General features: G+C 44.7%; 2 protein-coding genes, 1 long non-coding RNA gene and 1 pseudogene across 40 annotated transcripts in view; 2 read left to right on the top strand and 2 right to left on the bottom strand.

Annotated features, from left to right (window-relative positions):
- Positions 1-3,611: 3,611 nt before the first annotated feature.
- LOC147996443 (small integral membrane protein 15-like) lies at positions 3,612-3,995 on the bottom strand (annotated as a pseudogene).
- Positions 3,996-17,282: 13,287 nt separating this feature from the next.
- Positions 17,283-26,609, top strand: LOC134485662 (uncharacterized). The gene is made up of 2 exons (XR_015676624.1): positions 17,283-17,494; positions 23,302-26,609. It is a non-coding gene; the product is annotated as an uncharacterized LOC134485662 (long non-coding RNA).
- On the bottom strand, positions 26,001-48,934 carry Sec22b (SEC22 homolog B, vesicle trafficking protein). Of its 2 annotated transcripts, none has more exons than XM_087624446.1 (5): positions 48,741-48,934; positions 42,494-42,599; positions 35,764-35,924; positions 33,996-34,142; positions 26,001-28,029 (listed from the first exon to the last, which is right to left on the bottom strand). In XM_087624446.1, exons 2-5 carry the CDS (start codon positions 42,502-42,504, stop codon positions 27,875-27,877), a joined length of 474 nt encoding a protein of 157 aa, XP_087480572.1. In that variant the 5' UTR covers positions 42,505-42,599; positions 48,741-48,934; the 3' UTR covers positions 26,001-27,874.
- A 10,157-nt stretch (positions 48,935-59,091) lies between these two features.
- Positions 59,092-71,696, top strand: part of Pde4dip (phosphodiesterase 4D interacting protein) — a 196,345-nt gene continuing 183,740 nt past the window's right edge. For 34 of the 37 annotated variants that reach the window (XR_015668420.1, XR_015668423.1, XR_015668416.1 and 31 more), the window contains exon 1: positions 59,092-59,436. Coding sequence is in view for 31 of the 37 variants with exons in the window: in XM_087632492.1 (XP_087488618.1) it covers positions 59,255-59,436 (182 nt within the window). In the remaining 6 variants the exon portion in view is untranslated. 37 annotated transcript variants of the gene reach the window in all.

Below are 71,696 nucleotides of genomic sequence, written 5' to 3'. Positions count from 1 at the left end.
TGTCTGCTTTTGTATGCAGGTCTTTTGCATGGAGTGTTACTCAGAATCATTGGACTTTAGAGTAGAAAGGTCCCTATAGATCATTTAGCTCAAAAGCCTGGTGTAGAAAACCAAACTCATTAAGTGCTGGGGAAAGCCCCAGTTACCCGAGGTAATTCAGTGAAACTCTCAGATGATGCGAGCAGGTGCTCCCATGTAGCTCTGATCTGTACAGAGTCTCTGGGCCTTCAAGCCTTTAGCAGAGGCTCCATTACAGAGCTCAGAGGTTGGTTTCTGGTAAAGCTGCCTCTTGAAGACTCTGGGCTCCCTTATTACAGAGATTATGACATTTGTACAAGGCTTTAAAGCTTAGACTAAAAACACTTATTTTTAACTCCTAGACTAGTTTATTAAAAGCAAACGATCCAATAGAACTTAAAGAGGATGGAGAACACCTCCACAGTTCAAAGCATCTGCTGTTCTTCCAAGTGCCCAGGTTTCGTTTTCAGTGCCCACATGGCAGCTCACAACCATTTTGGCCTCCTCAGGCACCAGGTACACAAGTGTTCATAGCCATACATGCAAACCAAACACCCATACACACTCAACCCATACATCTAAAGGTTTTCTTAAGAATATAGTGGGTTCTTTTCAGATCTTTTCTATGCATAGGTGTGTATGCACGTTTGTTTGTAGATATATGTATGATATTGTGTACTATTTCATTACTTGTTTGTCCTTGACATATTATGGACTTAACAGACATTGGAAGTAGCCGCATGCCGTACTCTAACTACTGGATGGTCCAGAGGCATTGCATGGACAGCCAGTGCCTGAGGCGAGACAGTCATGGGCCATGGAAGATTTGGGAGCAATATGGTATTTTTAGCTCATCCAACCTTATAAACTCAAAATGTCAGTTGCTTTCATCAATCAGATGTTTCACTAATACTCAGGGCTGCTTTAGAACATGGAGAGTCTTCCAAAACCACCCAGTCTCACTTAACGTGCAGGAAGAGAACCATTTTCCTGGGGTAAAAGGTGGGGATTGCTGGGGACTTGCCCAAGATCACCCGACCAGGACAGTAGCAGAACTGGGTTTTCTTTCTCCCCAAACCTGCCTCCGCCATTGCCGCTGTGAGGGGGAGCTGCAGGGCAGTGCCATTTGAAGGTACCCAGCCCCCATTCCTCAGGTTGCACAGCTTTGAGCCCAGCGTGTCACACCCATGAGTCCTGTGGTGCTTCCCTTCCGCTGTGCCTCTGCGTAGTGTACGTCTGCCCACCTACAGTAACTGCTGCCTCGGGGACACGTGGAAACACGTAAAATATTACATGCCTCCATCTTCCTCTCCGTGACAACGTCCAGTTCACACTTCTCAAGCAGCTTTGTTATCTGGTCAGGTCTCGGCAGAATACTGAAGAAGACATAGCTCATGCCAAGTGGATGGCACAAGGAAGGGAAAAAGAAAGTCAATCGGGTTCTCATAAGGGTTACATCCCTTTAACCAGGGACCGATCATTTAGTGCTAGCAAAGGATTCAGGGGTGGGGTGGGGGATACAGTTAGAACAAGACATGCCCTGCCCGGAAGAGCTCTCTTTCCTTCTGAGAGTTAGCTCCGAGCACTGTTAGCAAACAAAACCCAAAGACTGAGTGCACACCCCAGCCACCTCACTTACTAATGATTGTCTACACCCTACGCTGTGCTACTTCAGTGTTGGTGAAGCTGAATCTCTTCTTTAGATTTTAAAACAGGAGCTACATGGGAGCTAGCTTTCACATACTCCCTCCTAGTGCCCACCTCAGCTCATCATTCGGGGTGCTCTGCTTTGGCACTCACTGTCCTCAGGGGAATCAGATAATGCCCCAAAAGTGTAGCCCCAGAGAGTGAAGAAGGCTCAATCAATATCAAGGTAAGCAATGCTTGTTTGAGCGTCAAGGAAGTGGGATGTAGTCCCAGAGAAAAGGAAGACTGAGCGTTTCTAAGCATCGCAGACCTACCCCTGGGGACCAGTCAGCATCCTTTGGTCTGTGGTAGAGATTACTGGCAGCCTTAATGCCCTTGACTGGTATCTGATTAGCCTTTGTTATTGGTTTACAAAAAAAAAAAAAAAAAAAGCTGCACATGAAAAGCGACCTCACCCCTGAGGCATCCATTTCCTGCCCTCTGCATGTGTGGGCTAACAAAGAACACACTCTTATCTGACAGTGGCCCAGAGCCACCGACTCTGTGTCCACATGCAGTGACGAGGCAGCCAATGCCCTTGATATGGAATTAGGAAGTTGCAAAGTTCTAATTCTCTTCCTAGTCCTTACATGACCGTCGTCTTTAAACTTCTGAGGCTAAATTTCCTCATCTGGGAAAGGACAGTAACCGTCCCGGAACTACTAACAATTTCTTATGTTTCTGCACTAAGTATAGCATATAGTTCCTCCCACAAAATTACCAAGATAATATCTGTTCATTAAAAATAACAAATTTATTTCAATATTTAGTTTCATTTTTATCAAGACTATTTGACAAATGCTGTACCCTCAGATTCAATTAGCAGAAGTGCAGAAAATGTTACTAAGTCACTAAATACTGCAGCAAATGGAGCTACAGCATTTAGAAAAGCTCTGGTGCACACTCGAACCCAGAACTGGGGAAGCAGAGGCAGGAGGATCTCTGAGTTCGAGACCAGCCTGGTCTACAGAGCAAGTTCCAGGATAGCCAAGACCACACAGAGAATCCCCCTGCCTTGGAAGCCCCCGTTCCCCCCCCCCAAAAAAGTCTAAGAAAGCCACATTTAACAGTGTGATGTCTGTTTCGCCATTGAAAGACCCTTAGCTCTGTTCTTCTAACTGCCATTTTATCTGGCTTCTGCAGTCACTACTACACCCATACAATGTTTCCTAAATTTAAACCTCTATCATTTATGAAGTATGACTTCATACACTTGAGTTTTTAATTTTCACTTTGAATCTGCATGAGCAAAAAGGGACAAGACACCATTTCCATTATTAGTTACAAAAAGAACGAAACCCAAATCTGGATCTATGTCATCGGCAAGTTATCTGGTGGCAGTTAACTATTTCACTGCTCTCAAGAGTCTAAGAAAAAACCCAGCCCAAGGTATGACATCATTGCCAGGTATGCACCATGGTCCTCTTCTTAGTACCTCATGTACTTGAAGTAAGAAAATTCTCCTATCCAGTGGGCAGTGTTTGACCCAGCAAGACAATGGTTTGCAGCAGTTGTCACAAAAATACAATTTTCCGTGTGCATACATAAGTTCCCAAATAGCAAATGGTGGTCAGTTTAGAGAATTTTTATTACAGGTTGAGCATACAGAGCTTAAAGGTAATTTACATAACCTCTTCAGTGACTCGTATTTTGACTGAGACCCAGCAGAAGGCTGGTGTAGAATGTAGTAGTCTCTGCCTCACGGTGAACACAAGAGTGCGATTTTGCAGCAGAATTTTTGTGCTAAGGTGTGTTTCGCCTGTGTGATAAATGCTCGCTTATATTACCTGTCAGTAGAAACCAACAAACTTCTTTTTCCAATCCCAGATATTACTACAGTGTTGCGGCCACCACAAGATTCTTGTATGCAGTGTACAGTTCGATTTAATTTGCTAAAAAGCGCTATCATGAAGTCCAAGGAAACCATGTAGTCCTCCCAGTGCGAAGGGTTTTCCAGATGACTTCACTAGTTTTAGAACCTGTGCATTCCTTCAATCCTTTTTCAGTTGTTTTGCAATATTTTCTTGACTTTTTTTTTCCCTTTCCTTTGCTCCTTCCCCCTGGCTTCAGCCATCTTGGTCAAATTCCAGGCCAATTCTGCGCTAGCTAGGAACCCTGACTGGAGGGCCAAGCCACTGTTGTGAGGAAGCCACGTGGGTGCCTGCAGCTCGCGCCATTCTCTGCCCAAGCTTTCACATCAAGCATCTTGGGCTGCAGTGGCGATCTCTAATCTTTGCCTGGAATTATCGAGGGAGCCAGCCGCAGTTCTGAGGACCGCTGGCTGGTGTCTTTTTCTTTAGTTCTACCACACATTTTGGAGAGGCTTAAATTCTGGTTTGTGGCAAAGATATCGTCCCAGGCGGAGCATCTCCCAGGCACCAGAGTCTTGGATCTACGTGTTCTTTTTTCACGCTCAGGAATATCCTTCCATTCAAAGCCAAAAGTCTCCGGCCCTGTGTGGCACTCGGTGGCTCTTTGCTGCTATCCTCCCTCTTGACTTTTCCTCCTTAGGACTTCTCCTTGCTCACTCTTCCCCTGCACCTTGGCCACAACCACCCTGGCTCAGGGCCCTCCCTATCTTGTCTAGCAGAGCCAAGCAGGGTCCGAGGGCTGGGGATTGGTGGAAGCCGGAGCGGCCTGTCACAAGCCGCGTTGCATGCCAGGGGAACCTTCCCCCCTACCATGATATTATAAGGAAGAATCTGTCCTGGCTGGTTTTATAAAAACTTGACACAGCTAGAGTTATCAGAGAGGAGGAAGCTCAATTGAGTAAGATTCAGCCGTAGGCAAGCCTGTAAGGCATTTTCTTAATTAGTGATCCATGGGAGAGGGCCCAGCCACTGTGGGTGGAGCCATCCCTGGGCAGTGGTCCTGGGTTCTCTAAGAAAGCTGGCTTAGCAAGGGAAGAGGAACAAGCCAGTAACCAGCACCCCTCTATGGCCTCTGCCTCAGCTCCTGCCTCAAGGTTTCTGCCCTGTTTGAGTTCCAGTCCTGACTTCCTTCAATGATGAACAGCGATGAGAAAGAGTAAGATGAATAAACTCTTTCCTCCCCAGGTTGCTTTAGTCACAGTAACCCTGTAACCCTGACTAAAGCAAACACTGTGTTAGAGAAGATAATCTGTGTGTATTAATCCACACAGCTAGTGTAGTGACAGGATTCCAGGGGTTTATGGTCCCGAGCGCCCATTTCTCCTTTACTCAGCAGCTGTCCTCAGAATGCTCTAAAGAAGTTCGGAGTAACCTGAACATATCTTGTGAACAAGGCACACGAAGTGGAAGCCTTAGTAGACCTCTTGATCAAGTCTAAATTCAAAATTTGTTTTCTAGACAGGCTTCAAGATCAACAGAGTAAGATTTTCTTAGAATCAAGAAGCAGACAGATGGGGCTAGAGACGTGGCTCAGAGGTTAAGAGCACTGTCTGATCTTGCAGAGGACCCTGGTTCAATTCCCAGTACCCAAATCATCTGGGATTCCAGTCTCAGAGAGTTAGATACTCTCTTCTGGCCTCCCTGGTATAAGGCTCACATATGCAGGTGAAGCCCACATAAAAGAAATAAAACTCAAAAAAAGATAAAGTGGGAATGCACATCTTTTTTTTTTTTTTTTTTTTTTCCTTCGGAGCTGGGGACTGAACCCAGGGCCTTGCACTTGCTAGGCAAGCGCTCTACCACTGAGCTAAATCCCCAACCCCCAAGGGAATGCACCTCTTTAATCCCAACATTTGGGAGGAGGCCGAGGCAGGCAGATGGCTGTGAGTTCGAAGTCAGACTGCTCTACAGCGTGAGTTCCAGGAGAGACTCTGGCTCCACAGCAAAGGAAAAGTGGACAGAGAGCCTCTTATTTCATAGTTCTTAGAAACAGTGTACAGGGACCTGAGTGCTGAATAGACCAGGAAGAAAAAGACCAGGTCAGGCCCCAAACTTCCTCTGGATCCACCTCGCTAAGCAGCGTTTACTCATTTCTTGTGTTCTGTTCTGTGTTCGGTGATCTTGAAGAATGAGCTAGTCTTCATGCTGCAGCTTTAAACTCTAATCTCAACAGCTCTGCGCTCAGGGGAGAGGGCAGGGAGGGCAGGCTTACAGGCTGCAGTCCTGAGGTCAGCTAAGCTTACTCAGACAAGGCCTCATGGGGGCATCAGAGGCAGCGGGTGGGGACTTCAGCCGGAGCCCCGGCGGGCTGGGCTGGGAATTGTAAAGAAAGGCTGCTCAGAAGGATTTGGTTGTGGTTGTCCCCTTTGTTTACTTTGGGCAACGCTGTCATCTTTTAACTGACCCTTCCCAGATGAGATCCTCAGTTTTCAGCTGAGTAAAGTCAGGGGCCTTGCCAACGGGGCGTTTGAAAGCTTTGTGGTCAGTCGCTGGAGGGAGTCCTGAGCAGCTGACACCCCTCCCCCACTCGGAGAAGCAAAGCCAGGGCTGCTAACCTGCTGACTGCAGCTCTGGGCCCCGTAAAGCAGGCGTCTCATCCTCTGCCGTGGTGAGACACTGTGGAAGGCCAGGGAACTTTCCACAGGAGGGAGGAAGTTAGCCACATCCCTCCCAGCCACTCTCCACTGCGCTCTGGCTTCAGCCACATCGGTGTGGGTGCCCGGGGCCGGTGCTGGGTTGTAGTTGAGAATTGCCTGCATCGACTTCTTGGCTTAAAACAAAAACACTTTCCTTCAGGGCCATAGATTCACAGAGTAAATCCCAACCCAAAGGTGCGTAATATGTGCTTTTCTTTCGTGACTTAAGTTGAACACCATCTGGGCAGCTATGTAGAAATCAGGGGAAAAAGGAAAGTTCATTTACTGTATGCGTTTTAAAAATTCTCTAGTTTCCTTTGGCCCTCAAATACCAAAGAATGGAGTCTTTTATGTCTGATTGGAAACATCTGGTCTGCATGTCTTCGGAAGGCTAGACTACGGTAGGGTGCAGCTTTGCCTAGGCTAAGGTGGGATGGCTTGCCTGTTTTAATTATGGCATCTCGAGTCTTAATGGACTAAAAGTCACTTAATACAACCTCTTAATGTTAATACCATGGAAACAGGCCAGATAGGTGAGGACTCAGTGCCAGAGAGCTCATGTCAAAGGTGAACCAGCACCCAGGTGGCCTTTGTCTGGTCTCCACTGTAAGCACGCAGTGCTTAGGGAGGACTCTTGTACTAAACAGGAAACTATAAAATGCACAGCTCCTGCATTTGAGACCCTCACTTATTTCCAGTTCTGCAGTTTCTTCCGATGGATATTCAGAACAGAAACCTGATGCTCACTCACACCGTGCCTACTGTGTGCCAGGTGCTCACACTGTGCCTACTGTGTGCCTGGTGCTCACACTGTGCCTACTGTGTGCCAGGTGCTCACACTGTGCCTACTGTGTGCCAGGTGCTCACACTGTGCCTACTGTGTGCCAGGTGCTCACACTGTGTCTACTGTGTGCCAGGTGCTCACACTGTGCCTACTGTGTGCCTGGTGCTCACACTGTGCCTACTGTGTGCCAGGCTGTTGCGTATACTCCTCATCTCATCTTTACAACAATTCTGTGAGGGATACCTCATTATGGCTACTTCATAGATGATGAAGTTGAGAGGTTGTCCAAGTGTGCCCAACTGGAAAGATGCAGCATCAGGACCAGAGTCCACGTTTCTTCTATTCAATAGCTCCTCTGCACATCACACTGAACAGTTAATACTTTCCAACTTTCTAAACCAAGGCCTCATTTTCCTAAGTTTTAATTTTATAGTTACAGTCATTTAATACATATTAGAAAGCTCATTTCACCAGGCACAGCTGAGACACCAGTGATACCAATGATACAGCAGTGGACACAAGGACTTTTTTCCAGAACACAGTCCCTTAGGGGAGCGGACAGTAACCCTTAAAATAAGTCCCAGGAAGTAAGCCATGCGGCTAAAGAATGAATCAGGAGAAGGAGTAGGGGATCCTGGAATCTGGGGCTAGGGAAAGACAGAGATTTCACCAAAGGAAGTTGTCTGTGTGGGTGGAGTTAGAACAAAGAGCTCAAGGGGCCTGAGAGAACAGACCAATGGACATCTTTGGGGAGATGCTGAAAAGAGCAAAAGATGCCTCTAACATCGGGGAAGGGCAGAGAGCAGTGTGCAAGAAAGCAGGAGTATGAGGCGGAAGGCAGCGGAGGCCAGGTTGGGTAGGGCCTGTTTTGAGGCAAAACCACCAGCTTTTCTCCTGAAAGAGAAGGGGCCAGGGAAGCACTAGAGCACAAGACAGATTCTGGAGGGTGTGTTGAGCGGAGAACAGAGAACAGGGAAAGCAGAAACCCTAGCTGGGCGTCCATAGCAAGTAATCGGGTGAAGATGACGCTGACAGCAGACACAGATGCAGTTCTGTGACCTCGGTATTACTAGCCACAGTTTTTACACGCCATGGTATCATGAAACGTGCTCCTGTTTCAGAGACATGGCTATTTCCAGCCTTGCAAATGCTCATAGAGAATGCTGTCATTAATATCCCACTACCCCTTTTGCATGTTATTTTTTGGGGGACAAATTCCCAGAAGTTGGATTACATAGCCACAGGGCGTCATTTGTGTAATGTTAAAGACATTTTGTTATATTACACAGTAGGGTTAGGGGATCCTCTGTGTGTGTGTGTGTGTGTGTGTGTGTGTGTGTGTGTGTGAGAGAGAGAGAGAGAGAGAGAGAGACAGAGAGAGAGAGAGACAGAGAGAGAGAGAGACAGAGAGAGAGACAGAGACAGAGAGAGACAGAGACGGAGACAGAGACAGAGACAGAGACTGACAGAGAGAGATAGAGAGACTGATTAACTGATTGACTGGTCTTTGGCTCATGCCACAGGACTCCTGTGGCGGTCTGAGATGACAGCAGAACTGTTTCTCTGTTTACCTTTATTGGGTTCTGGTATTGACCTCAAATCAATACCAGACAGACTGGTAAGGGCCTTTGCCTATTGTGCAAATCTCACCTACCCAGGCCTCTTAATTTTTAGAAATCCAGACTCCTCTTCTATCCGCAGCATCTCTAACTTTCTCTCTCCCCCTCTTCTCTGTCTCCACGTGTCTGTCTCTCTTTGGCTTTCTTTTCTCTCTCCCCTCTCTTTTTGGAGGAACAAAGCAGGACAGAAGTTAGAGGAGCCCCAGAGGAAAGCAGGGAAAGGCAGAGGACAGTTCTTCCTTATTATTTGTTTCTTGTCTTTGCACTGCTGAAAGCAGGCAGCAGCTGCTTCCCTGGGTTGAAGAGAATCCTCTGTGACAATCAGCAGACTGAGGGCCCTGCTTACTCAGACTTTCTCGCCTTCTGGGGACATCAATGGACTTTGCCATTTCAATCATCTTTCACAATATCCCCTGGCGCTAGTGCAAACTGCCCTCTCTGAACAAACATTCCTCTCCGGAGTGGGAGGTTTACCAAACTTTTTGGCTCTCTTATTCCCACCCTCCGTTGGTGTGAGATCTTTCAAAGGGCCTGTCTCTCCTTCAACTCCAAAGCATACCTGCTCAGTCTTCCTTTTCCAATTTTACGCTAGGTGTGAGGTGGGGACTTTATTAGAAGCAGGGCCTTTCTGGGGATTCTAGAACCTCCCTGTGACTAATGCTAAAATTCATGGGGGAAATGCAGGAGGCAAGCTAGTTGACTCAGGCTTCCCAATCTGAAAACTTTCTGCAGTGCTACAGCAGTCAAGACCTATTCAGTGTAAACACACTCAGACCGGCAGGACAGAAACATAGGCCCTAACAGTTATGCTCAATTGAATTTTGACAAAGGGAGCAAAAGAATTCAACAGGGTGGGGGATGGTCTCTTAAATCAATGAAAGCCACTGGAACGACTGGATATCCACATACAAAAGAATCGATTTGGGCAAATGCTTAATATCGCACACAATAATAAGCTCCCAGTGGATTGTGGGCCTGAATGTCTGAGCTAGAACTAGACGACTTAGAATGTTAAGCAGCCTGAGTCACGTGATGATCTTCACGATAACGGTGAGACTCAAGCTGATAAAAAACACAAAATAACAGGTGACATCTTGAACTTCATCAAAATTGAACACGTTTGTGCTTCGAAGGACACAAGAAGGAAAGCGGAGGCACCTGGAGGTGGTGCACACCTTAACCCAGCACTCAGGAAGCAGGAGGCGGTGGATCTCAGTGCCTTTGAGACCAGAGACTAACCTGGTGAATTCCACATCAGATGTGGGGTTTGCACTTCGAATATTCCATCCCAATAATAAGAAGCCAAAATAATCAAAAATTTAAAAAGGCCATGGGTGAGGGATGTAGGTCAGTGGCAGAATGACTAATTAGAGCGCGACAGGCCAGGGCTCTAACCCCTAGCTCCACAAAATAAAGAGATACAAATAAAAATGGGCAACAGATTATAATGGTATTTCAAAGTAATTATAGAAATGGCTGGTGGCGTATGAGAAGTCATTAGGGAAGCCTGCCCAGTCAGAAAGCTCTGCTCACTACCGTGACTCTGATAAAACACGCAGAGAAGCAATCACTGCCGAGGAGAAAGGAATCAGAGACCTTATTGCTGGGAAAGAAAAATGGAAGCAGCTCCTTTGAAAAAGCTTGACAGTCCCGCCGAGCACTGAGAAAGGAGTTACCACAATCTTGCAATTCCAATCCTAGGTATATGCCCTGGAGCGATGCAAACATGTCTATACAGAGCCTGCACAGAGTGGAAACAACCAGCTGTCCACCAGCTGATGAACAGAGAAGCTGTGACACACGTATCCGCTTTAATGTTATTTGGTAACAAAAAGAAATTGTGCTCGGACAGACGCTACAATGCGGATGAGTCTCAAAAGCATTATTTAAGTATAAGAAGCCAGAATTTAAAGATGACATACAGTGTGGCACCTGTACATACAATGACATATAATGACATACAAGATACATACAATGTCAGCGCAGGCAGATGGTGCCGGAACAGGGAAGTAGATCATCTAAGATTAAGGAGAGCACAGGGCTGGGGCAGGGCACCGGAATGACAAGTCACCATGAAAGGATGAAGATTTCTCTTTAGCATGAAGAGAATGTCTAATGTTACCCATTGCGATGGAGGGATTGTTCTACAACCTACTGGAAACGGAACTGTAGACTTCAAACTTGTTAGCTTTGTTGTCCATAAATCACATCTCAATAAAGATGTGTTTAGAGAGCGGCTTCTTTTTCACTGTTGAAAAGAGACAGCGGACTGTGTGGTTCACTGCCCTCAAGAAATTCGTTCATGTAATGCATGAAGGAGTATGCGGCGGGATTGGCCTAAGGGGCTGCTGGTGATAAAAGCTGAGGGGGAGAGGGCCAGAGAGAGGAGGATGATGTGGTACCAGGAGAATGGAAATAAGGGCTGGTCAGAGAGAGATGCTCCCAGAAACAAAGGCACAATTATCTCAGGGCCAGTAGACTAGGTGAGAAGGAGGAGGAGATGGGGTGGAGTCTTCAGGCATCTTCCTAGTGGGCAGTTGGGTGGTGGGAAAGGACGGGCTGATTTGCTGAGCATGTAGGATGCCATGCTCAGCTCACAGCAAGTATTCCATCAGAGAGAACAAGCACTGCAGTCAGCTGGACAAAGAGATTCTGCTTCATGCTAATTAATCTCATCAAAGGAAAATGATACTGCAGTTCAGAAACCAGCCACAAAGGGCAAGGGATTAACCCTTTCCACAAATGAAACACAGATCAACACCAGGTAACTTTCTGCGAAACTGCTGCTTCGTTTAAGCAGAAGTTCATGGGTGTAACAGTCCCTTGGATCTCGTGTGTGTGTGTGTGTGTGTGTGTGTGTGTGTGTGTGTGTGTGTGTGTGTGTGTGTTAACTATAGGGAACAAAGGAAGCCCTGAGTGTGTGAAGTTCTGAACAAATAAGTGTTGTTGATGTGGGCTTAGCCATGTTGTTCCTGTAGGAATGGCAAAGCCTCCCCGACCCCGAGAAAAGTTTAGAGGGAAATGGCAAAGTCTGGTGCATGTGTGGACAGTGATAGCACGTGACGACCTGTCCACCGTAGTTCCCATCCCCATGTGCACAGCCTAAGGACTGCTCTCAGCAGAGACCATTCCTACTGAGACTAGCTAAGTGTCTCCTTGATCCAACTGTGTACCATAAACCCTGCCTGTTTATCTGTGTAACAACCTCGCCTCTCTGTTCGACTCACTATAATAAACATGCTGAGCTTCTGGGGAGGGGCTGTGGTTTCTCCATCAGAGATCCCACAGTCCCCTCGACCCAGCTTCTCCCAGTGCCCATGGGTCCATCTGTTTGTCGTTTTTCATTCCTTCAACTCCACAGTCAAGCCTGTTCATGGTGATGTGGAAGTAATTTAAAAACAAATTTTAAGTCCCAAGTTAGAGACGGGTTTGATTTTACATGCATGTGGTAACCTAACGGAGGATGGCCCCACAGGCCCTATGTTTGAATGCTTGGTCCCTAGTTAGTGGAACCATTTGGGAAGGATTAGGAGGTGTGGCTTGTTAGAGGAGGTATGCCCCTGGGGCTGGGCTTTGAGGTTTAAAAAGCCCATGCCAGGCCCAATCTCTCTCTTCTTCTACGTAAAACTTGTGGATCAGATGTGAGGTCTCTGCTACTGCTCCAATGCCAGGCCTGGTTGTCTTCCTGCTCTGATTGTCAGGGCCTCACCCTCTGAAATTATAAACAAGCCCCCAACTAAATGCTGTCATCAGTTGCCCTGGCCATGGTGTTTCTTCATAGAGACCCAAGGGTAATTAAGACAACATGTTTGTTTATTTCAATTAACAATTACAAAAATAAGAATACAGGAAAAAGAAGCTGGGAGGATAGCTCGGTGAGTAACAACTTCCTGTATAAGCATGGGGGGTGGTGTGTGTGTGTGTCTGAGTTTGAACTTCCCAGCACCCACATAAAAAGCAAGGCATGAAATGCTTGAATTACCCTAGATGCACAGAACACATGAAACTCAAGACGGATGATCAAAATGTGAATGCTTCACTCCTTCTTTAGAAGGGGAACAAGAATACCCTTGGGAGGGAATAGAGAGGCAAAGATTAAAACAGAGGCAGAAGGAACACCCATTCAGAGCCTGCCCCACATGTGGCCCATACATATACAGCCATCCAATTAGACAACATGGATGAAGCAAAGAAGTGCAGGCAGACAGGAGCCAGATGTAGATCTCTCCTGAGAGACACAGCCAGAATACAGCAAATACAGAGGCGAATGCCAGCAGCAAACCACTGAACTGAGAACAGGACCCCCGTTGAAGGAATCAGAAAAAGGACTGAAAGAGCTTGAAGGGGTTCGAGACCCCATATGAACAACAATGCTAAGCAACCAGAGCGTCCAGGGACTAAGCCACTACCTAAGGACTATACATGGACTGACCCTGGACTCTGATCTCATAGGTAGCAATGAATGGCCCAGTAAGAGCACCAATGGAAGGGGAAGCCCTTGGTCCTGCCAAGACTGAACCCCAAGTGAACGTAATTGTTGGGGGGAGGGCAGTAATGGGGGGAGGATGGGGAGGGGAACACCCATATAGAGGGGGAGGGGGAGGGGTTAGGGGGATGTTTGCCCGGAAACCGGGAAAGGGAATAACATTTGAAATGTAAATAAGAAATACTCAATTAATTAAATACTCAGTTAATTAAAAAAAAAAAAAAAGCAAGGCATGGAGCCCAGCATGGTGGCTCATACCTTTAATCCCAGCATTCAGGAGGCTGAGGCAGGTGGACCTCTGAGTTTGAAGCCAGCCTGGTCTGGGGGGAGGGGGACGAGGGGGAGAAAAAGAGAGGAGAGAGAGAGAGAGAGAGAGAGAGAGAGAGAGAGAGATCCGGGATAGGGACAGCCAGGGCTACACACAGAAACCCTTTCTCAGAAAGCCAAACCAAACCAAATCAAAAACCAAAACAAACAAACAAAAAAAGCAGGGTGTGCCTGAACACGCTTGTAACCTGAGCATTGGGGAGTGGAGACAGAAAAGATCCCAAGATCTGGCCCTGGCTGGCCTGCCTAACAACATGATGAGCTCAGTAGGACTGTCCTAAAATAACAAGGAAGAGAGTAATACTGAAGGACATCCTCCTCTGGCCAGAGATGCATTGTATGGGTGTGTGCCCCGACCCAATGTATGCAGCACACAAGAACACAGGACAAGTTAAAGAATATAATGGTATTATTCTGTCTCATTGCCTCATTGTGTCTAGTCAGACACAGACACACAATCACACACACACACACACACACACACACACACACACACCATCCCTTAAAAGCTCAGAGCGTGTCCAGACACAAATCGCATCACAATGAGTCTCTTCCTTCCATGTCTTAGCCTCTTCCCCAGCAATGCCTGTCTTCTTCTGACAGCCGTGTGACACTGGGCAGAAGAGACAAAACAGCTGTGACGAGGGCTTACTCATCTGTACAGTTACTAGATGGTAAGAGCTAGAAATATAACACGTGTAAAGGTCACGTGTAATTTTAACATTTGTAAAAGCCACATTGGGGCATATGGTTTTAATAGAAACTCAACCATCCCTGCCCCCGCCAGATGAGAGCATCAAACCTGAGGTAAGAGGTGACTTGTTTGTTAAGAGGTCAAGAGAGGAAAGATGAACCTCTCCCATTTAAAAAAGAAAAGAAAAGAAATGCAGAGGGGTTGAAAAGATGACTCATCAGTTAAGAGTGCTTGCTGCTTTTTCTTAAATTTAATTTATTTTAAATGCATTGGTGTGAGGGTCTTAGATCCCTTGGAACTGTATTTACAGACCATTGTGAGCTGCCATGTGGGTGCTGGGAATTGAACTCTGGTGCTTTGGAAGAGAAGACAGTGCTTTTAACCATTGAGCCATCTCCCCAGCCCCATCTTGCTGCTTTTACAAAGGACCCAGGTTCTGTTCCCCAAGCACCCATATCAGATGGATCAACCTGCCTGTGATACCCATTCCAGTGGATCTCATGCCCTCTTCTGACCTCTGCTGGCAATTCATGTATGTACTGTGCACACACACACACACACACACACTAAACAAAAAAATCTTTAAAAAACAAAGAGTAAAATCTATTCTTTACTGCTCATACACAGCACCCAAGCCCTTCCCTCCATGAGCAGCTCAGGAGTGCTCTGTTCTCTTACGCATTTTTCTTTTCTAAAGAATGCAACGGACTCATCTGGTCACAATCTGTGACAGAAACAGTCACCCAACTGCTGCAGCTTGGAGCACTCCTAATTCTTACACACCGCCTGAGGAATGTTCTTGACTACTGCAGAAGTGGGCAAACCCTAGGCACACACCCCGACTGGGGCTTGCTGAGTTGTCTGTGCTCCAAGGTGCCTCCCAGTCCCAGTCCCTTCTTCCCTGATGGGAAGGCGGGAAGACAGAAGAGAGCCCTGAGGAGCAGGAAGAGAGAAGGAGGAAGCAAGGGGAAGGGAAAGGGAGTTTCAAACATTTATCTGACTACAGACTCTGTTCTTTCATTTATTAGAGCCTTTCTAACTCACTGGTGTCAAATTTGCTAAAACCGAGACGTCTCTACCGCTTGTAAAGAGGCTGTGCTAGAAAAGCAAGCCCGTTTCTCCAAAAATGTCTCCCTTACCTCCCACTGCCATGTCCCAGATGTCTCCACGTTAGTCTCAAGATTGAGCAGTCTTGGTCAGAGACTGAAGCTGAATGTGCCCCACTTTGGAGCTAAGGGAAGACACCCCATCTCTCTTCCCCAGTGAGCCTCAAGTGGGCTCTGACTGGGTCAAAGGGTGCATGGGGAACTTAACAGGCTAACAGGCTCAGGCACAAGCAAGCTCTCCTCCCAGCTGCGTGAACAGCACTTCCTGTTCTGTTCTCTGAAGTGTGAGCTTGGCACCCTGTGAAGACTCAAGAGCCCACTTCTAGCCAAGCAAAGCAACCTTCCCTCCACACGGAGAAGGTTGTTCCAATTCTCCCAGTTCTGACTCTTCAAAAGCAGAGGCCAGCTCTCATCTCCCAGATTTTGAGGTAGCGAGTCCAGGGAAGATTATTCTAAGACACCGGAGGCTGTGCCCTGGGGATTTCCCAGCCTTCCTTGTGCTTAAAGTTATACACTCCATACCTTTCATGCCCTCCTGTATAATCCAGGCTCTGGGATTACTGAGCAAAGAAGAAAAAAATGCAAAATCGGAGGCAAAATGTTTTTTGATTCCCCCATTTCTCTTCTCTCTGCACTGAAGTAGGGACCTGGAAATAAGTGTTCTCACCTAGTGCATAGTGTAGCACACAGAGGAACATGTTCAACAGGGAGTTCCTGTTAGTCATGAAACCCAATAAAGAGTCTGTGCATCACTAGAGATAGCTAGAAACAGCCTTCTAGGCTCACAGACAGCAAAGATACACCGGCGACACAGGCAGAGAAATATTAACCAATACTTTCCCCAGATTTTCATACTCAGGGCTGGATTGAACTCAGGGCTGGGCTAGAATAGGATATTAGAGATGAATGGTTGGTCCATAGTCATTCCCTTCAGAAGCCATCCCTTAGTGTCTATCTCTGGAGCTTTTTTCTTTTCTTTTTTTTTTAATATTTTATATGTATAAGGGTTTTCACACACACGTTCTAGGTGCCTGTGTACTATGAAGAGGCCAGAAGAGGATGTTGGATCACCTGAAACTGGAGTTACAGATAGCTGTGGCCAAGATGTGGATGCCAGCCCTCTGCAAGAGTGATCTTAACCATGTAGCCATTTCTCTAGCCCCTGTCCCCCTGACCAGTCAGTGACTTCTTGTTTCCACTACCTCTTAAGGCTGGCACTTAGAGATCCTCATGGTGACCCAGGGGGGGCCGCACGAGGGAAGTAGATCAGGGTGATGGTTTATAAAGCTCTGTGGCTGCTTGCTCCCTCAGCAGAGGGTGCATCTTGGGTCACGCTGGGCATTCAGCAGCTTTGTGGTGGGTATCGGTTTGTGCTTCCTCCCCTTTGCTTTCGATTCAGTGCCTTCCTGTTGCAGTCTGAGCCTAATAAACCACAGCCTCGCAGCAGCTACCACAGCATGCAAACCGGATCCATGTAGGGCTAAGTGTAGGGCAATGGGGGTAAGGGCGGGGAGGCGAGCAGGCGGGTAGAAGCTGGCTGGAAAGAAGAAAAATTCCCAAGATAAAATGTCATGATGAGTAACAAGGATACCTTCAAGTATAATTTAAAAACACCTCCCAGGCTGCATTCAGCTGTGCTAACGTCAATCCTGAGTTAGCCTGTTTAAATACATTTCCATGTGTATTGCAGTGGGTGGTGGTGGGGTCCTTTCCATTTCTTCTTTCTTTCTTTCTTTCTTTCTTTCTTTCTTTCTTTCTTTCTTCCTTTCTCTCTTTCTTTTTTTCTTTCTTTCCTTCTTTTATTTTTAGTCAGGATTTGCTTATGTACCCCAAGCTAGCTGCAATCCAGCAAACCCCCTGCCTCTCAACTACTGGAATTACTGGCATATATCACCATACCCAGTTTAAATTATGATCTTAACATAGAATTACTTAAAAATTCAGTGTCTGGGTTCAGTTCTGATCCGGATCAGTGCCACTGTGAGACTAGCATTCAGTCTGGATACATTTGAGGCCCTGCAGTAGAATGTGTCAGGGAAAGGAAGGAGCATTTGTGAAGTTCTAGAAGAGGAAGTGAGGTGTAGTCCAGCTGCGGCACAGTTCTGCTACTGAGGGGCTGTGAGCTGCTAGCCTCAGACAAGCTCCAGAGCACAGTTTGAAGCCAAAGGGCTGTAAGTGAGAGATGGACTTATCAGTTATGAAAATGACATCTTGATGGCTAATGGAAAGCAAGCAGAGAAAAACAGCAGGCAAGAGGCTGACAGAAGGTAGGACCCAAAGTGCGTGGAGACAGTGCACACACAGACCAGATGGCAACAGCGAGAGTGGGAGATGTGGGTGCTCGAGGAGGGTGTCTTGTTGGACTTGGGGCTGCTGGGATCTGGAGACTAATCAAGGGTGAATCCCAGGCTACTAGGTAAGCCGGGGTAGCATATAATTGGGTGAATAGCACTATAGGAAGAATAGCTTTGGGGGAACAAGTTGGCTAATAAAGCTTCAGAATTCCCAAATGGGGTCCTGGGTGGCAGCTGAATGTGTAGATGTGGAACTCTGGGGAGTTACTATTGATACGTAGGTCCCATAGTGCCGCAGGAGAGCTTGACTTCCCTGGGGGCTATGAAGGGAAGGGGCTGGCACAGCACAGGATATCTAGCGGTAACACTGTGGGAGCTTACAAGGGAAGAGGAGCCCGCAAAGGATGCGGATGATCCATGGCTAAGTAGAAAACAACAATCACAAAGCAAAACAAAAAACAGTGCATGGAAACCGAAGGGAAGCAGGGAGTGTGTCCAGGCAGATTTGGTCATTAGCATCACGTGCTGCCCAGAGGAGAGAGAAAGGCTGATGTGTTCACTGGGTTTCACCATCCAGTCCAGGTGGCGTCCTCACTATTCCTAGGGAAGGCACTGTGAGGCGATGTCATTACAGAGTGAAGAATTAAAAGCAACATTCGAAACAGCAAAGACACGCAGCTCATCAGCTCATATGATTCCCTTTCACACTATCCCCAACTTGCATATTTGCTCATCTCAGGATGGGGTAGGGGGGAAGGGGACTTATGAATAAACAAAGTCTGAGGAGTGTGTATATCTTTCCCAAAGATAGAGTTGAAATTAAGGATTGAGTGACTTATTCTGTGCTCGGGAGAACATTCAGCCAGCCAATAACAGCCTATATCCTCTCTGCTGCCAGCATGGGGATGTTGGTTAGATCACGCCAAGAATGTGATGAAATTCTCAAGAACAGGAAGAGGTTTATCCGAAATGGAAAGAAGATTCTGACATGGGGGTGGAGTGGAAACCAGGGCAGTATTTTTCATAAGAGCAAACCCAGAAATGAACAGGCAAGGCAGAAGGAATCAAGAAGCTGCCTGACAGCCTTCCAATCCTGTCTCTCAAAACAGCCGGCAGAAAACCATGACGCTCAAAGTCGGCCCTTACGTTACTTATTATGAGAAGGAAATTACTCACCCCTCGGGTCCTCTTGACATATAAGGCTTCTCCCTGAACTTTTTTCCTCAAACAGATAACAACTATTCTGAGAACAGATGAGAAAATTTATCTATAAAACAGGAAAAAAAGCAGCCCGTAGGGCCCCATTGAAGATCAAATGACAGCATTTCTGTGAAAGTAAATTTTATACTACTGAGAACAGTTCAAATGTCTGTTGTTTACGATACTCAAGATGACTGATTAAAGTTTAAAAGCACAAGAATATTTTTAAGTTAATTTCTCTGTATGACAGCGACACCATGACAGCACCAATATGCACATATGCCACTGGGAATTATCCTTTGGACTCAAGGAGGCATCATGGTTTAGAAAAATCAGGGCTGAGCATCTCAATGTCCTACAAAAAAAAAAATTTAAAAAAACTGAACCAGGCATGGGGCAGATGCCCAGCACTCAGAATGCAGAGGCAGCCAGCCTGGTTTACATAAGGAGGTCCAGGATGGCCAGTGTTACAAAGTGAGACCCTGCCTCAGAAAACCCCAGATGAAACTAAAACTAAACAAAGCTAAGTGTTAAGTTACATCTACAAGGCTCAGGTAGGGTGCGGTGTTGGAGTGCTTGCCCAGAATGCACAGGACCCTGGACTGGATCTCCAACACTGGATGGAAAAGTGTGGAACCGGGGAATGGGGTGGGGTGGGGGTGGGGCGGTGCTGGTGAGAAGCTAAAGCACTCAGTAAAGTGCTTGCTGCTCACGCCTGAGGACCTGAGTCTGATCTCCAGGATACACTTGTGTAAAAGCTGATTACCCAAGCTTCTAATCACAAGGCTGGGGAGACAGACAGATGGGTAGGGTTCAAAGCCTGGTCAGGGAGGCCATCTAAACACCAGCCTTTTAACATTTTCTTTGCAAGATGGAATCTCTCTGTGTAGCTGTCCTAGAACTCACTCTGTAGACCAAACTGTTCCAGAACTTAGAAATCCACCTTCCCCTGCCTCCTGACTGCTGGGTGTTACATGTGCCACCATGCACAGATTTTTTTTTTTTTTTTTTTTTTTTTTTTTTTTTTTTTTTTTTTTAGTGTTTTTGACTGGTACCCTTGGGGGCCAAAAGGTGTCAGAGCCCCAGAATCTGGAGACAGTTGTGATCTGCTATGGATGCTGAAACCTGGGTCTTCTGGAAGATCAACCCATACGCTCAACTGTCACTGTTCTCTACTGCAGAGTGGTTTCTCCCTGTTGAGAAAGCAGCAGACTTTGGAGTTTTGCTGCCCTCTGCTGGGAATACTTATGGTTTTAGATGTGAACTTATCTGAGCAAACAACCAGAACACCCTTCTTCAAGACCAAGAGTGAGGAGGGTGTCCGGAGGAAACAGGCAAGAAAGCTCAGACCACACAGATCTTTTGATCAAGTACTAGGATCAAAGTCAGGACTGCGTGGATGATAAGGGGCTACACCACCAGTGCTCAGTATATCAAGACAGGGTCTCACCATGTGGCCCGAGGCTGGGCTAGAATTCCAAACCTTGCTCTTACCTGTGCCAGGTGCGGTGTCTGTGCCATGCAGCTGTGTTCTTCTTGATCATCTATCATAGCCAAGGTGATTCATTGTGTACTTACAGATTGCTTCAAGGTTGTAAAGCTCGCTATCCAGGACTGCATTTTAATCTCAGAGTCCACGAATGGGAAGAGATTGTAATTCTCATTCCCCGTGTGGAAACTGAGGCACGTGGTACTCTATAATTCACCTACTGCTAGGCCATCGAACTAGACCTAGAAGTAATGCCTTTTGACTCACAGTTCTGTTTTTTTTCTACTGATTCACATGACACATTTGTTAGAAGCAACGTCTCTGTTGCAGTCCATACAACTCTGTGTCCCGCTGCAGTAATGTCCATTTTACAACACCGTTCCAGAAAAGGATATAAAAGTGTGCGTCTTACTCTGGTCCAATGGCCTCACTGTGCACCTATACAACCAAGGGAAAAACTGCTTGGCACGTGGGTTCTACCATCGAGCCCAGTGATAAGCCTTAAACCTCCTATCACGGAAACGTTTACATTATATGATACACTGCCCAAGTCACTTATCACTGGAGTCACCTTTTCAGATAAATAAAAGCAGCGGTGATATGATTTGCTGATATTAAGGTTCACTAAAGTAGCTGTTCAACGTAAAACCCCTAAATGTGATGGTTCCCTGGAAGGCTTCTGACAGACCAGCCGATTGCCTGTGTTGTTTTCCTCCTGGTCTGCCCATTCCTGCTCTTCTCTACTTACCTTTCAATCGTTTCAATCGCTTGCTAACGTCCTCCTCCAAGGTGCTCACTATACATTCACTTTACTGCTATTTTGTTCTGGTTTCTTTCACGCACTTCTCCCCTGGTCCAATTATTTTTAGTACCTTTCATTCAAAATTATTTCCCCCAAAGTGTGCATATAATTTTATAATTCAGTGTGCTGGCCCTGCAAATACATGCTAGTGTGTCCCGAGAATCAGACACAGTACTGGGTGCCAAGGATTCAACTGCTTGAGTAACAGTTGGTTTCTCCTGTAGGGTTCTCACAAGGCACACATTTAAGGACACAAAGTACACATCAACAGATATTTGAGTTCCATATTCTATAGATGTGAGCACACTACTGTGGAGGATGAAACTATAGTTTCTCCTAAGCCTGTGGGAAAGTGTGAGAATGTGAGAATGCTTCATTCTGGTGACACTGGAGCTGTGAGAGATGAGAGCTTTAGCGGACTTAAAGGGATAGATCAGGAATGAAGGCACATGTCATTCCAGCACTTGGGAGGTGCAAGCAAGAGGATTAGGAGTTCAAGGTTGTCCTCAGGACAGAGGTGGGGGCCTCATTATGAGGTGGGCTGTATGAAACCAAAAGGATAGGAAGAAGTTACAGCAAAGGAATTTAGTGAGCCAAGACAGGGGCAAAGGCTCGGTTACAAGCACCTGTGGTGTGACTCAGTATTCGCAGTGCAGGGAGGAGTCCAGAAAGTACGGACACTGGGGTATGACCCAGAGTAGGTAACCCTTCACTCTACAGAAAGTGAGGTCCTGTAGTTAATCCTTTTGGAGCAGTTCCAGGAGATGTGTAAGAAAAGCAGTAAAGAGCCCATGGCAGTGCCTATGCTAACGTTATCAAATGCTTAAACCAAGGCAAAACGTTGGGAAAGGAAGAGATGGACAGGAAATGGTTGTAAGTTATGAAAAACAGTTTGGTTAACAGTTGAGCTGGAGGCTGGCAAACAAGGGGGCGTCAGATGCAGCTCATGATCTGACAATGGAGCGGGTAAAGGAAGCTGGTTAGGCTTATCTTCAAGACCAATGTGGTGGGGTTGGGGATTTAGCTCAGTGGTAGAACGCTTGCCTAGGAAGCGCAAGGCCCTGGGTTCGGTCCCCAGCTCCGAAAAAAAGAACCAAAAAAAAAAAAAAAAAAAGACCAATGTGGTAAACACTTTTGCTATAATTAACTTACTTATGGAACCCTAGAAACAGATAGCCAACAGGCAGCGAAATGGGGGTGCAGAGTCTCCAAACTCAGGTCTGAGAGAAGTGAATTTGAGAATTACCAGCACACATGCAATGGCTGAAGCTCTCACCGTAGAAAACCAGGGACACCTTGCTGTCTTGAGTTCTTGTCCCACACACATTTTTTTTTCTTTAAAGTGCTTCCTTTTTTTCCTTTTTTTTATTAGTTATATTTCTTTATTTACATTTCAAATATTATTCCCTTTCCCGGTTTCCTGTCCATAAGTCCCCATCCCCTCCCCTTCCCCCATACAGGTCCCCCATCCATCCCTTTTACTGCCCCCCCTATTCCCCTGCACTGGGGGTCCAACCTTGGCAGAGTCAAGGGCTTCCCCTTCCACTGGTGCCCCAACAAGGCTATTCTCTGCTACAAATGCAGTTGGAGCCCTGGCTTCAGTCCATGTATAGTCAGTCTTTCGGTAGTGGTTTAGTCCCTGGAAGCTCTGGTTGGTTGGCATTGTTGAAGGGGTTGCAAGCTCCTTCAACTCTTTCAATCCTTCCTCTAATTCCTCCCAAGGGGGTCCTATTCTCAGTTCAGTGGTTTGCTGCTAGCATTGACCTCTGTATTGGACATGCTCTGGATGTGTCTCTCAGGAGACATCTATATCTGGTCCCTTTCAGCATGCATTTTCTAGCTTCATCAATCGTATCTAGTTTTGGTGGCTGTATATATATGGGCCACATGTGGGGCAGGCTCTGAATGGCTGTTCTTTCCGTCACTATTCTAAATTTTGCTTCTATGTTCCCTCCTATAGATATTTTTTCCCCTTTTAAAGAGTGGGGGTATCTGCATCTAAAGGGCTTCCTTAAAGAGGAGTTTATCACTGTTCACTAAAATACTAAGTTAAAAAAAGGGAGAAAACATTATAAAAACCAATTAAAAATAAACCACCACTAAAAATAGTAACTATAAAGCATGGTAAATTTCAAAGCTCTCACAGAAGCAGCAGCCGAGTTCTATCAATAAAAACAGCACCAAGAAATGGAATAGGAGGGGGAGGACCAAGGATGGACAAGGGCACAGGGAGCCGGGCAGTCACTCTTTCCTTTTCTCTTTGTTAACTTCCTGGTGAATCGGATACAGAAAATACTGAAATAACGCTGAGACTGGACAAGGAGCGCAGATGCAACACATGCCAGGGGTGAAAACTGGCAAACGCCATCCCAGGACCAAAGGGATGGACGGCAGAGAGTGCAAACGAATACTGTGAACATGTGTAGCTTTCAAAACCAGCGTGCTAGCAGGAACCCAACACTGAGGACACACATGCCTGCATCATCCCGGGTCAGCGAGAGGATGGTGTGATCTCGCAGCCCTAGACTCTTACCTAAGTATTCAAGGAGCTTCCTATGCGACTTTAGGCAAGCAAACAACAAAAGGTATGAAATTATAATAGATGTGTAAAATGCCCAGGACCTCGGTGTATGTTACAAAGTCAAAGTCAGAATTCCAATTCTTCAAAGCTAAAACATGGATTGTTATGGCACTTGAAATAAAAAAGTTTGTGGTGGTTAATAAATTCCCCTTCTCGGGGCCTAACAGTTGCCGGCTTCTGGAGAGGCGTAGTCTTAGCTGCTCTTGTTCCATTATTTTGTACTGGGCTGGAGTTTTGACTTCTGAAGTGCTGTTCCCTGGCAGATGTCTGTCCTCGTCCTTGCTGGTTGGATGTTCTGGTCTTTGGATGGTATTGCCTGCTTTGGGTCCTGGAAAAGGTGGCTGCTGTGGAATCCCAGAATTCCAGCCATGTGTAGTGGTGGTGAGGCCCTAGGTAGACAGCTCCTCTGTAGGTTGGCATGAGTCACAAGGGACTGGAGGTGGGCTGGAAGGAAAGGCTAAAATGGACCATGAGGAAGAACCGGGGGGATGACCATGAGGAAGAACCGGGGGGATGTTTTGTCCACACCTAGAGACCCAGTCAGTGAGTGATGGAGGATTCAACTTGCTTAGTCAACCTCCAAGTCATACAAAACCAGCCGTCATCACATAGGGTAGTTGGCGTCTGGTGGGCTAATAAGCAATTACCACACAGCATCATCTCTACAGCCCTGACCTCCTGCATCCTGCTGAGCCTCACGAAATTGTGAAGGGTTTTACTGTGTGTCTTATTAAATCCTATGCGCACAGAAAGTATCAACTTTGTAAATTTTTGTAAATATTTGTTTATTGTATGTGTATGTATGTGCCACTGCACGTGTGTAGTCAGAAGACATGTGGGAGTCCCTCCTCACTCCTTGCACTTTGAGAGTCCAGGGACTGAACTCAAGTTGGCAGTCTTAGTGGTGAGCGTTTTTACTCACTAAGCCAAACTGCTGGCCTGGTTCATCTACTTTGTTTCTTGCATTTGAAGAAAACTTACAAATATTTTTGAACTCCTTAGACGTGATTAAGTAACTAAAACTGAAAATAAAAGTTATTTCACCAGAACCAGATCTCTGAATATTTAAGAAAATATCTGACAGGGCTGTTTCATGCGCACAGTAGCTTTTGAAGAGTAAGGTTCAGACTGTAGATCTCCTCCTACTCACTGCAGCTTTCAAGGACTCTGGGCACCTAACTTTTGAGTTCTGTGTTATGCACCTAGAGTGAACTGAAAGACCACGGCCCACCACGATTTCATGAACAGTGCTGTGGCCCTGCCTGGCCAGAGATGGATGGGACACATCTTTCCTGGAGTAAAGACACGTTCACCTGTTTTACAAAGAGTTCTCGGGAAGCTCAGGAACCATTGTTAGACATTAAAATAACCAGGCATGCGTCAATGTGTCAAATACTTCTAAAACATGACACCATGAGGCATTTTAGTAAAACAGGCAATGAAGTTCAGCGTCACAATGACCAAGACAGCTGCTCTAGAGGGCAGGAATGGGTCTCCCCTGCAGTGGGTCAATCCTGCACCTGCAGTGATCGTGCCTGTGTGCTCAGCTCTCTACAATGACTTTCTAAACATGCTAAACTCAAAATACACTTTGTAGTCCTTATTTTATTTGATGGGTTGGTGGTACACAAAAACACACCCCAAGGGAGAGGAACAAGAGACAACAAATTACAGCGATTCATGTATGCAGATGCCATGATGAAATCCATCAGTTCATATACTTACCTGAAAAATTAAAACGTCAAAACCAAACCCTGAAGCCAAACTGTCTGGCTCAAATCTTGACTCCGATATCCTTTTGCTCTGTGACTTTGGACCATGTTTGAGACTCTTTTGTACCTCAGAGCAAATCTCTTTGTTTGTAGAGTGCTGGCAGCATACTTGAGTAAGTTCCTCTTATCTGGAACCTCTGATCACCTTTCTTGAAACTGGTCTGTTTACTGCCCCCTCCCCTATGGCTCAATTCCACTTCCACACTTCTAATATGTCTTTTTGTGTAGGGCAACCCCTCAGCAGGTGAAGCAATGCCAGTCTAGTTCTCCTGTCTGCTTACCCTGAGCTCAGACGGACCAAGCGTGCCAGCTCTTTCTACATGTCCTTCGCATGCCACATCCTTGTCTGGAATGCTAATCCACTTCTCTGGAAACAAGCCTTCACTGCAGCCACACCCTGCTATACTTCCCACTTGTTTCCCTGCTCAGTTTCCTATACCAGCTACTTAGAACACATACCAGAGGCCCATCGTGTCTTCCCTTTGTCCACTGCCCCGGCCTTTACCACGTTCTTGTTCCTCTGTTCACCAATTTCCCCTCCCCGAGTTCAGTGCCCCCTGAGATGAGGTAGAATGCGGTGAGAAGAGTCTATGTGGACAAAAGTTAACTCGACGACAAAACTTCACACTGAAGGAAACGTTCTACAAGCATTTATTTCATCGCTGACCACTAAGTTGCAGCATGCAACTCCCGACAGTGAGCTGCCACCGCCCTTCTCAGAGAGGCACCAAGCGCTACGGTGCAACGACTCAGGTTTGCACTACGGTGCAACGACTCAGGGTTTGCAGTCTTACAAGGTTTCTGTTGCCAACATCATTGTTTACGGAGCAAGCCTTTTAAAGACTTAAAAGCAGTTATTCTCTATAAAAAGTCATTTTGTATTTCATGCACAAAACTCTAACGGGTAGATTTATGTTCATAATAGAAGAACGTTTATTCTAGTTCTGTACTTATTAGGAATACAGTAAGCTTCCCCCCAGGTTCTCATAAGGAAGTGAGACTGTTGTCCCCCCCGGAACAGGGCAGCAGTGATGATCCCTAGGGTTAGAAAACTGCTTACCAAAAGTCTTTCCAAAGATGTTAAGTAAGAAGTTGGCTCATTTTCCAGTACAATTTAAAGAAATGTTTGCAGTATGTGCAGGTCTTATAGGTTATATTGTAGCCCCTTGTGATAATAACCAAAAGGCCTATTCTTCCCACTTAAAAAATTCTACCTCAGAAGGGGAAAGGTGAAATCTCCATTATCCCTGAGCAAAAAGGGAAAGAAGTCTGATGTACTCTCATTGGTTATAGGAGTCACACTGTCCACGAGCCATCTGTCTCTAAAACATTCCTGCAGAATTTACATAAGCTGACTCAGGAATGAGGCTGGCTCTCAGAGATGTTCTCCATAAGGTATGTGAGCATTTGTGTTTGGGTAGCTGATCTGCAGAGATAAGAAATCTAACTAACTACCCTGCTGAGTACCACCACACTCGCAGTCTGTGAAAATCTTACAGGCTATCTGTGGGACAGGAGACCATGAGTTTAAGCAAGTTATGTTGTAAAGAAAGCCAAGAAATGGGAATGCACAGACAGAGTGGGAGGAAGGGGCAGGGCAAAGCCGAGGTCTAAGCTGGGCCTTTCTTCCCCGAAGGCAGGGCCTCTGACCACCCTGTGCCACACTAACTCTACAGAGCCCAAACAGCCCCAAATAACAATGTCCCGAGAGAGTTAGAGTGAACGACGAGGAAGGTGGACCTCTGTAAGTTCAAGGCCAGCCTGGTCTACATGAGTTCCAGGACAACCGAGACTAAAGAGACCCTGTCTCAACAAAACAAAAAAAGAAAAGAAAAACAAACAACAAAGAATAAATGACAGAAAAAAATTCATCCTTTTAGTCAAGCAATACTATATAATTTCAAGGCATATTAATATAATTGATTTAATTCCAAAGCAACTGTGCAATAAGCAAAATATAAAAGAAAAAAAAAAACAAAAAACAAAAGTTAACTTCCTACAGCGGCCAACACACAGGACCTGTGCACCGAAGCAATTAACCTTCACATACTTTGAGTCTTACTTGAAAGTTAATCACACATGTAACCAACAAAGGAATGTCGATTAAGGTTAAGACTCCCCAAAGGGAAACTCTGACAGAATTTCAGGATGCTGCTAGAATGGGTTGGCTACCTTAAATCTCACTGATGGCTCCATCAGAGAGACCGCCCCATCTCTGCTGTCTCACAAATGTACTGGGGAGGGAAGAAACAAAACAGACAACCTACTGTTCCCTAATACATATGGCTTAGCACCCAGAGAAGGTCTCTGCCCCGGAGACATCCACATGGGTCAAGCTTCCTTAAACGAGGCGCCATCTTTCATTTCAGGACAGGTCTTTTCTTGCAAGGTCTTTAGAGGCAGAAGTTCCACTTGGGTTCTAACACACAGCCCTGTGAGCTCAGTTTCCTGAAAACATACACCTGCTGGGTTCTAGGTTCTCCCTTACTAGTGACGAGGCTTCACTATCTCACAGCCACCAAAACCGCACATACACTATCAGCATGATGAAGAACACGGCTACTGCTGCAAGCTTGGCGTAGGTGGAACGCATGTTCAGGTACTTCGCATCCTGGCGGTATTTCTTAGATAGACTGGACAAATTGTTAGCCTTCGAATCCAATGCTGAAAAGATAAAAACGGGAAACTTTAATTAGACCTCAAGTAGTTTATCAAAACATTAAGGCATAAAAATAACGAACATGACTGGTGGAATAAATAAGCCATGGAGTTTAAACTATGTTTAATAATAAAATAATTGTGTTACCAAATCTGAGTAGGCACACCGACTGTTTAGAGTGATGGTGTCAGCAGGTTAGTAACAGCAGCTCTCCCGCCTCAGTGCGGCGGAGGGCCTGAGCATGCGAGGCACGCAGAGTGAGTGCTCAGCACTACCTGATAACTGTCTGTGGTTTCATTTTTTTAAAGAAAGATCTACTTATTTTTATTTATGTGTACAGGATGCCCTAGAAGTGAGAAGAGGGCGTTGGATCTTGGGGTGTTAAAGTTACAGACAACTGTGAGCCACTAGATGTGGGTGCTGGTAAACAAATTTGGGTTCTCGGCAAGAGCGGCAAGCACGCTTAACCTACGATCCATCTCTCTACCCTTAATTACCCTATCTACACGCTAAGTGGTTTAAATCACATGCAAGAAGACTAGGTAACCAGAAATGCTCAATTAATCTGACACCGAGTGCTAAGTTATACTTTCATGGTGCTTGCTAATTCCAAGATTCTTCACAGAGTAAAGACTGTTACAAAATCAAAGCTATTAGATTGAGCATTTCAACACATATGAAAGCTAAACTGTGATTAAAATATAGTCACAGGTTCTATAGAAACCCCCAAACCCCACAAATGTCTAGTAAGTTAAGTCTTAGCATTTCCACAAAGACTGCCCCAATATTTGTGATGTGTTGTCGTCCACATAGCTTAACTATGAAAACAAACATTCCAACTGACACCAAGAATTCTCCTTTTCACTGCTTCCAAATTTTCAATCTGTTTCCTAATCCTGCAGGCGGGTGGTCAGGGATGTTTGGCTGGGACCAGATCTAACTGAGCAACTGAAGTTGAGGGCAGGTGGAGAGGTGCGGAGCTAAGAGTACTGGTAAGGGCGCGCTCTTCCAGGCGGCAGACAGCAGTGCCCAGCAAGGTTGCCAAAGGGACAAGATGAAGTGGAACAACTGTGTGTGTGTCTTTCATTTGGGATTCAAAGGAAGCTGGCGGGGGCTGTTCCCAGAGTTAAGGCGGGGTAGCAAAAGCTACGTGCAACAGCTTTGGAATATGTACACTTACTTAACCAACCGGTTCTGATTGAGAAACGTGGTATTACTTAATATAAGCGCAAGAGGTACTCAATTATCAACTGACACTAGGAATCACAAGAGTGTTTGAGGAGAAGGCACCATGACGGTGCCCCCAGCTGTCCCTCTGGGCCGTCTACCAGAAGCTATCAACTGCTCAGGGGTCTTTTCCTCCCACTTTAGTTTAATTTTTGACTTTATACAAAGTAATGAATTGCATTATCCCTCTAGATATGTGTATCATCATACTATTCATATTTCAACGTCCTCCCTCCCCACTCTCATCGCCCAGTCCCTCATCAGTGCCCTTTCTGTTCTGCTGGCACAGGGCTTCCATTAACTTCCTTCCCCTCTCCCCATCTTTTTAAATTTCTCCCGCTGCTTTTGCAGCGCCATCCGGGGTACTGCTTTCTTGACACATGTGAGAGCAAATATCCAGTGTTTGTCTTTCTGAGTCTGGCTCATTTTTTGTTTAACATAATGACGTCCAGCTGGACAGGGGTTTTACTGATATGTTTACTGGTGAATCCCGAGTACGTATAACAGGGCATACAGCCAGTGCTCAGTAAACATCTGCCATGACCGCCCATTTGAGAAGCCAGAATTTACATCTCCAGTGCATACTTTCTTTTTCCTCCAGAGGAATCTTTGTCTGTCTTAAGATCCTTCCTAAATTTCAATCAAACCCATTTCTTATTCAATTAGAACTCTGCAATGCTGAATGACTCCGTTTGTTAAGAATAAACGGGCGATTTGGACTAAGTTGTGATTTGCTTGCCGAAGGCCGGGGCACTGCTGTGCAGCTAAGGTTATCCCTGATTTGCAGGCCTCCTGCCAGAGTACAGCTGCACCACCACTCCCAGACTGAGACAAGTAACGTTTAAGAGCATCCCTGTGTAGAGGAACCTTTTGAAATACATAGTGTACAAAGACAAGACTCTCCTTAGAGTCATGGGGCAGATTCCCAACACAACAGATGAGATGTGCCAGAGGACAGTAAGAATCTAAGCACCCAGGACTCTGGTCTTTGTGGAACTTGCAGTTCTGCAGAGGTAATACCTTTGAATAAAGAAACACAACCCAGCACTTAAGAAGGGTAATTTGAGGTTGCTGAAATGCAAAAGATTGTGCATTACATGCAAAATGGATGAGCTATAAACACGCATTTAGAAAGAAAACCAGGTAGAGATCAATGTTACAAAAGAAGAAAACAGTTTAAAAATGCTAATCTTTTTACTGTCCTGAAATATACTTTATTCAAATATGTTTTCCCTTACTTAAGATGACTTCTTTCAGAAACTGTTTCCTGCCCATATTTTTCTGCTCCTTCTACATACATTACTACAGCTCTTTTTTTTTTTGACTCCAGGGACCAATGGATTCTGCTGAATACTAGCAGGGCGTCTGCTGAGCCTCATCTGGAAAAGGTTCCAGATCACAAATGTTACCGACAAAGAGATGTCAATTAATTAATGTCTGTGAAACTGGCCTGATCCGCTTATTTCAGATGAAGGCTGAGTGAGTGTTATGGGAGTGAAATAACACACACACACACTCATGTGCTTGAACTCTTGCTCCCCTGGCTGGGGGCACTATTTTTGGACTATCACTTTTTAGAGATGAGACCTAGTTGGAGAATGTGGGTTCTGATAGGCCCCGGGCTTTTAGTCCCTACTGTACTTCAGGTCTGCTACTCTAATTACACTGGTAAGAGAGGAGGCAAAGAACTGCAGCTGTACACCCTAATACCTTGAGTCTGCTGTGATTAACTATGTCCCCTTAAACTGTGAAGCCCACCAAACCCTACCTCCTCAAGCTGCTTTGTCAAGTGTTTGGTCACAGCAAGGAGAAAAGTAATGCATACAACACAGAGAACGCCCACAGTAGATCGCCCACAGCAAGGAAGCTCGCAGAAGATGCCGAGTCCACTCACTCATACTTAATGAGTCCCTGAGTAGTTTCTGCACTCCCCAAGCAGGCGAATCTACTTAAAGGCAGAAGTGCAGACCTGTGAATCAGTGTGCCTGCCAGCCCTGCAGCAAACAGGAGCTCTGCAGGAGAACGCTTACCTTGTGGTAAGTGGAGACATATAAAGTTTGGGTTTAAGACAAGTTTTTTGTTAGTCCACTTTATCTCAAGTAGGAACTCTCAAGTCTATTACAATAGTAATTACACACACAATGTGATGCTTAAAGAACAGGAAGCCGTGTGCTGTGGTAACTGAGCCTCTGACACAGAGGCTATACTCCCTGCTGAAGAATACACAGCAACGCTGACATAAGAAATTCATTACAGAAATCTACCTGTAATCATGATGAAAACACAAAGTATGGGAGACACACAGCACTCATGAAATCTATCCTCAAAGAGCCTAGGGCTGGAGGGATAGCTTAGAAACTGCCACTCAAACCTGGGCATGAGTTCAGATCTACATCTCTCACACAGAAACCTGGTGCAGCACTGTATGTCTGTATGTCCACTCTAGGGAGCAGAGACAGGCAGGTCCCAGGAGCTCACCAGTCAGCATAGCTCAGGGAGCTCCAGTTCAGTGAGAGCCTGGCTCAACAAGTAAGGTGGAGAGGAGCAGAGAAAGATCAGACATCAACCTCTGGCTGCCACACACCCAAGTACAGACATAACTTCACACACACCCACACAAACATGAACAAACACCACACACACACACACACACACACACACACAGACGAATACAAATACAAACACATAAGCACACAGAAATGAAGAGCTTACATGTGCATATCTAATGTTCAAATAATATTACATATGTATCTTGATCAAATTTTTATCCAGCTATCTATAACAAAATTATTTTAGATAATATAATCACTATCACTGAAAAAAATCTCCCCTTCATTTTACAAACTGAATTTACTTTAAATATGTTTATATAAACTGGGCATAAGACACACTTGTAATGCCAGCATTCAGGAGGCAGAAACAAATGGTTCCAGGCAAGTCAGAGATACACAGTAAGACCCTGTCTCAAGGGCCTGGATGGCTCAGTGGCTAAAACGCATGTGCACTCTTGTAAAAGACATAGGTTCAGTTCCCAGCATCCACATGGTGGCTTACAACTATCCCTAATTCCAGGTCTAGGGGATCTCATGCACTCTTCTGATCTCTGTGAGTATGCACGCATGTACACATGTGGTGCACATACAGACATACAGACAAAACATAAGCATAAAATAAATGGATATAAAAATGTTAAAAGATCATCTCAAAAACATAGCCAAAAATATGTTTAAATAGTTATGTTAAATATGGATTTACATAAAGCATACATATAAGACACAGTAACATATATTTTTTACAGGTATGTGATATACGCAGGGAGAAGGCTCAGTGGATAAAGCACTTGCCACGCAGGCATGAAGAGCTTAGTTCAGATCCTCAGAATTCACTTAAAGCCAGATGCTGTAGCTCTGAAGTGTGAGGAGAGAAGACATGAGAATGTTCAGAAGCTCACAGGCCAGCCAGCTTGGCCTATGAAAAGACAGAAGACACAGTCTTATGGTGTGGTGGCATATGGCTTTAGTCCCAGAACTAGGGAGGTACAAGCAGGTAGATTTCTGCCATTCAAGGCCTGGCTGATCTATACAGTGAGTTCCTGGCCAGTCAGAGCTATATAGTGAGACAATATCCAAATTCAAACAGACAGACAAACATATAAAACTCACAGAGTCTCAATTACATAGAAAACAAGGATCAATACTTGAGGCTGCCTCCTGACTTCCATATATAGCCACAGCAAGTGTGCACACATAATCACATATATACACATAACAAAACCGAGGGCAAAGAGACAGCTCAAACAGTCAAGTGTTTGCCAGGCAAGCTCGAAGACCTGAGTAAGTCCTCAGAACTCGCATAACAAAGTGTAGGGGGTGGAGAGGAATATGCTCATAACTGCAACACTGGGAGTCAGATACATAGATCCCTGGGTCTGCCAGCCTAGCATAACTGAAAACCACAGGTCAGGGACAGATTACCTCAGAACGCCAAGGTGAAAGGCAGTGAGGAGCAGCAGTGAGAGCTGACCTTGCTTCCATATTCATATGCACACATGAAAATACATACATACAAATAAATATTACACAGTACACGCTGGAGACTGTATAATGAAATATTTTAACAGTCCAAGGTAGGAAACCAGTGTGACCTGAGCTACAGGGACCAGGGAAGCTGTCTTCAATTCTCGAAAGAACAGGTGATACTGAGTCAGAATGCGCTATTAAGAATGGCAAGGAGGGGCTAGATAGCTAAGAGCACTGACTGCTCTTCCAGAGGTCCTGAGTTCATTTCACAGCAACCACATGGTGGCTCACAACCATCTGGTGCCCTCTTCTGGCATGTAGGCATACATGCAGGCAGTATGTATAATAAATCTTAAAACAAAATAAATAAATCTTTAAAAAAAAACTTCAACACTGTGATTCAGAGGAATATCTTTTTTAAAAAAATAGAGTAATAATTTAAAAAGGAACAGCAAGGAAGCCGACCTAACTGAGATACAGAGCCTGACAGCTGGGAGAATGACGTGTATTTACAGTCTCATTTTCCACACATCCTTGGCCACAGCCTCTCAGTCTTCTTTTTAATTTATTTAACTTGTACAAATGTTCTGTTTGTTTTGTAAATTCTTAGAAACAGTAACTGCTTCTGGATGAGTCCTTTACCCTGTTCTAGTGCACAAAATTAATCACACAAGGCACGAATTCCCGGCAAGTCAGGGCTGATCTCTGACGTCATTTTCAGGTACCTGAGAGTGCTTCTCCCCGCTGTAGGACTTCTTCAATATTCGCCACCATGATCCTCTGCACATCTTGCAATTCGGTGTTGATGGAGCCGAGATTTCTCCGAGCACGGCTATCAATGTAGAGTTTCTTGGTCTTCTGAATGAAGGTGTCTAGAGTGAGGACAGGTAACCATTACCAACCTTCCTGCTTCTCGAGCCACTGAAAATGATCAGAACTTGAGTGTATTCCTACACCTGTCTGCTGCTGGCTCTGACCTCTTCGTCTGTAAAATGTTAAGATGACCATTCAGGAGAACTGCCCCTCGAACATCTCTTAGTCTGAGGCATTTACTATCAGAATTCTTAGAGATAACCAGACTCACTCTAGTAAACCGTTCCTGAAGACAGAAAATCTCAACCTATATTCAGAGAGCCCTTTAGGTTCCATGACTTAGTTCTACACAACCCCTATAATAATGCTGGCATTACTAAGAGAGTTAGTGATCGATCAGCAGCCTACTTTCCAAACTTACCTCATGCTTCAACCTCAAACCAAACCTGATAGAAAGCTTCCAAATTACCACTACAGGGCTGTAGCCTCATTCATCTAGAGCCTACACGTGCAACTTCTCAAAACTGTAGGAATGACCTACTATAAAAGTAATGTCAGTCTCTGCCAAAACCATCTACTGCCGTGTGTGCTGATACCTCTAACTTGGCTTTCAACCCCTACTGTGTTCCCCTGCACTTTGGGAAGCTGACCTGGGTGGAGCACATCAGTGGGCTCCTGACCCCCCCCCCCACTTCTAGTCGGGCTCTGGCCCTGAAGCAAATCCAGCAGAGGAGGAAGCAGGCAGTGCAGTCAGGGTACTTAGACCCACTCCCACTTTCCTGAGCACTCACTGTGGTCTAGCAATACCCCCCACTAAAGCTTCTGCCCCTCTCCAGTTGGTCTCCCCCTAAATGGTCTCCTTCAGTTCAAACACTGAGCCTTTCCTTTACAGCTTCAGCCTGAGAGTGGGAACAACGACTGTTTATGGTCCCAAGCCACCATACCTGGTATGATCTTATAGTTCATTCTCATCTTAACTCCCCTGAAACTAATTTGAGTGAGCCATCTATTTCCTTTGTAACCTTGATACACGTGCTTTATTGGTCACTTGGATTTACTAAACTAATTAGCCAGGAAAATAACATTAAAAAATTAGCATTTGGTCAATTTTTCTCTACTATGATAAAGCAAGGTGACCCGCCTAACAGCACAGGCCATTCCCTTTGACCTACTGACAGCCCAGCCTTTTACAGGTCTGACTGGTACTGAGCCTTCCCTAACTCCTGTGCAAAGAGACAGACACTCACACGTACTACTTCTGAATGTAGTAAAGACGGTTTTCAAATACCATACATTTTTAAACTACAGGTTCTAATCATCACTCATCATTTTTCTTGATTTCCAAATTCTGATTTCCATAAAATTAGTCTTATTTTGAGAGTCTATAGATTGGAGAATACGACTCAGTTATAAGATAATCAAGTAGACTTCATGTAACTACAAATGACACTAATAAGGAATTAAACTAGATAACAAAAGGTGATGAAAGACTGGATGAATTTAGTGGTAAGAAGGAAGCCTTCTCCATTCAAAAAGGGGGGAAAAGGTAAATTTGGAGAGGGGAACAAACCAAACCTTCCTAGGCAAACTCCAGGGGGAGACATGTCAATCTTTAAGCAGTGTGTCAAAGTTTCTCCATAATGCTAGTCCCTGAGGGGAGAACGCAGGGTCTAATCTTACCAAACTCGATGAAGGAATAGGGCCTAGACACAGTGGGCACCTTCTTCCCATGCTGCTCGTCAAATTCCGAGTGCAAGTCTTCTAGGTAGGCAAAGGCCAACTTCTTAGGGAAGGCAGCTTCACACAAAACCAAGTAACACACCCCCTGCTCAATAATGTAGCTGGAGGGAAAAGCAAAACACAGTTATTTATGAAGTAATGGTGCTTCCGGTTGATGCTGATTTTCAGTACCTTATCAACTTCAGAAAATATTCCACCTAAGTCACAAATTGTTAGAACTAAGAAAGTAACCATCCTCCCACCATTAAACATATACCTAAAAGACCTGGGCTGGCAAGGACGGCTCAGCACTTAAGAGCACTTCTTGTTCTTGCAAAGGACCTGAGTCATGCCCAGCACCCAGCCACACCATCTGTAACTCCTGAGCCAGAGGATCTGAACCCCTTTATTGACCTCTGAGGGCACCAGGCATGCACATAGTACACACACACACACACACACACACACACACACACACACACACACACACACCACTCATAAACATAAAAGTATATAGAAAAAAGCCCGAGTGCAGGCATTGCTTATTCACTATATATTTTCAATTAGTATACATTAACACCTAAGAGGTCATTTTTTAAAAGCTACAGGTGCCAAGACATCATCCTTTGACCCCATATGACAAACATATTAATAAACAGATATCAAAGTCCTTCCAGCCATAACATTAAAACTAAAAACTTATGGGATAAAAGTTAGAAGTTAAATGAGAAAATGTTTACTGGCGGCAAATGGTTGGAACTGGAAAATATCATCCTGAGTGAGCTAACCCACTCACAGAAAGACATACATGGTATGCACTCATTGATAAGTGGCTATTAGCCCAAATGCTTGAATTACCCTAGATCCCTAGAACAAAGGAAACTCAAGACGGATGATCAAAATGTGAATGCTTCACTCCTTCTTTAAATGAGGAAAAAGAATACCCTTGGCAGGGAAGGGAGAGGCAAAGATTAAAACAGACACAGAAGGACCACCCATTCAGAGCCTGCCCCACAGGTGGCCCATACATATACAGCCACCCAATTAGACAAGATGGATGAAGCAAAGAAGTGCAGACCGACAGGAGCCGGATGTAGATCGCTCCTGAGAGACACAGCCAGAATACAGCAAATACAGAGGCGAATGCCAGCAGCAAACCACTGAACTGAGAATAGGACCCCCGTTGAAGGAATCAGAGAAAGAACTGGAAGAGCTTGAAGGGGCTCGAGACCCCAAAAGTACAACAATGTCAAGCAACCAGAGCTTCCAGGGACTAAGCCACTACCTAAAGACTATACATGGACTGACCCTGGACTCTGTCCCCATAGGTAGCAATGAATATCCTAGTAAGAGCACCAGTGGAAGGGGAAGCCCTGGGTCCTGCTAAGACTGAACCCCCAGTGAACTAGACTATGCGGGGAGGGTGGCAATGGGGGGAGGTTTGGGAGGGGAACACCCACAAGGAAGGGGAGGGGGGAGGGTGATGTCTGTCCGGAAACCGGGAAAGGGAATAACACTTGAAATGTATATAAGAAATACTCAAGATAATAAAAAAAATAAAATAAAATAAAAAAAAAGAAGAAAAAAAAAAAAAAAGGCATGATCCAGATTAAAGGTTTATCTTTCAACCCCAAGGGGGAAAAAAAAAATGTTTACTGGCACAGAAAAAGCCACCTCAAAAATAGTCATGTTGCTTATTTCTGGCTAGAAGAACTCTAAAAATCAATTGGAAATCATTCACTAAGAGAATTCTTTGTGGGATTCCCTTTTGTGACAATAAGCTTTCTGTTATTCTGGGAAAGAGCTTTGTGACTGGGATAATCTTAGAGAAAAAATTTACTAAGAGCCTCTCAAACCTTTTAGCCACAGGACTCTTGTTGTGTTTTGTTTTGTTTTCAAGACAGGGTTTCTGTATGTAGTCCTAACTATCCTGGAATTCGTTAGACCAGGCTGGCCTCGAACTCTCAGAAATCAGCCTTCCTCTCTGCTCCTGAGTGCTGGGATTAAAGGTGTGCACCGCCATTGCCCACCATTGCCCGGCTGGCCGTGGTGCTCATTCTTCCAACAACACATACACCAACAGAGCCTGTACATACAGTGGATGAAGTCACAAGTTCTTTGTTCTGGGTAACTTGTCCGCTATCATCGCATTCCTGCCTTCTGTTCCTCACTCCTGAGACATCTTAGAGCCCCACAAAGGCCCATCTAAAGCCTTACACACTCTCTCAGGCACAGAGTAACGCTTAGTAAACTGCTGTCCGACCACTGCTTGGGCATCTGGATTAAAGGACCTCCTTGATGTTAACCTGCGCTGTCATTTATAACGCTGGTCTCATTCCCGGAGAAGTAAACAGGCCTGACTGCCCCACTTAAAGCTACAGGGATGCATAATATCAGTAAAGTCAAATTCGGCCATAGTATTTATAGCCTTTCAGATGAAATGTTCTGTCACATTTTACCACACAGCCAAATGGCACAGTGACTGTAACAAACTAGGCCCTACACACCTGCTTACACTTTCTCACTGTGGTGCTTTTACACATCCAGAGAAATTCCATTCGTTCTCATATGAGAGCTTAGGTAACTTCTTTTTTTCTAGTTCCTTTCATCAAACACCAATAGTAATGTATTGCTTTCTTCGAAGTGCCTCAGTTATGATTTTAACCTGAGGATTGTGACCCCCTACAGCACTCTGTAGCTGAATGTGGGGACTGCAGAAAATCTGGCAACACTAGCTTGTTCCTGATGAGCAAACTCTGAACCCAGCGTGTTTTCAGCAGGGCTCTCCAGTGACGCTAGCGTGCTTCACTGCAGCCGGCTCTCTGAGCACACAAGCCGTACGCCCTGCGCAGGAGGTCAGGCCTTGGGCTCACAAAGGCCCAAACACCTGCGCTCAACCTGAGCCGGCTCTGTGTCACGACGGAAATGTTTCCACGTACGTGTCACGTTTTCTGCTCTTAAGGAATGATGATTTGATAATAGAAAACAAAGACATTTTCCTGGCATCGTTCCCCACTACATAATTATCAAAGAAGTACACATTTTATTAGTAGCATGCTTGATTTTAAAATTTACTGTTTGAGTTGCTGATTTGAGTTGCATTAAATTTTTATTGCAAATTTCATTAAATGAATTCTGCCTTGAGAGCTAAACAGAATTTCCACCAGTTTCTGAAATGCCCTTAGCCACACTTTTGCCATTTTGCAGTCTACACTTATACAAAGCACTGTCCTCACCAATGAAGACTATAAAATTAAATGAAGATAACTGAAAAGTACTTAGGATGTTCTACACCCCATAGAATCAAATACTCAGTCCAGACTTAACCCTTTATGTAAAAATAAAGCACATTCATTTCATGAGCATGCAAATTTGCTTATGTTTTAACTAAACAGAAAATTTATTTGTATACCGAAGAATTATTTAAAAATCGTTTTTAATAAATGTTTAGTTTGCACACTCAGGGTCACATAGAATCCTGTGAAATTAAGGAAAAGTTTAACAAGCCCTGCTCTAAAGCACTGTGCTTGTTGGAATGTGTGCCTCTGTGGGGAGGATACTGGCTCGTTAGAAAGGATGGGCATTTGTGAAGACAAGGCAAGGTCTAGCAAAGGATAAATCTTTACTAGCTCTTCAGTAGGGAAAACCAGAGACTGTAAAAGTCCTACAGGAATGAGAAGGAACGCTCTTCCCAGGTCTTTTACTCCCTATCTGTTGTGGAGGTACAGTCCTCCCACAGTATCTGCAGTGGATCACTTCCAGGAGACCCACAGTTACTAAAACTGGAAAATGCCTTAGTCCCTTATATAGGTGGAATAATAGCTGCATAAAACCCATGCGGATCTTTTGTAGACTTCAAATCACCTTAAATACCTAATAGAAAATAAACGCCTTGTCATATTGCTGTTATATTGTTTAGGGAATAATAAGAAAAAACTCCCACAAAGCCTACATGTGCTTCATGCGGATATTTTTTAAAATTTTTTTTGAAATATTCTCAGTGCATGGTTCTTGGTTACAGACATGGTTTCTACAAGGGCAGAACTGTGGACATGGAAGATAACTGTATCATATAATTAAACATACATATGATTTTTGGGTAAGTTCTCTAGGCTAGTCTCAACTCATGGGCTCAAGCAGCTCTTCTGCCTTAGCCTCCAGAACAGCTTAGACTACAGGTGCACACCACCTCATATGGCCAAATGGTCATGTTCTCTAGTGTTTAGATTAAAGTACCCTAGATAATATGTAATTACCTTATAAAATGTGTCTACCACTTTCTTTTAAAGGATACTTAGTGATAAACTCAAGGACTTTTGTTTTACAGCGCTTATCCGTTGTTCGGTTTTCAGTTAAACCGAGGGGTTCCTCTTTGTCCTAACAGACACCTTAGCACCCTGCTACTGACACAGTGAAGTTTACTTACTTACTTGATCCTGTTTTCCTTTGCTGTGGTCTTCCTATAACATCTTTCCTTTTCAACCTTTACTCTTTTTTTAAAGATTCAACTTGGCATGTTATTATTTAACAATTATCTGTCGATAATTAAAAGCCCAATAAAGCTCCTGTGACGGTCAATATTGGCTGTCAACTTGACAGGACCTAGAACTGTCCAGAACCCCTGGGCACATCTTTGAGGGAGTTTCTGCACTGAGTTAGCTGAGATGGACGGCCACCCTAAATGTCAGCTTCCATGGACTGACACCCAGGACTGATGGGGCGAGCTGAGCAGCAGTGTTCCTCTCCTCTTCTCGACTACAGACACACTAGGACCAGCTCCTCAAGCCCTTCCCACTATGACTCTCCTGCTGTAATGGACTGTAGCCTCTATGAGACAAAACTAAACTTTCCACCCTGCATTCGCCTGAAGGTACTCTGGTACAGCACTGACACAAGTAACACTGCCTTCCTCTCTTAGCTTTGTGCACAGTCTGTAGCCACGGAGTGGCTGGGGGATATCATTTAATGCTAGGTACTTGCTGAGCACGCATGAGGGCTCTGGGTTCAATCCTCAGTGATGAAAACCAATCAGAAACCCACTATTTCTACAGCCACTAACTTAGATGCTTTAAAATTCTTGTCTTAGTTAGGTTTTTTGTTTTTTTGTTTTTTAAGATTTATTTATTATATATAGCTGTAGCTGTCTTCAGACACACCAGAAGAAGGCATCAGATCTCATTACAGATGGTTGTGAGCCACCATGTTGTTGCTGGGATTGGAACTCAGGACCTCTGGAAGAGCAATCAGTGCTGTAGTCAGTGCTCTTAACCACTGAGCCATCTCTCCAGCCCTTAGTTAGGGTTTTACTGCTGTGAACTGATACCATGACCAAGGCAAGTTTTATAAAGGACAACATTTAATTGTGGCTGGCTCACAGGTTCAGAGGTTCAGTCCATTATTACCAAGGTGGGAGCATGGCAGTGTCCAGACAGGCATGGTGCGGGAGGAGCTGAGAGTTCTATCTTCATCTGAAGGCTGCTGGCTTCTAGGCAGCTAGGATGAGGGTCTTAAAGCCCACACCCACAGTGACACACCTGCTCCAACAAGGCCATATCTATTTCAACAGGGCCACACCTTCTCATGGTGGCATTCCCTGGGCCAAGCATATACAAACCATCACAATTCTCTTAAGAGTTTTAAAATATTTATTGAATCTCTTCAATGTATAAAGCAAGATGCTAAATATGTATGTATCCCCTTATAATCCTTGGTGAGATATCCTTTGAAGAGAAAACCACAGCTTGGAGATGTTATGTGAATTGGTCTGTATCACTGTTAGTAAGCTTTTGAGCAGGAGTAATAGCCTATCTGTGTCTGCCTCCAAGATGTTCCTAAAGCATGAGGTTATCTATTACTGCATAACAGGTATAGAATGAGCACAGGTTAACCTCTTAAATTACTGTAAGCATGTTAACTTAAAAATAATTAAGATTTTGGTTTTCCAGAAAGAGAAATAGAAAAAGTGTTTCCATGAACAGATTGTAGTTTTAAAACTATTTAAGAAACGTTACTATTCTGGGCAGGGGAGATCACTTAATCGGTAAACTACATGACTTGCAAGCTTAAAGTCCCAAGTTCAGTCCCTAAGATATGTTCTTTAAAAGTTCTTGGTGCCATGACACACATTTATAACCCAGCACTGGAGAAGGAGACAGGCAGAGATCCCTGGGGCTCACTGGCCAGCTAGCTTAGCCTACTTTCCAGTTCCAGGCCAGTGAGAGAAATGGCTGTGCAAAGAAAAAAGAGAAAGGTGGTCTGAGGATGACACCTGAGGTTGTTTTCTGGCACTGGTGGCATGGGTACACACGCAAACACACACTCACATGCACACACACAAAGTATCATACAAGGAAACAACACAGTGCTATTATTTTTTTAAGTATTTAAAAGATATGGGTATGATCATTTATTTTTAAATGCATATTTAAAAATAGAATATATTTGAGTTGAGGTAACCTTGAAGGCTACAAGAAGGCATCAGATGCCCTAAAGCTAGAAATACAAGTGATTGTATGTGCTAGGAACTGAACCTGGGGTCTCCGCTACAAGAAGAGTAAGTGATCTTAACCTCTGAGCCATCCTTCCAGCCCCTAGTGTGATATTCTTACAAGGTGTTACATAACTGTATTTCATACCTGAACACGCACGCACGCACGCACACACACACACACAAAATCAGAGCTATACTCACTGAAAAGTCATGGCTCCTGCTTCCAAGGTACATCTGGTAGGGGACTGTTCATTCAACTTTCGAAAGAGTTGCTTAGCCTGACTCTGATACTGCTGAAGGTCCCGGCCTGACTGAAAAAAGATAACTTCATTGAAGAATTTAGTACAGACACACAAAGCTATACTAGTCAGAAGATCATAACATCACAAGAATATTAAGTAAATAAGTCCTTCATTTAGCAGTTATTAAGATCCATTTCAATAAAGAAAAATAAAATGTCTTACTTTTAGAACAAATTAAAAAACCTAACTCCTAGTATTTCTAAGATCCCACATGTAAGTGCTAAGAAGGAAAGTGTGCACGTCACCTACGTGCAAGGCACTCGGGGTGCTTTTTACTGTTAGGTATCTCACACACCATCCTGCGCACACTGCCACTGCAGTAAGGCTGAAAGGGCAACTGTCCTTCGTTCCACCGATCTCTCTGGTTCTCCACTGTAGGTAGCGAGCTGGACTAAAGCGGGCTACGCACAAAAGGGGCAACCCTCAAACGCTCAGCATTTCTCTGAACAAGTTACTAGAAAGAAAAGGAGGGTATTCAGTGGTTGCAGCGTTTTGAAAGGATACACATCATACCTTACTAGCCTACTAGACTCAAAGGAGAAAGGCAGTCCATGAAGAAGGAGGAACAAATACATGTGGTTAATCTGCCCTCTTCCTGAGGAGGACGTCCTGTTAGCTATGGCCTGAAGGTCTCTACTGCCCAGATCAGTAAGCTGGTGGCATTTCATCACCAGCTGATGGAGGCAAGTGCAGCCTTTGGGAGATGCTCAGTCATGATGACGGAGTGCTAGTGATTGAGGCTGATGTCCCCATATGAAATCCCGGAAAGCTAGACTGGCCCCTGTACCACACGAAGACTCACACAGAGCTGCTATCTATGAGTGAGAAGCAGACACCAAACCTGCTAACCTTGTCACCTTGGACTTCTCAGTGTCTGTTTTTGTTTATAAGCCACACAATTTATGCACATTGCCATGTAACAGAAAGCCCTAATTATTCCAGTTATAGAATTATTTATTTTGTATTGAAAGATAAACTAGCCTTCCTTTGCAGATATCTCATAACACTGAAATAAAAGTGCTTATATCACTTTTCCCAGAGTCTGGGTCTGGGGTCTAACATTGAGGGAGCACACTATTAAGCTTCTAGACAGGATACTCCTGAGCTGACACCACAAAGGAGGAGGCAGTTAGGACATGGCAGGTCTGCAAAGGTACAGATGCAGAAAAATGATGACCTGAAATTCAAAAATAAATGAAGTAATGAATAAGCATAATGTAAGCCAGAAGTCAGGCAGCGTCCACTCAATGCACAACTGTGGATTACTCACCTTAGTTAGCACTGCTGTTATGGCAATCATCTGTTATAATGCTATTCACTTGAGAAAGCACTTTGTGTCAATATGTGTGTATGTATGTATTTATGTATGTATACATGCATGCATGCATGTGGATATCATATCAAAGTCACACATTCAAGAGTACCTTATCATAACTACTACCACCTAACGACATGATATTGGCATTATCATATTAAGCAGTATGCATGCATGCATTTATCCACAACTAGTCAGTAAGTACATGTTTGTAAATATTGTCACATGCTTTCAGTCACTAAGAAGTAATGCACAATGTCCTATTTCCACATGTGAATGGTATTTACCAACCTGAGTGCTTCACCATGCCATTATATGGCATGAAGAGATCTGAACCCACAACAACACATGTGCCCAACTAATTCTGGAAGTGTTACAAAGCCATAGTGAAGACCAACACATAGATGGCTGTCAGCCCTGGCATCACACTGGAACCACCTAGCGATCCTAGCTTCATTCCTAAGCCAATAACACAACGACTGTTTTCAATTGCCAAAGCAGATGAATACCTTACCTTAAAGGTAAAGCTGAAGAAAATGATGGGGAAAAAACCCAACCCACAAACAAACAAAAACAAAGCCAGACCCCGCCAATCAAAGATCAGCACAAGCCTTCCAACTTCATAAGGCATGATGTAAGTATTACCACAGCCTGAGAGAACAAAACTAAAAGTCATACAATTATAAGATATAATGGCTGGAAGCATGCTACAATTTCAGGTGCTAAGGAAAAAGGTATTGTCGTGTGCACTGGGACATATCTACATAGAGATTATAGTATGACAGCCAACACTAATGCTGGTTCAGCTGGCATTACCACTCCTAGGAACAAAATCGTCTTCGCTAAACAATGACTTTTCTGGCATATTCACATAACAGACTATTAGGCATCCATTAAAATATTTAATAGTGGGGTTGGGGATTTAGCTCAGTGGTAGAGCACTTGCCTAGCAAGTACAAGGCCCTGGGTTCGGTCCCCAGCTCCGAAAAAAAAGAAAAAAGAAAAAAAAAATTAATGGTATGAGACAATGTTCAACATGTACAACTGTTAACTGGAAATATGAAGTCAGTCTTACAGCATAACACATTAATTTTGCACGCACACGGGGTGGGGGGTAGGGGAAGAATATGAGAATATCTGAGTAAAGATCTTTGGTTATATGTCTCCAAACTTTCTAAATAGCATGGATTAATTCTAAATAGTATAAAAATTATATATCCATCCTGTTCATTGCATCTTTGTACAAAGAGTACTACATGCAATTCTGGTTTGTAAATTCTGGCTAAAATTTAGAAAAACTCTTCAAAAATAAAGTTAATGCTCATTTTCTGTCAGGGACTAGTCTGAACACTTTACATAATTTAACTCACAATTACTCTAGGAGGTGATTAAAATTATTATGCCAATATTATATTTTAGAAACCAAATTTGGCCAAGAACCCTATGGGCTAGAAAGGGAAGAGCTAGGATTTGACCTAGATAATCTGACCACATATAGCACCTGCTTCAAGAAATATGACATCCCACTTCCATGATTAAAATTGTTTCAACAGTAGATCCACCTTCTAAACAAATTCTTGTCAACCATGTGACTAACAAGAAAAGCTCATGGCACTGTGTGGGAACTGATGAAGATCCCACAAAACAACCTAACAGTGTCTTACAGACAGACAGCTTGCTTTCAGTGTCAAAGTCACAAAGGGCTCACAGTCAGTTGGCCCAGCTAAAAATACCTAGATGCCCTGCCTGTGCTTTCTACTCATGTAGAGCAAACCTTGGTCAACTGTAAGATATGTTATGATCCAATAACAAAGGAGTGAGAACGGCTGGACTGCCATGGGCAAACAAGATCACCCACGAGCATGAAGATGTCTCTGTACCACAAGAGGCACAAGGCAGTGATTTCCTCAGAACCAGGACTTTTCCCATCTTGCCTAGGCCTAGTGGACAACTAGGCCAAATATCACCCTTTACCTTTCAAAGAATGTTTCAGTTTTGGTTTTATTTTATACACCAATGAGTACACCAGGTTTACTTAACAGGCATGGGTGAGAGGTTAATTACTGGAGCAGACAGCCAAGTCCCACTTCATCGTGGGCATCGTGGATGATGGCCTCTTGGAGGCGCATCAGAGTCCTCTTTCCATTATCTCCCACTCCCCCCATCAGCACTGCTAGAGATCACTAGCATTTTCCAAGAAGGTTCAGCTAGGCCTTATCGTTGATAAACCCTTGATGAACTCAGCTGGGCAAAGGCCAGTTGGAACAAGAACCAAGAACTAGCCATTTTCCTCTATTGGTAATTACAGTAACAGCCCCGAAATGATAAGGGGTGTGAGGTAGCTCAACTGCACAGCAGATCACTTGTTTTTCTGGGGCTCCCTATCATCTACCTCATAGCTCCAACACCTTTTCCAAATACGAACTGCCCTTCCAGAACTAGTGCAAAATTAAAGCAAATACAATAATACATTTGAGATAGAATAGAAAGGTAGATAAAAGAAACTGCAAAGGAAAGAGGTCGTTATAGAGGAAAGCAAAAAATAAAAAAATAAAAAGAGTGAAGAGGAGGAGGAGGAGCAAGATGAGGAGGAGGAAGATGAGGAAGAGGAAGATGAGGAGGAGGAAGATGAGGAGGAGGAGGAAAGGGACAGGACTATTAGTCAGCGAGTCTGGGTTTGTGAAGAAACAGTTGTTTCTCTACCTGTTCTAAGCCTGAATTACTAGGTAAGCAGTCAACACTGTATAAAACACTGTCTATATTATATGTGGATGCTAATCTCCATACCGTCCTATCTGAATAACCAGTCATCTTTAGTCCATACTGTCCTATCTGAAAAACCAGTCATCTTTAGCAATAAGTCAGTTAAGAGCTTATACAGGGACCGGCACCTAGCAAATACCTAAAAATAACTCAAGTTGTATCAGTACAAATAACTAAAAGTATATGAATTACTTTGGCTTGGACAATTAGAGTACTTTTTTTTTTTTCTTTTTTTCGGAGCTGGAGACCGAACCCAGGGCCTTGCGCTTGCTAGGCAAGTGCTCTACCGCTGAGCTAAAGCCCCAACCGGACAATTAGAGTACTTAATATAAAACTATTTGGTCAAAATTATCTATGTCTTAAAAGCTATTTCTGTATTGGGCATGGTACATCTATAACTCTAGCAGTCAAAAGGCTAAGGCAGAGAGATAAGTTCAAGGCAAGCTCTAGCTATCTAGAACTTGTCCCAATTTTTTTTTTTTAAAAGTTATTTCTACATTAGTAAGAAGTGAATACATGGTTGAAAAGTCTTAAACAAGACAGTACAGAATAATGGTTAGGAACTAAGGTTCTGGTCTAGAGCCAAACTGATACTGATTTTTAAAACAATAGCTTAATAAAATACTGATTACAGTAACCGGCAATTCTCAGTCAGGACTGATTTTGTCCTAAAGGGACTTTTGGAAATGTCTATAAGTAGTTGGAGTAGTTAGAACAATGGGACAGGAATTGTGCCTCTGCCATCTGGAAGTAGAGGCCAAGGACAGACACCCTACAAGGCACAGGACAGTCTCTCCCAACAAAGGATCATCCAGTTCCAAATGGGAATAGTCTCTGATAAAAACAGACCAACCCCCAAAGCAAACCACCAGCACCAGCAGCACCTGCAGCACCAGCAACAAAAACCCAGGACACATGCTATTCCCTACCTGTTAGCTGTGTGCTTTAAGCAAGTGCCCTAGTCTCTATAAGCCCAACAGCCTCTGTGAAGGGCAATAAGCATACACTCTAACATGGCTGGTGTGAGGACCAAAGAAATACTGCCCTTAGCAGACTCAGGACAGTGTTGTTGTGTATGTGGCAGTCTATAATGTTTTGTCTACTACTATAATGGTAAAAAGAGTCTAAGGATGATGCTTTTGTAGGCATTAAAGGTTCAGAACAGCTTATTACTTAAAATCAAAACTACTAAAGGAAAATGATGGAATCACAATCAGAAAAAAAAAAATCCTGTGGGAACTTCTCATCAATGAAACAAACCCATTTCGGCAGACCAATATCAAATAAATACCAAGTTTAAAATTAAGAAAGAATCCACGAATTTTTTCAGAAAAATCGCAAAGCAGAGACTAGGGGTCCACTAATATTAAATGGTATGTCAAATCCACTCTGGTTCCTCTCCATTAGAATTCAATGCTGCTGACCAGATTCTGCCCATCTCTACCCGGCTCCTACCCTTCATGGGAAACATATTTTTCAAAATAAGTGTTTTCTATGACTCCCCTCCCCCTATCTCCTTTGTTCAGATCATATTCTTGGGCTCATTTGAATAAATACTTTATTAGAGCAGGCGAAAATCAGGCATCACCATGAAAGTAGGCACTTTACTGAACTTTGACAACTTTATAAGTGGCAATATTACCTCATCCACTATCAAAATATGTCATCAAGCTAGGTCAAGGATCAGGTGCTACAGGAAAACGAGGTGAAGAAACGAGGGGTTGATCTTCCCCAGATGCATTAGTCAGCAGCCTTAACAGCAGCCGAAAATAAAAGTCCTAAAATTTAAGAAGGCCCCTAAAAAGTCATTACAAAAGGGTGATCACAATTAAACAAAGATAAGCTTTCTCCAGTGCGTCTGTATCGAGAGGAACAGTTAACGCCAAACTCTAACTCCTTCGACAAAGATTTCTACTCACAGGTAGCCTCTCCATTAGCAAACGGTAAAAGAGTTTCGAGGGGAGGGAGGAGGAGTGTCTGTGAGGTCGTCAGGGTCTCACTTGTCCAAGGAAGGAATCCATAGTTGGACCAAGGAACAGGCGGGCTCGGGACTCCCGCAGCAGCTTACCTGCTCGTCCTCCTGCATCGAGGCGGCCAGAGGAAGCCCGTCCGCTACGCGGGCGATCATCGTCAGCAGCACCATCTTCCCTGGCTACGGAGACCCGGCCGCCTCAGTCACTGCCCCTTCTTCTCCCGCGGTGGCCAGTTACACCTCCAGCTGAGGTCTCCAACAACTAGCTGCTGGCCGCTCTGCTTCCCGCTGAGGTGGCCGGAAACAGCTTCAGAGCTTTCCACTACCGGTCCTTCCAAATGGCTTCCCACAGAGAACTGCAACCACTGAACCTTTAGTTCCGCAGTGATTCCTCCGACCAAGACCCGCCCACGCTTGCCTTTCACTAAGTGGTATCTCTGGAATAACTGGCAGTCGCTCTGAAAAGGGCCCGAAAAGTGACCGAGAGCAAACTTTTAGACAAATGAAGTATGAAGCAGCTGTAAAGCTATATATTTTCAGATTTAATTTTTTTACAGAAAATGTTATGTACAATATTTTATAACCTGTGCTTATCTCGACTGATTTTTTTCCCCTGAGGGTTTTCTGTCCTGGGTGTTTATGCTGTCACAGAGTTCTTACAGAAGTTTGTGGTAGGAGATCAGCAAATAGGGACTGGAGAGATGGCTGAGATTTCAAGAACTCTGGGGAGGACATCCAGTTCCAGGGGAATCTGACGCCTTCTTCTGGTCTTTACAGCCTTTTCATGTACATGGTGCACAGACAAAAGTGGAGGTAAACCACCCATACACATTATTTTTTTTTTAAAGAATGTATATATTCTAGGTTCTTGGCTGCCTAGGTCATGGTATAGAAAGATCAGTCTTTTTTTTTTTTTTTTTTTTTTAAATTTGGAGCTGGAGACCAAACCCAGGGTCTTGCGCTTGCTAGGCAAGCGCTCTACCGCTGAGCTAAATCCCTAACCCCTAGAAAGATCAGTCTTAACAGCAAGCTTTCCAGTAACTTGCTTTTCACACTTTTGAAGCAACCTCTAGACAGTCACCCATAAGGAAGGGTCCTCATCTTTTTGTTTTTTGGTGTCCTCATCAGTGAGATAGGGATGTTCTTGGTCTCTAGAGGGTTTTTGTAAATATTAAATGGGAACATGGAGGTCCAGGAGTTTTGTAAACTTAAAAAAGAAAGAATTATCAAAGATATTACATTAGGAATAACTGTTCTTTGGTATGTATGCTTATAGTTAGTATCTAGTCATTAACTGACATTTAGCTAAACAGCTCTGTAGGGAGCCCTATTGGATTTGGGCCTGGCCGCTTTGTGACTGCAGAGCTCAAGGTGGCTACGTGACTCTGGGCTGCATGGCCACAGAAGCTCACCCCTAGGTGGCTGCTGTAAGATTATGACGTTGTTGGACAAAAGCCTCTCCCAGGAAGACCCTGGGAGCAATCATGGGATGTTTCAGCCTGAACAAAACTCCGGATGTCCCTGAGCAGATTCCTGAGAAGGGTTCGACCATTTCAAAGAACATGTCCCCGGAAGACTGTTGCCTCTTTGTTTAAGGAGGATATCTTGCAGTTTAGTGATTCACCCTATATATCCTTGGGCACTTCCCAATACTCCCCCACCCTAAGCTTCAGTTCCCGCTTCTATTCCTGCCTCAGAGCTTTAAATGCTGTACATTTCTCTCAATAAATGAGACCTTGACAACAGAACTTTTGCTTGGTCTCCTTCTTCTCTTCACCCCCATTGATACACAGGTAGAAGGCCTCTTCGGGACCCTGAATAACTGGGTCCCCGCTGGCGGGGGCACAGCTCAGTAAAATTTGTTAGTGGAAGGCCCTCACTTTATAGTTAGAGAAGACTTCAGAGATTTCCCCAAGCAGATCACATAGCTAGAAATGATGTGAACAAGCTTTGAGCTCAAGTTCAGCTCTAGCTACTGATGTGATAACTATTCTCTCTCATATTATCTCTCCTCTTTCATATATAATGCCCCCCCCCCGACAGTGTCTTGCTATGCAGCTCCGGCTGGCCTAGAGCTCACCTATGCTGGCCTCGTATTTACAATTGCATCCTCCCTTGCTTGCCACAGCTCACACGTAGCTTGCAGGAACCTGAGCCAGTGCGGAGTGGAAAGCAGTTTTGGAGTGTGTAATGCCTAGTTTGGTAGAATCATAACACATTTAGAGTTGTCTACAGGTACCACTACCTCTAACTTCTTTTTTTCCACTCACCAAAGTGGAGTCTACCATAGTCTCACATGATTGTCATTGATTCAGACAGAACACTTCAGGTAATAGGGAATAATGACACAAATATTGGCAGGAAGGCTAGGGCCGTGCGGGCCAGGGAGCAGAGCGAGCAAAGCACAGAGTGTAGAGAGAATCTCTTGTGGAAGGAAGCAGCACCTGCCAATACAATGCTGTCGGCCTATTAGCTGAGGCAGAAATAGGAGTTCCAGCGGGGAGAGGGATTTCTAGGATAAAGTGAGGTGGGGGAAGAGATTTACCTGAACACAGATGGAGAGAGAACTAACCACGTGGCAGGACTTGGAGTAGAATAAATGGGTTGATTGACTTTCGAGCTAACAGAAATTAGCCAAAGTTTTTAGCCTAGGCAATATTTATGAATAATTATCCAGAGATAATTGGGTCTCAGAGTCGTTATTTGCAGGTGGAAAAGCCTGCGTGGATACAGTAGAAGGTGTGTTCAGAGAAGTTGCCTCGGAGTGAGAGCCTCAGGTTTGTGTCAGTTTGTCCTCTCAGCTTTCCCCAAGGCCTATGTGCACATTGGTAGTACCAAAAAACAAGTGGGTTTAATTATGGTATTTTCATGAAATCTGCCATTTACCATTGTTACTTTGTGATACATTCCACTCCTCCTGCTTAGGTTTCCTGAGGTTAATTTTAGTTACAAAATCTTTATTGGGTCAAGTCCTGCCCCACTTCCACCCCATGCCCAGTGCTGAGGAGCCAACCCAGGCCTTACACAACCAGGCAAACTCATTCCCTGAGCTACATCTCCAGCCCTCCACCAAACCATTTTTTGAAACAACATTCATCCTTGCACCCCCATGCTTTCCTTTCAAATATACGGCATGATTCTTGTGTCCTCGGACGTTGGAACTGTTATTTCAAGAGAGGGTGTGGTCTTCTTAGGTTGCTCAATGGGCAACTGGGAAACGCTAGTACCACATCTGATCAGATACTCAGACCTTAGGAACTTTGGAATCTGAGTCACCTTTGCTTCCAACTCGATGTGTGCCATCCTGCGCACATCTGCTAGTGATTCTGAGCTCTCGATCTTTGATCCTTTGAGCAACACGCAACCAAGTAATGATGATCAACTCTGTTCTAGGTCCAGGGAAGGCCCTCCTTGATTACTTTACATTGAATGAAAAAAAAGAGGGAGAGAATATTCAAATCGCTAAAGTTATTGTTTATTCTTCACCGCCTAAAACCTGGCAGCACGCAATGCTAGGAAACAAGTAAAACTCCAGAACCTTGGCAATGGGAGTGAGGGGAGTCAGGGGGAATGACTCAGAGCTAGCCATGGCAGAAAAATCTTGAAACATACCAAGCAATTGAACAATGCACATATCCAAATTGAATTAATACATATTAAGCTGCTATGGCAGCAGACATGATTAAAGCAGTGACATTTGCACAGATATTTATTTACAGGCGCCATCCGAGAGAGCAGCACAGTTGTGGAGCCTTCACTCAGTTGGTTATCCACCTACACACACTAGTGCCTCTCCACGAATTTCTTTAAAGGAACACTTTCCTTCAGGTTAATACAGGCTGAGAGTATCTCCCTCTCCAGTCACCACTTCTAAATGTAACCTCAGAAGTATGTTTAATTCTGGCCCATATAAGTCAGCTTTTGTTCTGATTGGCCCTTTTCCATGACAGTCAATTCAGTTATATTATATTAATTATGTTATATTGTATTATATTGCATTATATTATATTAATTTGACCTGTGCTTACCCTTTGGGCATGCCTCCAGGCATTGTAGACTCCAGGTATTTAGGGTGTGTGTATGAGTGTGGGGTGTACGTGGGAGGCTTATGGGGGTGCTTCATGGCTTGGGGTTGGGGTTGCCATGACACCAATCTATACTGGTCATTAAGAGCAGGCTACTTTGAATTGTCTTCCCTGACTAAAGCTCTTTACAGTGTCATCTACACCATCCCTCCAGTGACCGAAGTGGAAATTAAGAGCTGAATGGCAAAGAAACCAGTCAGATGGGAGACCTGTTTAAAGTAGCTGCCTCTTTCTATAGCGTGGTTCAGACACTGGACCATAGCAGAGCTGCCCTTTGCCTTCTAGAAGACAGCTGTGGTGTCTATCTGGATTGCTTGCTTTGTTAGGGAGACAAGGTAGAAAGCAGAGCCAATCACTCATCTCTTGAGGTTAAAAAGATGGCTAGGTTTTGGCAGACCCAAAGAAAGGTTGGACTTCGACTTAAAAAACAGACAGACAGACATACCTTTTGCACTACAAACCTCTAAGCAGGATACAGAAAATGTCAGCCCTTAAGGCACAGCATCTGGAACGCACCACTGTCTCAGTGTTTATAACATGGATGAATGATTGGTATGTCTCAAAGACTGGAGAAAGTCCTCACTGGCTTTATACAATCCAATTCATAGTAAAGAAGGACACGTTCTTTGCTATTCCTTTCATACTTCCAACTAGTGGTAGGTAAATATTTCCTGCTCAATTACTGTAAGCAGTAACAGACGCTGAATTATGTAGAGGAGAAAACAAACCATGATGCTTTTGATAGGGGTCACATTCTACCTGTGATCATAGACCCCCTCCCAGCCAACTAACCCCATTGCTTTCCGTGCCTCAGTCTGAATGAATAAAGGTTGGTAGTTTTCCCCAAGTACCCATTCTTCTGCCCTTAGGCCTGGGTCTCTGCTTTCCTAGTCTCAGTGGACTCAGGGGCTTCTCGAAGGCCCAAGTTCCCCATCTGAACTACTATCGACTCAGTAGCTTCACTGGATGCCTGCCTTCCTGTCTCCCCGTCTTCAGCTCCTGTTTCTTTTATTCCACTTTCTTTAATTTATCTGGCGGTTCACTGTTGCTGAAGTTACTAAATTTCTTTGAGTAATTCCTTTGGGATGTCTTGAGGTTGTATCTTTCAACCATGTCTACGCTCTTATTTCTTTCATGGTCATGAGGGAGTGTGGTCCTCTGCTTTTACAAGCCTCACTGTCAGATATAAAGTTCTATGAGCTGTTCCTTATGGAGGCCTTCTTCAAAGCCCTTAGACAGCCATAACCCGAATCCCAGTTTTAGAAGCAGCTCCCACAGAGATAAATCAGAGGTTAAGGACATCAACTGCTCTTGCAGAGAAGACCCGGCCTCCAAAGACACCATGATCAGACATGGTGCCCAGACACACATGCAGGCAAAACACCCATGCACACTTTAAAAAAGCATGTTAAAAGATCTGTTTGTGTATCTTGTCACGTCTTGCAGATATTAAAATGACAGACTTGAGTTAGAATTTTAGGTGATTAAGGCCTGATGATGCTCTCTTTTTTAAAAACTTGAGAAACAGACACAAGAGTTAATCTGAGAAGTATTGATACCACTTTACAAAAAGAATGCATTGATTTATTGATTGATTGATCAGTTGACTTCTTGTCTGCTTGCTTGATTTATACAAGGTATCTCACTGTATAATCCAAGCTAAGCTTGACATCAACACTGTCTTCCTTCGGCCTCCCAAGTGCTTGTGTAACAGGTGTGTGCTATCATGCCCAGATCAATACAACTTTCATAATGTATCAAACTAAACAGGGGAAATGAATTTAGATCTGTGTTAGCCCAGAAGTATTACTAATATCTCATCACCCTAAATAGACAGGCTTACCCCTTTCTCTGAAAACCAAAACCAAAACCAGGATTTTCCCAGATGTGACGACAGGCAGTTTACTATGTAAAAATAGTAAGCATCTCACTGGATTCTCAGTGAACAGGTACAACAGAACCCACAGGAGGACCTTAGCCCTTCCAGGAGGTGGAAGTGATCTTGGTCCCTCTACCTACCTTAGCCTACTGTGTTGTCATGGTGATCTCAGCAGCTGAGATCTGGGCACTTCTCTGCAAGCTGTTCCTTCTCTACCAGTCTTTAGCTAGGAAGAAGTTTTATCGTTGAACTCTTTTTGGGGGGAGGGGAACAGGGATGGACTTTATATGATCTAATGACTATCTTTTTAAATTTTAAAATGTATATATACATATTTACACACACATATAAGTAGCATGATACAGATTGAGCATGATGTATTTACATATTTAGGAGTGTGTGTGTGTGTGTGTGTGTGTGTGTGTGTGTGTGTGTGTGTATGTGCGCGTGTGTATGTAACAATGATTAGGAAGCTGTGAACTTGAAAGAGAGCAAGATGGGGTATATGAGAGGATTTGGAGAAAGGAAGGGAAGGTGAAAATGATACAATTATAATCTCAAAAAATAAAAGATTTAAAATTATATTTATTCATTGTGTTTGTGTGTGCTCTCAAATATCCCAGTGCACTTGTGGAAGTCAGGTGACAGCAGGAGCTCTCTCGGCTCACTAGTCCTCACTGGGGACTGAACTACCCTTATGCGGCTTGTTGGCAAGGACCTTCACCTGCAGCCCGCCAATGTCTATTGTCCTGGTCTCCTCATCCTGTGTGTACAGCACTTACAGAAAATTACGATTTGTATGTTCCTTGAGGATATGATATGTATGATGTGTGTGTGTGTGTGTGTGTGTCTATATGTGGGAGGTATGTGTCTCTGGGGGGGAAGGTATGTGTGTGTCTGTGTGGGGGGTATGTGTCTCACTGTATATGTGTATGTAGACATATCTGACTGTGGGGATATGTGGACAGTATATATCTCTCTGTGTGGGAAAGGGTATGTGCCTAAGAATGCATGTGTTTGTTTGTTTGTTTGTTTGTTTGTTTTTGAAAGGAAGCTTTACTCTCTAATCCTGGCTGACTTAGAACTTACTATATATCCAAGATTGACCTCAGACTCACCGCAATCCTCCTGCTTCAGCCTCCCAAGTACTAATATTAGAATGCAAAACTCTGAGGAAGAGTTTGACCATGCAATGTGGCAGACGTGAAAACTCCCATTTAAAAACACAACATTTGGAGCTGGAGGGGCCCGGTGGTGAAGGGCACTGGTTGGTCTTGTAAAGGACCTAACCCAATGCCCAGAACCCGTAACAGTGAGCTCCACTGGGGACTCTGCTTATAGTTGACCAGCAGAGCATTGTCAGATCTGTTAGGTCCCAGGTTCAATCCTGAGCTCCACAAAACTAAAATGAAAAGGATGCTATTTGTCTACATTAGCATTTTATTCAAACAACAAAATGCAAAGATTTTTTTTTTTTCGGAGCTGAGGACCAAACCCAGGGCCTTGTGCTTGCTAGGCAAGCGTTCTACCGCTGAGCTAAATCCCAAACCCCCGCAAAGACTTTTTAATGAATTATGTCTACATTTACCCAAAGAAGCCACCCCAATCAGTGACTTATTCAAAAATACTTGTATGCATGTAGGATAAGACATGCTGTCATTCAGTCACAGGTACTGTTCCACGGATTCTGTAGTCTGTACAAGAACACGTATGTGTCTAGGCATCCACAGTGAGCATCTAGGGCCTAAAGCAAACAAACACCATGTCAGAAGGGATGGAAAAACTTGACAGAGAAAGAAATTTTAAGAGGAGCCATGCTATCCTAGAAAACAAATGAGTATTCCTCTTAGCCATGCCCAAAAAAGAAACAAAAAAAAAAAAAAAGAGGAGGGTTTAGTAAGGTTTTGAAACACAGTTAATGTGTGTGAAGGCCAGCCTCTCACACTCTCTCTCCAATCCCCATCAGCCCCTGTAACACTTCTTCATAAGTCAAAAATTAATTTTGTATTTTTTCTTTTAAAATATTTTCTCACCATTAAGAACTATCAGCATTATTTTTATTATTCACTGTGCCACGTGTTTCCTTTACAGACTGTCCCATCCAGGTAAGAATTATGTGAATTCAAATCACCTTTTCCAGCTTTGACTCTCTGAAAGTACATTATCACAATACTGACTGCTGACTGTAAGCCGTGTGCATGCATGTGTGCCTGTGTGTGTGAGTGCCTGTGTGTGTATGTGTGTGTGTGAATGAGTGTGAGTACCTGTGTGTGTGCCTGTGTGTGTGCCTGTATGTGTGTAAGTGCCTGTGTGTGTATGTGAGTGTGTGAGTGTGAGTACCTGTGTGAGTGTGTGAGTGCCTTGTGTGTATGTGAGTGTGTGAGTGCCTGTGTGTATGCTGTGTGTATGCCTGTATGTGTATGTGTGCCTGTGTGTGTATGTGTGTGTGTGAGTGCCTCTGTGTGTGTGTACCTGTGTGTGTATGAGTGCCAGTGTGTGTGTGTGAGTGCCTGTGTGTGTGCCTGTGTGTGTGAGTGTGTGAGTGCCTTTGTGTGTGTATGTGAGTATGTGAGTGCCTGTGTGTATGCCTGTATGCATGTGTGCCTGTGTGTGTGTGCATTGTGTGAGTGTGTGAGTGCCTGTGTGTGTGAGTGCCTGTGCGTGTGAGTGCCTGTGTGTGTGAGTGCCTGTGTGTATATGTGTGTGTACCTGTGTGTGTGAGTGTGTAAGTGTCTGTGTGTGTGAGTGCCTGAGAGTGTGCGAGTGCCTGTGAGTGTGTGAGTGCCTGTGTGTATGTGTGTGAGTGCCTGTGAGTGTGTGAGTGCCTGTGTGTATGTGTGTGAGTGTGTGCGTGCATGCATATGAAGTGCTTGAACTTCCTTTAAAATGCAGGGATGTTCAGAGACTGATAGAAGGCCAACCAATAACCAGCCTAACTTGAGACCCATCCCATGGGCAAGCACCAATCCCTGACACTATTAATGATACTCTGTTATGCTTGCAGACAGGCAGATAGGAGCACGTTGGCCTCTGAGAGACTCCACCCAGCAGCTGACTCGGATAGATACAGATGCCCACAGCCAAACAGTGGATGGAGCTTGGGGATTCTTATGGAAGAATAGGAGGAAGGATCGTGGGCCCCAAAGGGGATAGGAACTCCATAGGAAGACCAACAAAGTCAACTAGTGTGGCTCCTTGGGGCTCTCAGAGTCTGAACTACCAATCAAAGAATTTAAAGGGACTGCTTCTATTCTTTGGAGAGAGATATGGAGTATAAGAAACAGGCTGCTGGACTGGCCACTTGGTGATGATTTAGTTAACCTATGGAGTTGTGTATTTGTAGGTGCTGGGGATAGAACCAGGGCCTTGCATACACTGTACACGTGCATACCAATGAGTTATATACTGGCCCCGTTTCCTTTTGTATTGAGACAGGCTAGCCCTGAACTTCTGATCCTCCTGCCTCAGCCTCCTTAACACTTGAGATCACAGTCATAAGCCAGTACGCCTCGGTAACCTGTTTCATTTTGTAGCCCTGGCTGGCTTGGAACTTGCTTTATAGCCTAAGCTGGCCTAGAACTCACAGAAATCCACTTGCCTCTGCCTTCAGGGGCAGGGATTAAAGGTCTGCTCCACCACAACTCTGTGTGTGTGTGTGTGTGTGTGTGTGTGTGTGTGTGTGTGTGTGTGTGTGTGGTTTGTTTTTAGATGACAGCATTCACTTGGACTGATGGTGGACACTGTTCACTAAGAGTTCTTAGAAAATGAGCACCAGAAAATCCCAACTCGGAAAGAAAAAATAACAGCTGTTCAGGACAGTGCTCCCCACCTCCAATAACCAAAGAAAAAACTGGAAAATAAAAAAACAAACAAACAAAGATTCTAGAAGATGGGGCAAAGAAGAAGAGGCTAGCCCACAAGCTGAGGGCTCATTCTCAGAACACCGTAACAAGGAACAGTTAAATTATTAAGGGATGTCCAATTTAAGGAAGAAGAGAGACGGAACCTATCTAGAGGTGTTAGAACAGGAAGAACGTAAAAAAAAAAAAAAACCTCACCACATTTTATTTATTTATTAATTTATTATTTGTCTATTTATTCTCTCTCTGCGTGCGTGTGTGTGTGTGTGTGTGTGTGTGTGTGTGTGTGTGTGTGCGCGCGCGCGCGCGCGCCACATGTGCATGTAAAGGTCAGAGGACAACCGGAGGATGTCAGACTCTATCATGTAGTTCCCAGGATTTAGCATAGGGGTTAGCAGCAGATGCCTTTACCTGCTGGGCCATCTCCTCAGGGACTTCTTTAAGCTTAGAAACCGGGGAAGGTGACACTGGAGTGCACAGAATGAAAAGGCAGTAGTGAGGTCTGGAAATGACAAGACTGCCAGGCTGAGGTCACAGATGGAGAGCGAAGCGAGATGCTAGAGGATGCAGGGCAGTTATGAGTGTAGCAGAAGGACCGAAAGCGCCTGGGCGGAGCACTTGGCAGACAGCCTCACGGGAGGCCGAACCTGGCCGCATCTCCGCCACAGCCGCAGCATCTGGGCTGGATGCTCTTCCTCCCGGAGAGGACGCGCCTGGGCAGCCGGTGAAACCAAGGGGAACCAAGCAGAGATCATAGCTAGGGCGCAGTGCCCAGGCCTCGGATCCATGAAGCGCACGGACAGCGGGTCCATCTGTCACCACGCGCCGCCGCCGTGCTGGGCTCACCACGCACCTCGCCAGTCTCCACGGCAGCCCTCCAGCCGGGAACGACGACCCCCAGAGCGGGCTGGGAGCTGGGCGGTGGCAGCAGAGGAGGAGGAGGCAGTCTCGTCGGCACCCTGGATGAGGTAAGCTTCTGCCTCTGGAGCAAGGGAAGCTACGGTGCGGGGGTGCTACTGTGCTGTGGTATAGGGGTGCTGGTGCACTGTTCGCTGGACAGGGCTGGGGTCGTCGTCGGCAGGAGTTCTATGCTGTCACGGGAGGTTGTCACCCAGTGACAGTTACTGGGAAAGGTTTGGCGGGCACGCGAGAGATGGGGGCCCCAGGAACGAATAGAATCCATGGGACAAGGTTGAGTAGAGCAGAAAGGTGCGGCGCTGATGTACAGGAGAAAGGGTGGGAATCCAGGTTTCTATCCTAAGGTCTTTGCTTGGTCTGTACCGGTGTGGGTGAGGCTGGAGGCAACACCTGCTGGCCTGAGCCAAAGGAAAGGTGACTCAGGAGCCTGGTCGGTAGGGGGGATTCGCAGAGCGCTCATCTCTGCCTTTTCTTAGTCTCTTCATGCTTGGATATTTATTTATTTGCTTTAGCTGGAGACAGCAGGGAGGTGGGTGATGCCTTTCTTACTCTGCAGCACTGGAGCCTGACCTGGGCCTGTTGGCTGGATGCTCTAGGCCGACTAGCTCCGTGTGACCCCAGAGCCTTCCTCCATTCTGGTCTAGAAAACACGCGGCAGATTAGACCCCGTGTTCTTCATGCAGCAACGGCAAGATGAAAATCTGTCATAGAAGGGGGTTGGGGATTTAGCTCAGTGGTAGAGCGCTTGCCTAGGAAGCGCAAGGCCCTGGGTTCGGTCCTGAGCTCCGGAAAAAAAAAAGAACCAAAAAAAAAAAAAGAAAGAAAAAGAAAAAGAAAATCTGTCATAGTAATGTTTCCAAAAGAAGGGACAGATTGTATGGCTGCCATTTTAAAAGTAAGCACGTCTTTGGCATAGAATTTTTAGCTCCTCCCTCTGCGCTCCCCTCCACGCCCCCTCCCACCCCGTGGGAAGTCCGTACTTTTATCACTCAAACCAAAAGGCAATGGTGGGCCCAAGTCTTTGCTTTGCCTTTAGCTGAGATCTTTCTAGGCCTCAGTTTCCTATGAATGGGATTGGGATTCGGATTAAAAGAGTTTTGACTTCAGAGTGGAAGAGTTGCTAGGGCTTGTATTGCATGCTCCAGAGTCTGCCGGATCTGTGAACTAGAAAGGGGAGTCTGTCTATTCAAAGAAACTTAATTGCTTTCATTCATCGTACTACCCCTGTTTATACAAGAAAATGTAATCAACAATTCAATTATACAGTAGTTAAAGGAATCGTGGTTTTATTAAGAAATGTATAATAGGGGTTGGGGATTTAGCTCAGTGGTAGAGCGCTTGCCTAGGAAGCGCAAGGCCCTGGGTTCGGTCCCCAGCTCCGGAAAAAAAAAGAACCAAAAAAAAAAAAAGAAATGTATAATAAATTATTGGAAATTAAAGGGTGAAGCAAGAGACATTCATATACATATATAGTGAGCCATTGGCCCAAATGTAATTATGTTTTTAAAATGTGAACTTTGACCAGAAATAAATCTGTATATTCACACACACATGTTTCTAAAATTTGAAAGCTTCTTTCTTGCTCTCTCTATAATAGCTGAACTTTTTATCTGGAAAGAAATAAATGCTCATCATCAAGTAGATTTCTCTCACTGTCACTGACAATAGACAGTTTGTAGGCCTAACAGGATTCTCTAAATTATGGCAGTAAGGTGTTGCAGTATGGTCTTCTTACTTAGCCCCAGGCTAGCCTCAATTTCATGATCTTCCTGCCTTAGCCTCTTCAGTTGCCTCAACTGATATTATAGGCTTGCACATGCTACTCATATGTATATGAATACTGCAATGAACTTAAAGTCAGCCTGGGACACATGGCAAAATTATGTCTCAAAAACAAAACCCCAAATCTTATAAATAAGAGATCCTAATTAGCCCATGTTTATGTTAACTAAAATGTAAATAACTGTAATTTCAAATAAAAGTCGATAAAAAACCAAATCAAAGCTGTGTAGTGGTGAGCCATGCCTTTGGTCCTAGTTCTCAGGAGGCAGAGGCAGGCAGATCTCTGTGAGTTTGAGGCCACCTTGGTCTACAGAGCAAGTTCCAAGACAGCCAGGGCTGTTACACAGAAAGACTCTGTCTGTGAAAAACAAAACAAAACAAAACAAAAAACCCCAAAGCTAAAGCAAAATATAAACGTTCTAGGAGCTGGTGGCACACTCTTCACACCATCTGTAAGAACAGAGCTCTAATGGATGTCAGTGTGTCAAAGGTGGGTGGGAGGGTCATGGTTCTCCTGATTCTCAGCTTCTAAGTGTCAGTGGCTTCTACCCATGTTTAACTTGTGCTGTTCATCGAGCAGTAACCATGATGGCTAGACCCAACTTGATGCAAATGACCTCAGCTCTAAACTGTGGACATAACATTATAGCATGGAGCAAATCCAGACAGATGGATGGAGGAAAAATAAAGATAACCTCCTCCTGGAAAGCTGGCTGACTGTGCCCCATGAGGTGGCAGTGCAGCATTACTTAAAAAATGTGTCAAAATCCTGCCTTCAACTTAACTGTTTCTTAGGCTGATGAATCTACATTACTACCACCCAAATCTTTGATAGCAAATTATTAATTTTAATAAAGATTTTTTATGTATTCAGGAATGCAGTTTCTCTTTTGTTAGTTAGGGAAGTCCTGGGACTTACTAGATACATTTGTATGTAACGTTTGAAGTATGAGCAGGAGTTGTTAGTAGATTTTAATTTTTTTTTTTTTCGGAGCTGAGGACCGAACCCAGGGCCTTGCGCTTGCTAGGCAAACGCTCTACCACTGAGCTAAATCCCCAACCCCAGATTTTAATTTTTAGGAAAGAAACGTGAGCTCCAAGTATCAAGGACACAAAGGGGTTCTTCCTTCCTCGAACAGTAATTGTCCATGGACAACCACTCCCTTTCTTCTGGATGCCTTTTTTCCTGTCCCTATTAAGTAAACACTCTTGACCAGATTATAGTCTGTTTTGTTTGGGAATCCTTGAGACTCTCTTGTGTCTACACATTTCTTCTCTGAATAGGTTGGCATTATCTGTAAAGATTAAATTACAAAAGACAAGGTTCGCAGTCCGTGTTTCATTCATTAGGACATATTACCAAAGGCTGGGTAATTTATAGAGAACAGAGATTCATTTCCTTGAGCTGAGAATTCCCAAGTCTGGGGAAACAGCAGGATTGCCTTCTTGCTGTAATTATTCTAGGGACAGGGTACTTGGTTGTACAGATATAGGTAAAGAGTCAAATGCTCACCAGAAAGACGTCAACCCAATACCAGAGCCATTGGACCTCATTGGCAATCCCTGAACAGGAAATGCTTTGAGCCAGCCATTATATACACCCATTTTATTTATAATTTGTAATGTTTGGTGATATCAAAAGATGGAATTTATCAAAACCTTTTCAATCTTAAAACACTGGTCTCTCTTATTCGTTGGGGTCGCCATTTTAGGTTATTTAATTGGCAGCACCTGGAAACCTGCATTTCATATGTTGTCAAAGGTTTTAGTAATTTCTGTCAGAGATTAGGGAGAATGAATCCAGACCCCGTGTTGGTTACTTCTGCAACACTGAGACAAAACACTTGACAGAAACCACGTATGGGGGAAAGGATTCATTCTAGCTCATTGAGAGGGGTGTGGTCCAGCATGGCCGGCAGTCAAAACGGTGTGACCCAGTCTGTGAAAGTGGGGCATATGAAGGAGCCGTTTAAATGGAAGCGGAGATGGTGAAGCCAGGGGCTGGGGCTGACCTTCAAAGGCCACCTACCTAAAGGCCTCATGGCCTCCAGACAGCACCATCAACTGAGAAACACGAGCTCAAACCGTAAGCCTGGAGGAGGAGCATTTCAGAATAAAACCACCATACACCCTGTTATTTCATGCTCTTGGAAAGCAGAAGTGCCTGCCTATCCATACTGTAAATTAGTAGGTTTCAGTCGTATCTGTCTGTGTTAGAAGCATCTGGTAAGGCTTAAAGACTTGACATAGAGACTCCACTCCTGGCCAGCGCAAGCAGACTCATCTAGACTAGGGGCTCAGCACCAGCGCTCTTTAAACATGCTCTACACATCTGTGCCTCTCAGTCTTGGTGACAGAACCTCCACATTGGGTAAACTGTTCATTTCTACAGAACACTAAGAAAAAAAAACTGTGATCTCTTGCTCAAGGAACTAAGATTACTACCATTTTCCTCCTCCCCAGCCACCATGGCAAGTGTTGAGACAGTGTCTGGTCTACTTTTTGTGTGTGTCACAGATCCGGGAGATGGGTGTACATAGGCCAAGTGAAGAGATGGGATTGCTGAAAGGCAATTGAAAGACATTCATGGCAGAGGTGGTAAAGGCTGAGCTTAGCCCATGGTGGTGAGAATGTGGGACTTAGGGACTTCTCAGTTAGGACAGAAGATGCTCATGGATCAGCCGAGCCAAGGAAATAGGAGAGAGGGTGGAAACAAACACACTTGACCTTCTGACCTGCAGTCTCGGTGGTCAAAGAGGTCCCGACTCAAAACAATGCACCCGTAAAGACAACACAAATTAAACCTGGTTCCCTTTCACATGTATTACATGGTGTAGGCCAGCCGGCAACGTGAAGGTGTGTTCAGGGTGATGCGTGTAGCATAAACTCAGATATGATGCTGTCTCGTGGATGAGGCTTAAGCTCTACAGATTTTGGTACCTGAAGGAAGTCCAAAATGAGATCCCGTAAAGAGGTGAGCTTCTGGTCACGCGAGGACAGTGTCAGCCTGGCCTTCTGGCTGACAGTTTGGTTCTTTGAAGATACTGAGAGCAAACGTAACGGAGATGGCTGAGTGCGGAGAAAAAGCTCCATCGTGTGTATATTACACGGCGCTTGCTATCTCTGGTTGGCTTTTGCTTGTTTGTTTGGCTTGGTTTGTTTTTAATTTAGCATTAGCTGAGGCCCAGTTCCTGCTTAGTATGGTAGGGGGTAGAGCATGGCACAAAAAGAAAACCCTTAATCAGGGTTTCTATTACTGTGACCAAATACCATGATGGAAAGCAACTTGGGGAGGGAAGAGTTTATCATGCTTACTCTCTTCTATCTATCTATCTATCTATCTATCTATCTATCTATCTATCTATCTATCATCTATCTATCTATCTATCTATCTATCATCTATCTCTTTTTACTTATAACTTTACATCCTGCTCACTGCCCCCATCCTGCTCACCCCCTCATACAATCCTTCCTCCATCCCTTTTCCCCTTCTCCTCTGAGCTGGTGAGCACACTCCCCCACCCCGGTATCCCCCCATCCTGGCACATCAAGTGTGTGGGGCTGGGCACGTCCTCTCCCACTGAGGTCAGACAAGGCAGCCCAGCTAGAAGAACATATCCCAAGGCAACAGCTTTGGGGATAGCACCCACACCATTTGCTCAGGACCCACATGAGGACCAAGCTGCACAGCTGTTACATGTGTGGGGAGCCTAGGTCCAGCAGTGTAGGCTCTTTGATTGGTGCTCAGTCTCTGAGAGCCCCAAGGGTTCAGGTTAGTTGACTCTGCTGGTCTTCCTGTGGAGTTCTTATCCCCTTTGGGGCCCGCAATCCTTCTTTCTGTTCTTCTACAAGAGTCCCCAAGCTCCATCCACTGTTTGGCTGTGTGTGTCTGTATCTGTCTGAGTCAGCTGCTGGGTGGACACACTTAACTCTTCTACACCACAGTTCCTCATTAATGGCAGTCAGGGCAGGAACCAGGAGGCAGGAGCTGATGCAGAGGTCATGAGGAGTGCCGTTTACTGGCTTGCTCCTCAAGGCTTGCTCAGCCTGCTTTCTTAAGCACTCCAACCCACCAGTCCACAGTAGGCTGGGCCCTCCCACAACCGTCACTAAGAAAATGTCCTACAGGCCCACCTACAACCCTATCTTATAGAGGCATTTTCTCAGTAGAGTTCCCTCCTTTCGGGTAACTCTAGCCTGCATCAAGTTGACGTAAAACCAGCCAGCACAAATGGTGAGGACTCTTTTTGATATCAGAAAACCTGCCTAGAAGGCTGTATATGGTGACCAAATGGAGATGGTGTTTATGGTGGGAGGAGAAAAACAGACGGACAGTATGTCCAGGTTTCACTCCAATCCCCTCAAATCACTGGTTCTCTGGGTCTTATTTGCCAGAGCAGTTTCATAACTTGATCTGTGCTAGACCTAAAGAGACTCTAGTTAACGACTGTATGATTACCTGTGGCAAACAGCACAATCAGTAATCACTGTTAGCTCATTTATAATTTGTATTATCAATAATGCTTTAGGGTTTTTTACTTTTTATTAGATATATTTCTTTACTTACATTTCAAATGTTATTCCCTTTCCTGGTTTCCTGTCCATAAGTTCCCCATCCCTTCCCCCCCCATCCAACCCTTTTACTCCCCCCCATATTCCCCTGCAACCTTGGCTAGACCAGGGCTTCCTCTTCCACTGGTGCCCCAACAAGGCTATTCTCTGCTACATATGCAGTTGGAGCCCTGGGTCAGTCCATGTGTAATCTTTCGGTAGTGGTTTAGTCCCTGGAAGCTCTGGTTGGTCGGCATTGTTGTTCTTATGGGGTTTGCTTTAGATTTTTAAAGAGTTATTTTATTTTATGTGTGACACACGCACACACACACACACACACACACACACACACAAACACGCGCGCACGCACAAATGTGCCTATGCTCAAGAAGGTCAGAAGATGACATGGAAGCCCCTGGAGTTAGTTACAGATGACTGTGAGGCATGAAGTGGATGCTGAGACCTGAGTTTGGGGCCCCTGGAAGTGCATCAAGTCCTCTTCACCACAGAACCATCACTATAAACAGTGGTTTTGAATACCTGCTCTATGCCAGGATCTATGCATTTTTAAATAAGCATTCAATCCTCATGACCTTGCAAGAATGATATTAATTATCCCCAACTGCATTTAAAAAGTTAAGCAGTTTGACAAGGTCACACAGCTGTAAGGTAGCAGACTTCACGCCTAACGAGCAGGTGCTAAATATCTATGTCATGCACTGTGATTATTTTCATTTGTCTACGTTTAAAAGCTCTTCCTTTGTGATGCTAGGAAGGCTATATTTCCTTAAAAATAGCTCTAAACAGAACTATGTGTCAATAAAAATCAACTATAAAGTCGTCTGCTAGAATTAGACAAAAATGACCTGGTCCCCAACTCAGCACACATTTAAATAACCCACTTGCTTTAAAGTAATAAACTGCATTACAGGGTCTGACCTTGTGAGGACCTAATTTCTAATTCAGACAGTAAAACCCATGAAGGTCATCACAGAGAAATGAATGACCGAGACTGTATCAAAAAGCATCAGGCTACTCTATATTTAGGTTAATAAAAGAAGAGTGAACCGCAAATCTCAAAGGGGATTCTGGGACATTACTAAAACCACAAAGCCACAAAGCGAGTGGTGCCCACTGCTTAGAATAACAGGCGCAGTCATTCAGAAGTTTGCCCACCATGTGTCCTCATCCACCCCACATCCACTTCCCAGCACCGGCTGGCAGAAAGTGAGGAGGAATGTTGGCATGGAGCCGGTACTCCGGTGACCAAGCAAAAACAGCATCCTATCTCAGCATCTGGATTAGTTACTTTTCAAGACAAGGCACTGGGACCAGGGCAGCTTAGAAAAGAAAGTGTAATTGGGCTATGGTTCGAGAGAGTTAGACTTTATGTTGCTGGAGCAAAAGCATGGCAGCCGATGGCTCAGGCGGCAGCGATGGCTCAGGCTGCAGGCGGCAGCAGATGGCTCAGGCGGCTTGGCTCAGGCAGCAGCTGAGCACCTCACATCTTGATCCCCAAACAGGAGGCAGAGCACACTGGGAGTGGAATGAGTCTTTTGAAACTCAAAGCCCACCCCCAGCCACACACCTCCCCCATCATGGCCACACCTCCTAATCCCTTCCAAACCTGGGGACCAGGAATTAAACATAGAAGCCTAGGGGCGCCATTATCAGTCAAAGCACCACAGCGACCTTGTTGCCTCCAGTGTCGTTCGTTCACTATGTAACACCTCTGGCTGTATTAATCTACAGGGATATTCTGCAACACAGCTTTATTGGGGTTTCAACAAGAAAGATCTTCATGTATCTTCTAACTGAAAATGTTCTTGGTAAATGATTAAAAACCCATTCTGGAGAGAGCATGCGTAAGAGGCGGACTATAAAACAATCGCCAAGGCTCGCTCTTCTACTCAGCTCATCTCCGTTGTGGCAGCGTGAATGAGATTGTTCTCCGTGGGCCCTGGCATTCGAGCACTTGGTTCCCAGTTAGTGGTGCTGTTTGGGGAGCTCTAGGAGATGTGGTCTTGAAGGAAGTATGTCACTGAAGCAAGGTTTTACTTTCTGTGCATCCCGCTTAAAGTTCAAAATGTTAAGGTCTGAGCTTCCTGCTCCAGCCACTTACAGGTCTTCATTGCCTCCGGGCCTCAGTCCCCACCCCCTCCCTACACCACGAGCCCAAGTAAACTCTACTATAAGTTGCCTTGCTCCTGGTGTTTTAGTGTAGCAATAGAAAAGTAAAGACTACAACCGTAAATCTAGGTGTTACTGCGTAAATCTAGGTGTTACTGCGAATCCTTAAGTAACTGCTCTGACTTCCTTGTTCTTCTTTCCTGAGAGTGAATAATCGCTTCTTTAGGGGTGGGAGTAGCCTCTGCACCCACGGCATGACCTTGGACTGACAGAAAGGGTGATGTTTTATTAGTTATATTAGGTGGCCAATGCTACATAGCAAACCAGCCCAGAGCTTGATAGTTAAAAACTTTAAACCTTTTGCATCTCACCGTCTCTAAGGCAATGGTTCTCAACCTGTGGGTTGCAACACATTTGAGGGTCAAAGACTCTTTCACAGGGGTTGTATATCAGATACACCGCTTATCAGATAATTACGTTATTGTTCATATCAGCAACGAAATTGCAGTTACGAAGTAGCAACCAAAATAATTCACTGGTTGGGGGTCAGCACAACGTGAGGAACTGTCCTAAAGGGTTGCAGCATTAGGAAGGGTGTGAACCACTGCTCTAAAGGAAGGAGTCTGAGCTGCTTGGCTGAGGGCGGAGGGGTTCAGTCTGTGGCTGGTCAAACGGTTACGTGGAGGCTGCAGTCATCTCAAAACCTGATAGGGATTGACAGACTGCCACCTGGGTATGCAAACATCAGCTCTTGGGATGGTTACAGACTTTAGTCCTGCCACGTCTGATAGACCGAGTTTCTGTGTATGCATGCATTGTGGTAGCTTGTTTCCCCTAGCAGAATTAAGAGAGAGAAAGTCAGCGTGTTTAAGATGGGAGCCTCTGATTAAAATAATAATAATAAAATACTCTTGAAGGTAGTATTCTTTCACTTCTACTTGACTCTGTCATCCCTCCGTCTCAGACATCAAACACAGACTTAATTAATCATCCAGGGCCATTTTAGAGACTGCCTACCCCAGTCTACACCCATTGCCCAAGCTCCTGAAAACCAGACAAGCAGCAGGATTCCCGCCCCCCCCCTCTGAGTAAAGCCAGGAAGACTCTAGCTCGAAACACAAGTGGGGAGGAGAGCCAGAGCTGGGGCTGGAGACCGCGTCGCACTGTGTGCGTCTCTGTAAAGACTTTCATCTGTACCCTCGGAATAGTTAGGCCAGGCAGACATTGTTAATCCCAGCACCGAAGAGCCAGGTGTACTTAGTGAGCTCCAGTCCTGTCAGGGTTACATAGTAAGACACTGTCTCAAACCTAACCAAACACAGAACTTCAACAAAATAAGCAATCAAGAAAACCCTCACAGCAAAACAGGATCATAGCAACCTCCGGGGGTGCTTGCTCAGTTCTGCCCCCAAGCAACCCCAGAAGGTTCAAGGGCTTCCTGTCTCTGCTGGTCTCAGCACATCTTGTCCCTTCTGCCCATCCTCACAGACAGGATCGGCTGTCAGAGAGATCACAAGAGATCCTTGAAAATCAGTCTGAGCTGAAGATCTTGGAGCTCTGATATATCAGCAAAAGCAACCTGAGAGCAGAATCTGTCAAAGGCCTGATGAGGAATGGTACAGGGACCAGACACAGTGGTGTATGCCTACAATTCCAGAACTTAGGGATGGGACAGGAGGATTGCTACAAGTTCAAGGCTAGTTGATCTCCATTCCAAGGCATCCAGGACTACAAAGTGAGATCCTGTCCAAAATCAATCGATCTATCGACGATCAATCAATCAATCAGCCAATCAACCAACCTGGCAAAGGTAACAGATTAAACACTAGACCAGAGAAATGATGACCCTACAAACTAGATGTTAATAAGGGTGTAAGAAGGCAGGGCCATGATGCACTAGCACTAGAAATAAGCAAAATGCCTATAAAGGGGCAGCAGGGAGCAGAAATGAATGTGGCAGTGCATGTGAGTGTGAAAGCATAGAACGTAGTTAAACTATAGGGAGCATTTAGGATCAAATAAAATACAGCCACGAGGCTGCAGCGGCAAGATAGGTTCTGCCAGCAGGGGGCGCATGAGGGTGGCTTTTTATTGTCACAGCATCCAAGTTTTGATACCAAGTTTTAATGAGTAGCTGTTACCAGTGGAGAGAGAGGCTCCAGGTTGGAAGCAGCTAGAAGACAGCCTGCATAAAGTATGTAGGAAACATGGCTACTTACAGTCATGTGACAGAAAAGTCAAGGTACAACAAGATTTGCTTTTGAGTTAGACAGACAAATGCTTGAAGTCCAATGGCACACACAGGCATGTGCCTGTTGTCGTACTTGGGAAAATGGAGGCAGAAAGTTTAGGTGTTTGAGTTCTATGAGATGCTGTCTCAGAATACAACAAAACAATTCAAAACAGGAATAAGAACCCCAAAGGCCGCCTTTGAAGTGACTTGATCTTTCTTTCCTCTCTCTACCCCTTGCCCTTCCTACTGTCTCCCCACACAACTTAGAGATCACAGCAACTTGTAGCTGAGATTCAAAATGAAAGCTAGGTCAGACTAGCTGGCCTTGCCCCATAGTTGCTTTTACAATTATTGTGGGAGGAGCCACAGTATGTGTGTGGAAAGTCAGAGTCTATGATGCCGTGTCACCAGAAAGCTTGGGGTGTCCCCGTGGAGCCACCACACAATACCTGGGAAACTTGAGTTTCTTCTTCAGCGTCCTCAGTCTCCTTAAAAAAAAAATTTAAGAATGGACTCAGAGGGGTTGGGGATTTAGCTCAGTGGTAGAGCGCTTGCCTAGCAAGCGCAAGGCCCTGGGTTCGATCCCCAGCTCCGGAAAAAAAAAAAAAAAAAAGAAAAGAAAAAAAAAGTAAGAATGGACTCAGAGATCATGGATGATTTGCTATTGTTTAAAAGAAAAACCTAAGGACAGACAAGATGAGAGTCTGGCAGCTGCCTGAAAGGGACAAGGAGAATGAGGAAGAGAAGGAAGAATGGTGCTGCCTGGTGAAGCAGCTCAGAGGTCAGCCGCTGGGCAGCAGGCTCTATGAGGTGAGGAGCAGAATATAGGAAAGGAGTAAGGAAGCCCATAGTGTTAGGCAGGGAGTTCAAAAGCAGCCTTTGGTTCTGGCCAGCCTGTAAAAGAAAAAGACAGAAGGAAAAAGAAACAGTTACACCTTCCTGTGTTGGGACTCAGAAAGGTAGGCATACCAAGAGTCAGTCTCTCTTCCCATCTTTATGTGGGTTCCAGGGATTGAACTCATGTTGCTAGACTTGCACGCAAACCATTGTGCACTGTTCTATCTGCCTTCCAGACAGATGCTTGTACCTTATGGAATCTAAAGGGGCCATTTGCCATCTAGTTGTTGACAATACACAGGCCGAGAGCTGTGGCTAACAAGGTCTGAGGATCCTGGCACAAGAGAGTACCAAAGGGACGCACCTACGGCTTAGCACAGCATTCAGGGGTAAACAACTAGGGACAGGGCAAGGAGGAAGGAAGCATGGTACTCCTCCCAGGATCTATGTCATCACAGACGTGTGTGCATGCAGGTACGTGTCGAGTTCACATGTGTATGCCAGATAGAAGTCAGTCTTGCCTGTCATTCCCCAGAAGTCCCCCTTTGTTTTTGAGACAGAATCTCTCAGTGTGCTTTGGGGATTGAACTCAGGTCCTTATGCATGCACAGCAGGCCCTGTACCACCTGAACCACCCTCCCAGCCATCATGAACATTTTAACATTCATTTTGTTTTCTAAAATGTTGCATTAAAATATAACTTATTGGATTTTGCATTATGAGCCTGATATGAGAATGGAATTAACTCATATCCGGGATAAATGAGTGTTAGAGGTT

The sequence above is a fragment of the Rattus norvegicus genome, chromosome 2 (genome assembly GCF_021556685.1).
Source record: "Rattus norvegicus strain SHRSP/BbbUtx chromosome 2, alternate assembly SHRSP_T2T, whole genome shotgun sequence".
In the NCBI taxonomy this organism is placed as follows: domain Eukaryota; kingdom Metazoa; phylum Chordata; class Mammalia; order Rodentia; family Muridae; genus Rattus; species Rattus norvegicus.
The sequence above is the reverse complement of the archived record's forward strand: the minus strand, read 5'-3'. Positions and strand labels throughout refer to the sequence as shown.

What these genes read in the sequence shown, in the direction of transcription:
- Sec22b (XM_087624446.1), bottom strand. An exon ending in CTATTCCTTCATCGAGTTTG is followed by an intron (nt 34,143 to 35,763) that starts GTAAGATTAGAC and finishes TCCTCACTCTAG; the next exon opens with ACACCTTCATTCAGAAGACC. An exon ending in GCGGGGAGAAGCACTCTCAG is followed by an intron (nt 28,030 to 33,995) that starts GTACCTGAAAAT and finishes TTATCTTTTCAG; the next exon opens with CATTGGATTCGAAGGCTAAC.